Here is a 72089-nt window from a genome sequence, read left to right on the forward strand (position 1 = left end):
AGACATAAGGAGTGGGACTCACGCTCCACCTCCCTGAGGCCACAGTACCCGCATAAATTCTTTGGAATTCTTCTGCATGAGAGATTTGTCTCTTCTCCCCATTTATTTGCTTATTCAGTCATTTGTTTATATCAGCATGGGTTCATGGATATTTATTTTATACTTTGAGTTACAATGCCATTTTATTAATTTTGTTGCTAAAATTGTCCCAGCTTTGGCCACTGGGAGCTCTTTCCTGTGGCTACTGTGTCCCTTCGGCATCATTTTGTTTCTTTTAAACACTTCCTATACAACCCTCCTCACTCATGAAACCCTGGTAACTGATGATATACAAATCTGTTTATCATCTTCTACTTAAAAGTCATATAAATCAAATCAGACAACATACAGCATTTTAACACTGGATTCTATCATTCAGCAATTTTCATTCAAGATGCATGTGGATCTTCGTGTGGCTTGGTAGCTCCTTCCTTTTAATGCTGAATAATGTTCTGTTGTCTAGATGAACCACAGTTTGTTTATCCACTCACCCACTGAAGGAAATTTTGGTTGCTTCCAGCTTGGGGAAATTATGAGTAAGACTGCTATAAATATTTGTGTCCAGGTTTTTTATGGATATAATTTTTCAATTGAAAAATACTTAGAAGCACAATTGTCAGATCATATGGTAAGACCATGGTTTGCATTGTAAGAAACTACCAAACTGTCTTCCAAGGTAGCTGTATCATTTTGCATTTCCACCAGCATTGAATGAGTTTCTGTTGTTCTGCATCCTCACCAGAAATTGGCATAATCAGGTTTCTTTTAATTTTAGCCATTCTAATAAGATTTTAGTTATATCTCTAATGACAAATGATGTTGAGAACCTTTTCACATGTTTATTCACCATCTATATATCATTTTTAGACACCATCTGTTCAGATCATTTGCCCGTTTTTAAATTGAGTTACTTGGGGTTCTTTTTCAGTATTTAAGTTAATTTTATTTATGGCACATTATCATCATCTTATTCCCCATACGTAATATTATCTTTTTTTGTTTGTTTCAAAATTTGAATATCAAATTTTTAATGAAATACAGACATCGTTTTTTCTTGAGTTCATGTTACAAAGTACTTGGTTTAGCATATAGGAATTGCATACATAATTGTACTTTTATGTAAATCTCAATCTTTGGCTCTATTCTTATCTTTTTTAATTTCAGAATATTATGGGGGTACAAACATTTTGGTTACATATAATGCCTTTGCCTCCCCTAAGCCAGGGCTGCAAGCGTGCCCTTCCCCCATACAGTGCGCTCCTCATCCATTAGTTGTGAGTTTACCTGCCCCCACCACTCCCTCCCACCTGACCAGCATCCAGTGAACATTACTACCATGTGAGCACCTTAGTGTTATCAGTTAGTACCACCAATTTGATGGCAAGTACATGTGGTGCTTGGTTTTCCATTCTTGTGATACCTCACTTTGAAGGATGGGCTCAAGCTCTATCCAGGATAATGTAAGAGGTGCCGGGGGAGGGGCAAGATGGCAGACGAGAAAAACTGCCAGCCAGAGTATCTCTGCAAGAAAGATAGATTTTAGAAGAAAGTGAAAAAAAATAAATAAACAAGCAGACAAACATAGATCTAATGAGGGTCAGAAGGAAGGGTGCCTGAAACTACAGGAGCCTCCGTGGGAAGAAGTTGCACAGCAGAACTGGAAGGAGAAAGGGATCAGCAGGGACTAAACCCTGAGAGGCTTGGAGACCAGCGACAAGGGTAGGCAGAGTGGTTAAATTTCTCCTCCCTTGCATCTCAGCCTGCTGGTGGACTTCTGAGTGGTTGGAGAGACCTGCCAACACCAGTCCAGAGACGGCCACTGCCGGGGAGCAGTGAGCCTCTTGCAGACAGGGCACCAGGCTCCCAGCTCCCTCAGGAGACCTCCCGGCCCACAGACCCAAGCCCATCAGCAGGTGCCATATTGCTTCATTCTACCCTTCTTCTTCCCTACCTGTGGCTGCCGAGAAAGACAATTTAGCTACCACCCAGAGGCATCCGCAGGGAAGGGCACCTTTCCTTTTGGGGTCCCACAGCAGACTGAGGGGTACCCAGACTGTGAGCTCCCTACATGCCAGCCCTCCCAGGTGCTGCTTGCCTGGTGACTCCAGGAGAGCAGGGCAAATCCCGAGGCAGAGACACATTGATCCAGCTTGGGCACCCCATGAGTGACGTGAGACCAGCACTCTTCTCCCTGGCAGGGTCAGGGATTGATCTCTGGGGCCCAGGGGACAGACCTGCAGACCAGATCCTGTACACCCAGGTCTCGACTGCATTTCCCAGGGGCACAGAAGGGATATTTGTGAACAAGTCTACTGAGGTGTGTGTGCCTTCCAGGGCAGATCAGCATGCTTGAGGGGCAACCCTCCTCCCACAGGAGGGCCATGCTTCCAGCTCAGGCTGTGATCCTGGGCAGGGAACCTCCTGGCCCACATTACAGCCAGGGGAGATCCACTGGCTTGAGGTCCTATCTCCTGGCAAAGATCCAGGAAAAACTGCAGAATATGGGAGGGTGGAAAACAATGAGGCCTGCTCCAGACTGCAGGTCTCAGACAGCCCCACCCAGACATGCAGACTTTTAGGCTGAGTGGGGCCATTTCAGCCCCTCCTTGTCAGCTTTGCCCAAAAGCAAAGAACAGACCTTTGACTCCTGCTAACAGCATTTGTGGAGCTTGAGGGCAGCCTCATTCAACCCAGCTCCACCCAGCCTTACTCCCCCACCCGTACCCAAAGAGGTGGAGAATAAGGACACACCTGGAAGTCCCAGGGCCAAACCCACCACCTGAGGCATTAGAGTGCCTCTCCAGAGGAACAAGAGCTGGTTACAGTAACCAAACAAAACAAAACAAAACAAAACAAAACAAAACAAAACACTGCATCTTGCTTCTACCAGCGAGCATGACCTACCGACAGAGAGGTCATTCTGCACACCCGTTTAACTGCATCTACTGACTCATCATATAGGGTGTGGTCAAATCTCACCCACAAACACCACCTACTGGCTCAGAGACTAAACAAAGCATGTAATTATCCTAATGAAAATCCAAAGGTAAGAAGCAACAGCTGATCCAGATGGGAAGGAATCATCAAAAGAACTCTGGAAGTATGAAGAATCAAATGGAAAGCACACCCCCAAAGGGGAACACCAGCTCTCTAGCAATGGATATCAACCAAATTCAAAACACTAAAATGACAGAAGAAGAATTTCAAACATAGATTGTAAGAAAACTCAATGATATGCAAGAGAAAATGGATACCCAACACAAAGAAACAACAAAAAAATCCAGCACTTGAAAGAAAAATTCACTAAAGAAATTAAAATATTAAAGAAAAATCAAACAGAACTTCTAGAAATGAAGAATTTATTCAAGGAGTTACAAAACACAATGAAAAGCTTCAAGAACAGGGTAGATCAAACAGAACAAAGAATCTCAGGGATTGAAGATAACACCTTTTGTTTAAACACGTCAGTTGTGGAGACAGAGCAGAGAAATAAGAGAAAAGAGCAAAGCCTACAAGAAATGTGGGATTATATGAACAGGCCTAACATAAGAATCATAGGCATCCCTGAGGGTGAAGAAGAAAATACGCAAGGGTTGGATAAGCTATTTGAGGATATAATAGAGGAAAATTTCCCAGGCCTTGCTGAAAATCTAGATATCTGGGTACAAAAAGCTCAAAAGACTTCTGGGAGATTCATTACAAACAGGAAGACACCATGACACACAGTCATCAGACTGGCCAAAATAACCACAAAAGAGGCCCTCCTATAAGCTGTAAGGTGAAAGAAGCAGGTAACCTACAAAGGAAAACCCATCCAATAATGGCAGGCTTATCAACTGAGACCTTACAAGCAAGAAGAGACTGGGGCCCCATTCTCACTCTTCTCAAACAGAATAATGCCGAGCCTAGAATTTTGTACCCTGCAAAACTAAGTTTCGTATACAAAGGACAAATAAAGACCTTCTCAGACAAGCAAAGATGGAGGGAATTCATCAAGACAAGACCTGGCCTCCAAGAAATACTAAAAATAGTGTTACACATGAATCAGCATAATAAACATTCACCAATGTAAAATTATCCAAAAGCTAAAGGCCAAAGGCCAGATACCACAATGGCTCAAAAGATAAAACAAAGCAACAAAGTTAAACTCAATGGGATGAACAGAAATCTGCCCCACTTATTAATTCTCTCAATAAATGGGAATGGTTTGAACTGCCCTCTAAAGAGACATAGGCTGGCCAAATGGATAAATATATACAGCCAAATATCTGCTGTCTTCAGGAAACACATCTAACCCACAAGGATGCATTCAGACACAAGGTGAAGTGATGGAAAACAATATTTCAAGCAAACAGAAGCCAAAAGAAAGCTGCTGTGGCAGTTCTGGTTTCAGATAACTTAGTCTTCAAATCAACAAAAGTGATGAAAGACAAATATGGTCACTATATAATGGTGAAGGATACACTTCAACAAGAAGACATAATAATTCTAAATATTTATGCACCTAACTCAGGTGCACCTAGATTCATAAAGCAAATCCTACTTGATCTAAACAAAATGATAAACTGCAACACCGTAATAGCTTCAACACCTCTCTGACAGAACAGGACAGATTCTCCAAACAGACAATAAACAAAGAAACAATGAACTTAAACAGAACACTAGAACAAATGGGCCTGACTGACAATTACAGAACATTCTACCCAAAAACCACTGAATATACATTTTTCTTATCACCTCATGGCAAATTCTCTAAGATTGACCATATCCTAGGCCACAAAGCATGCCTCAAAAAATTTTAAAAAATAGAAATTATACCATTCATCTTCTCGGACCACAGTATAAAAAAATTAGAAATCAACTCAAACAGAAGCCCTCGTCTCTACACAAAGTCAAGGAAACTAAACAACCTTCTGCTGAATGATTATTGTGTTAAGGAGGAAATCAAGATGGAAATCAAAAGATTCTTTGAACTAAATGATAAAGGAGACACAAGTTATCAAAATCTGTGAGACACAGCTAAAGCTGTCCTGAAAGGAATATTTATATCCATAAATGCCTACATCCAAAAGACAGAAAGATCACAAATCAACAATCTAATGAATCATCATTAGATACCCCAAAGAGCTACAAGTAGAACTACCATTTGATCCAGCAATCCCATTACTGGGCATCTACCCAAAAGAACAAAAAACATTCTATAAAAAAGACATCCGTACTAGAACGTTTATAGCAGCACAATTCACAATTGCGAAGTTGTGGAAACAACCAAAGTGCCCATCAATACATGACTGGATTAATAAAATGTAGTATATGTATACCATGGAGTTTTCTACTCAGCCACCAAAAACAATGGTGATATAGCACCTCTTGTATTATCTTGGATAGAGCTGGAACCCATTCTACTAAGTGAAGTACCCAAGAATGGAAAAATAAGCACCACATGTACTCATCATCAAATTGGTCTCACTGATCAACACCTAAGAGCACATTTAGGAATAACATTAATCAGGTGTCAGGCAGATGGAGGGGGAAGGGATGGGTGTATACATACATAATGAATGTGATGCACACCATCTAGGGGATGGAAACACTTGAAGCTAGGATTTGGCGGGTGGGGGGCAAGGGCACTATACGTAACCTAAACTTTTGTACCCCCACAATATGCTGAAATAAAAATAAAAAAAAAAGAAATTGCAAAACTGTTTTGCAGAATGGCTCTTCCATTTTGCATTCTAACCAGCACTGCATGTGATTTCTAGTTGTTCCACATCCTTGCCAAGGATAAAATCAAGCTTGATATGTCAGCATTTTTATTTTAACCATTCCAATAGGTATGTAATTATATTTCATTGAGCTTTTAAATTCTATTTCCCTGATGGCTAATGATCTTGAGCACATTGCTCATGTTTATTGGCCATTTGCATATCTTCTTTGGTAGTTTCCCTTTTCCCTTTTCATGTCTTAGCCTCATATTTTATTGGGTTGTTAATCTTTGCCTTATTTGTTTATTACAGTTCTTTATATATTGTCTATATAATTTCTTTGTCAGATAATATGAATGTTTTCTCCCATTCTATGACTTTTCTTTTTGTTTTCTTGATGGCATCTTTTGAAAAGTAAAAGCTTTTAATTTTGATAAATCTATATTAATCCACAACATAATTATCATTACACGCCTATTAGAATAGCTAAGATTACAAAGACAGACCATATCAAGTGTTGGTGAAGTTGTAGAGAAACTGGAAATTTCATACGTTGCTGGAGGCAACATAAAATGGTACAACCAACTCAGGAAACAATTTGTCAGTCTCTTAAAAAGTTAAACATAAACCTATCATATGATCTATACATTATACCTCTAGTATTTACCTAAGAGAAAAGAAAGCAAATTTCCACTAAAAGACTTATGCAGAAATATTTATAAAAGCATTATGAGTAATAGCCAAAAACTGGAAACCACACAAATGTCCATCAACAGATGAATGATTAAACACATTGTGGTATATCCAATTTAGTGGAATAATGATCAGCAATACAAATAAATGAATTATTGATACACATAACAACCTGGATTAAATCTCAAAAATAATTATAATGAGTACAAGAAGCCAAACAGAAAAAGTGCCTACTGTCTGATTTTATTTGCCTTCAACTCTATACTCATGGAATGTAGATTAATAATTGCCTGTGAAGGGCAGGGAAGGGCAGGAAGGAGACATCACATGGGGCATGAGAATACTTCTAGAGTGATGGGTATATTTGCTATCTTGATTGTGGTGATGTTTCATGGGTATGTACGTATGTCAAAACTAAGCAGATTATGCCTTTAAAATCTGTGCAATTTGTCCAATGGCAATAATCAGAGCCAAGGTGAGGCAAAAGAGGCCCCTTTGGTCTGAAATTTGAGGAGGCACTGAGACACAGCCAAGTGAGAGCCTCCTGAAATTTTAAATGTGTGCCGTAGGAGCCACTCTTGCCTCATCCTAATGGTGATTCTGTTGATTATACCTCAATAAAGCTGTTAAAAATCCACACAAAAACCGTAAGAAACCCAAAGGCCCATCAACAAATTAATGGATAAGCAACATGTGGTATATTTATGTAATGAAATAGCACTCAGTCATGAAAAGGAGTGAACTACCACAGTACCACAGTGCGCAACAACATGGATAAATCTCACGCATAGTGAAAGAAGCCAGACATAAAAGAGAACATAGTATATTTTTCTATTTATATAAAATTCTAAAAAAAATGCAAAGTGACTTATAGTGACAAAAAGCAGATCAGTGATTGTCTGGGGCCAGAGGTAGATAAAAACATGCATTACAAAAGACCACTGGAAAATGTCCTATGTCTTGACTATGACGTGGTTTTGGAGACATATACATCTGTCAAAACCTATCCAATTGTATTCCTCAAGCAAATAATTTATGCTATATAAGTTATACTATAGTAAAGTTGATAACTGAATCAAATAATGTAATTCATAACTTTCACAGAATAAAGAAGGAAATCATATCACCATCTGACTAAATGTGCCCCCCCCAAAAAAAAGATATAAAATTCAACAGCTGAATACAAGGTCAATATACAAAAATCAACTGCCTTTGTGTATATCAGGAAAGACAATTGGAAAATGAAGTTCACAAAACCAAAACTATATACAATAGCACCAAATTGCATAAACTAAAAGGAAATAAATCTAGTGGAATACGTGCAAGACTGCTATACTGAAAACTACAAAATATGACTGGGAAAATTCAATAAAGACTAAGAAAATTGAGATATATGTCCATTCTGCAAAAGAAGTAGAATCTGAGAAAACTGACACCATTAGGTTTGAAGATTTGCTACAAAGCTCCAGTATTGCAGACGCTACGGTATTCCCACAAGCCTAATCAAACCAAATAAGCAGAAGAGCATCCAGAAGTACATTCACACACAATCAGTAACATGATGTCAACAAAGACACCAGAGGAATTTAATTAGCAAAGGCAAGTCTTTTTAATAAATGAGGTTCTAGTGTCTGAATATTGGTATGAAAACAGGAACATTGACCCCTACCTCACACTATACAAATATTAATTTAAGTATCACAGACCCAAATGTGAAAGCTAAAATTAAGAAGCTTCTAGAATACACAAGAATATTTTCAAGATCTTCAGGTAGGTAAAGATTTCTTATCCAGGACTTGAAACTCACTAATGCTAAATCATCTATATGAGCTCCCAAGGGTTTTTCTCCTGGAGTCATGCCTATATTTGTGGGATCCTCAGCCCATAAGGACTCAAGGACCAAAGCCAAGTCTTCAGTCTTGTCCTGAAGCAGACGTGGCACGGGGTGAAAGGTGCTTAAGTCAGCACAACGTTGATCTTAAATAGCAGAATTTTCTGGGACTTCTATAAAAAAGTGCCTCAGCAGTGCGTCTTGCTTGACAGCTCCACTTGCAGAGTAAATCTCGGTGGAGATCCAGAGAAGGAGTGAGACTTTGTCTGAGACCTGAGCTGTGGCTGAGACCAGGAAAGGACCGACGGAGGCTGGAAATTCCTCTCACTGTGGTTTGTGACTCTGAGGGTCTCCTCAGTGGAAGTAGGTCTCAGGGTGGACAGAGGTGCAGCGGGGTCTCTAAGAAGTTACATGGCTGTCCTTTCACACCCAGGGCGAGGTTTCCCTGAGAGGCCTGCAGAAAGGCAGAAAACGGCCCAGTTCCCTCCGAGTCCTGCCACTGGTCATCCTTACGGAAGACTTTCTTTTTCTGTTCTTCTAGGATGGGGCTTTCAAGTAAGTTGCAACTCTGTGGTCTCACTTTTCCCAGAGCAGGTTATAGCATCAAGGCAGTTTCTTGCTTGCTTTACCAAGAAATTTATAGTTTACCAAGATTTATAGTCTTGGTAAATTTCCATTTCTTGGGTTTGTAAGTGCAGGTTTTATTTCCCTATTAGCACTCTGCACCCCCAGAACCTGGTGGACGTCAGGAATAACCTCAGCACCGCTCCCGCAGAGGCCCGAGGCTGCCTCGCAGCCCTCGCCAGCACCCTCAGAGAAGGTGAGTCGGTTGTTTCCCTCCCTGTCCTGGTCTGGGCCGGCTCTTTTCTGGGTTTGGGATTATTCCTCCCTCTTTTTCCTTTCTCCCATGATCTTTCTTGGGATAAACAGATAAATCAAATGTTTACCTCATTCTGGATCAACGGGAGATTTTCCAGTGCTCAAACTGTCACTAGCAAGAATCTCCCTTGCTAACCTTTGTATTCTTGAAAAAGAATGTGAGAGTGGAAACAAATCCTAATCCCTATTTCCTATGGTGACTAATTTTCCAGAACTTTAGAAATTTCAGGTGTAGCACTAATTGTTTTAAGTGGCATGAATTCTTCACTCTCTCTCCCTTTAGAATTAGTCAAGCAGGTAATGCAGTCTGACACGGAATGGGATTGATTGATTGATGGATTGGTTGATCTGTGATATAAATATAGGCTGCTGTGAAATTCCTCCAAGACTCCTGTCTCAGGAAGCTCATTAAGAGATTTGAATGAGCAAATTTGGGTCCCCACTGACTTTCTGGCATGTTTCAGTCACCTCTGCTAGTTAGTGTCAGTCTCCTTAGAGATATTCCCAGGGTGCTTGGAGTGGGAGGATAGCCACAGTGGAGTGAGGACGTGCTCAGGGCTTGCTACCTTTCCTTTACCAGGAAGCCTTCCCGAGGCAACTGTTCAACAGTTGCACCCACGACACTTCTTATGGGTGTTCAGAACACGGACCTGAGCCTGTGCCTGGGCACACAGCCAAACAGCACATTCAGGAGCCCGGCAATGAGGCGGGCTGTGATCGGGACCGCAGCAGGGCAAGCTCAGGGGACCTTGGGACTGCTTGGTGGGCAGGACATTAGCAGAACCTTCCTAGGCAGTGACAGTTCAGCCAAGTAGGAGTTTATCAAGAGGGTGCTCTAGGTCTAGATCTGATTGCTGCTGGGAGTTTAGAAATGAAAGTTCATTGTCATCACCCCAGACCAAACAATTGAAGTTATGTTTTGAAATCTATTGGGGTTAATAGCAATTATAGAATTAGCCATTTTTTTGGCAATTTACTCAAGTTTCTGTTCAAACACACACACTGCCAATGAAATATACCCTCCCCAAGTAAACACTAAGGTGGCACATTGTCATGACCACAAGGTTGCGTGGAAGAACTCAGGAACTCAAGCATAGAAGATCGGAGTAGTTCAGTCTTGGAGGAAGAGGCTGGGGAATCTTCCTTCTCCAGTTCAGATTCGTAAGGCCCCTGAGTGAGGCTCTCTGTCTGTTGCTGCACTGTGCGAGGCTGCACAACCATCCTAATTCAAGAATCTTTGTCTACACTTTGCCAATAAGGTAGCAGAGGCCAAAAGGACATCACTACCCAAGGTCATTCAACTCAGAAGAAGCCAAACTAAAATGTGTTCCCACTCTCCCTAGTCTATTCCTCCGCCCCAGCTTGTCTCTAGCCAGCCCACACTGGTTCACATACCAGCTCCCAGCTTCCTCATGAAGCACCTACCCTTATCACCACAAGGTGACCTTCAGGTAACTTTGAGAACCCATTACCCTACTCAAATCATTGCCTGGACTAAATCCCTACCAATATGGATGGCCATGGGCAGCTTCTAGCTGACTGATTCTCTACTGACCATCACATAATCTGGGGTGAAGAAAGTTATGACCTTCTTTGAGCCTCAGTTTCCCCAGCTGTCAAATGAGAATAATGATACCTACATTCGAGAGTTACCGTGAAGATCATGGACAGTCTGAAGCTCTGCGCTGGCTGTAAATAAGGGTGCTGACTCAAGGATTCCCCATGGACCCGGCAGTATGTGAGGCTTCCTCATGAGGGGGCTTTAATACTCCCACCCTCCGCCACTATCACTCTTGCAGTAGCAACACCATCCCCTTTGCAACTATGTCTAGAGTCTGCAAGGGGCATTTGTCATTCGTATAACTCAAATGACAGCCAACCTGTGGACAAAAGGAATTAGCCCATTTTCTGCCTAAGTCAAGATGCTGCTAACTTCCAGTCCTGGAATGGGGGGATCACCCCCAACTTCCTGGAAGGCAGGGGGAGGGGGTTAGAGTGAAGTTGGTTGTTAGTCACATCCCTAATGCACATCAACTGGGCAATGGCTCAGAGGAAACACTTAAATTACCTTTACACTTCACATGATTTCTGTACTTCCTGGTCTTAAATCCCCATATTCATGAAGTTGGAATGAAAATAGTAAAACACCTTCAAGCATTGCCCAGAGGACTAAGAAATAGCCTCTATAGCTCCATGTTGCCTACAGATTCCAAACACATTGGCTGGGCTTGAAGGTCCACACGGTCTGTCCTCCACTGTGTCTTCATCCACTATATTCTGCTCACCTGCCTCTGGTCATCTTGAACGCATCTGTGTTTGTCCAATCCCTCACACCTCTACAGACTCCATATTTTTGCTTTAGCTAGGAACACCTTTGATCTTCTTATAATACCAATGGCTTTTTATCAAGACTCAGCTTAAATACCATTCCCTCCATGGAGTGTTTTCAACTACATCTCCTTTTGCTGTCATATGGGCAGGGTTTTTCACCACTTTCTTCTCCCAGTTCTGACAGCATTTTGTTCCCTTGTCATAGCACTGAATGGAAGAATTAATAAACAATTCAGTCTCTACAAGAAAAGGAAGCATCCTCAGGGCTGACAGTGTATATGCTGCAACTGCTCAGAAAATTCATCTTGACTGAACAAAAGGGATCTTAAGCTATTTTACAAAAGATCTTAGTAATGAACCAAAATTATTCACATCTCTTTGTATAAAAAAGTGACTTTTTGAGGGTACAGCTAAAAACCTTTGACATGATATATAAAACAAACATGACTCTGAAATTTTGGATAAAGGAAGGCAGACAGGCTAAGGACATTGGGATCCGAGGAATGGTGCGTCACTGAGTTTGTAGGGTTCTTTTTGCTCATATTGTTCTGGGCTGGGTGATGAAGAAGCCAAAACAAGAACAGACAAAAAAAAGCCGCAAGGAAAACCTGCCCTTTCTAGCCAAAGGACTAGGAAAGTGCAGCCTAGCAAGAGAGAAAACTTATACACAATAATCACCCTATGCCATCCAAACACCACAGAAAACACTGCGGCCCCACCACATTTCAAGCCACCAAAAGCCAAGTGGGGATCCCAGATTTCCACTTCCACAAGGCTGGAATGAGGCATCCTTATTTCCCTAGGAAGGTGGTATCAGAGAAGACCAAGTATGGAGCTGAGACTTTCATCTTCCAGCTGTAGGAGTGAAGGTCCCACCCCTCCCGGATAAGGAGGTGTCTGAGGAGGTTACCACTCACTGCTAACAAAGCCCTGACACATGGTGTCTGTGGCGACCATGTGGAGAACAGTGAAGAAGTGCCACTACCCCTTCCAGCCAGGCCATGTCAGTGGAGGCCTCACAGGAAACCTGGTCCCACCCCTCCTGGCAGTGGTGAGGAGTGCTCCCACCCCAGGGTGCCATTGGAGGACAACTGGGAACTTGGACTTGTACCCCCAGCTGCCAGAAGAGAAGCAGTGCCCACGTTCCTGACCAGTATGGTGTCAGAGATGTGCTAAAATAGAAGAATTAAATAACATCAAGAGTCTCATAATACCCATAATGTTCAAGATTCAATCTAAAATTACTCATCATAACAAAAACCAGAAAATCTCAACTGGAATGAAAATACACAATGAACAGATGCCAATATCATGATGACACAGATGTTGGAATTTTCTGATAAGAATTTTAAGCAGCAACTACTGTTACCTCTGTCATTATTGCTACTATGGTTACCACTATTGTTCCTACTACTATTCATGCTAGTACTAAAATTACTACTACATCTCTTCCTATTATTACTGCTGTTGCTATATCAGTTATGATTACTACTAGCACTATTGGTATTACTACTATCATTTTTACCTATATTACTATTGTTACTATTTATACTATTACTGCCATATTATTATCACTACTACTACTATCACCACTACAATTACTAGTACTATTAATACCATGATTACTTTTGCTACTACTTTGAATACTCTTTTTTTTTTAAGACAGAGTCTTGCTCTGTTGCCAGGGCTAGAGTGCCATGGTGTCAGCCTAGCTCACAGCAACCTCAAACTTCTGGGCTCAAGCAATCCCTCTGCCTCAGCCTCCTGAATATCTGGGACTACAGGCATGCGCCACCATGCCCGGCTAATTTTTTCTATATATTTTTAGTTGTCCAGATAATTTTCTTTCTATTTTTTTTAGTAGAGACGAGGTCTCGCTCTTGCTCAGGCTGGTCTCGAACTCCTGAGCTCAAGCGAGCCGCCTGCCTCGGCCTCCTATTTCCAGTATAACTACTGTTGCAACTAACACTGTTGCTACTATTACTATTTTCACCTCTGCTACAGTTACTACTTCTATTGCTACCACTATTACCATTACCTTTACTAGTAGTACCAGTACCCATTTCCATTTGTAGAACATTTTTTAAGTCACACAAATTTTGTTATATCAAATTAAATGAAGAAGAAGCTGAAAAAAAGAACTTAAGTGATGAGGTAGGGGGAGCTAGAGAAAATAGTACTAAGAAGTAGATTAAAACCACCAATACCACTTTCCCTGACTCTTTTCCCCTTGTTTTCTTTCCTTCCTCTCTTTATCCTTAAACTGAAAGGAGAGACTAGTTTGTCTCCAACAGGCAGAACTGGATTTACCACAAAGCAAACAGTTTAAGCTCAAGGGCCCCCATTTGCACCAGCCCTTCTGGCCACTGCTTGTGTAGAGTTTCTAGGTGAAAAGAAGACAGGTTACACTCAGCCAGCATTTCTAAATAAGTGTGTCTGGTAAACTGCCTAAAGAAATCTCAGAGACGTTGACTCTCTAAATCTCCAGTAATTTTTTCTGATTTATTTTCTCATTTCAAATAAACATTCACTTTTGTATCTAAAAAGAAAAAAAGAATTTTAACCAACTTTCATAAAAACTTTACTCAAAGTTCATCAATTTAAATGTTAATTTCATCCAAAAACACTCTCCAAGTTGACACATAAAATTAGCCATCACAAATATAGAAATACCCTAAAACACCATCAACCAACAGCATCTAGTTGGTACTTCTAAAAAACTCCACCCAATTATAGCAGAATACACATTGTTTAATACACATTTACCAAGATACACCATATCTTGGGCCATAAGCAAACTTCAACAAATACAAAAAAAATTTTAAAGTATACACAGTATGTTCTCTGACCACAGTGGAATCAAACTAGAAATCAATAACAGAAAGATAATGGGAAAATCTCCACACTCTTACAATTAAATAACTAATTCATGGCTCAAAAAGGAAGTCTCAAGGGAAATTTTAAAAAGTACTTAGAATTGAATTAAAATGTATGAGATACAGTTAAAATAGTGCTAAAAGAGAAATTTATAGCATTAAATGCTTGCATTAAAAAGGAAGAAAAGTCTCAAATATATAATTCAAGCTCCCACTTTGAAAAACTATAAAGAAAGAGAAAAATAAACCCAAAGAAACACAATGAAGGAAATAATAAAAATGAGAGCAGATATCAACAAAATTAAGATCATAAAGACAATAGAGAAAATCAATGAAACAAAAAGCTGATTCTCTGAAAAAAACAATAAAATTGACAAACCTCTATCAATACTAACAACAGCAAATAAACAGAGAAGACACATACCACCAATATTGAGAATGAAACAAGGAATCTCACTACACACTCAGCAGACATCAAAAGGTTAATAACAGAATACTTGAAGAACTCAAACACATAAATTTGACAACTTAGATGAAACAGATTAATCTTTGAATTGCACAAACTACCAAAACTACTCAATATGGAGTAGATAATTTGAATATCCCTATAACTATTAAAAGCATCAAATTCACAACTTAAAAAACAGACAAATATGCGATCTGTGGGTCTAAATCTGCAGTCCCCAACTCCTGGGCCATGGACCAGTATCAGTCGGTGGCCTGTTAGGAACTGGGTCACACAGCAGGAGGTGAGGGGCAGACAAGCAAGCAAAGCTTCATCTGTATTTACAGCCACTCTCCATTGCTCTAATCTAATGCCACCGCAGATGTGACCTGAGCTCTGCCTCCTGTCACATCAGTGGTGGCATTAGATTCTCACAGGAGTGTGAGCCCTGCTGTAAACTTCACATAGGAGGGATCAAGGTTGCACACTCCTTATGAAAATCTAATGCCTGATGATCTGAGGTGGAGCTGAGGCGGTGATGCTAGTGCTGGGGAGCGGCTGCAAATACAGATGATCATTAGCAGAGAGGTTCGACTGCACAGAGATCATAATAAATCAACTGTCTCCCATCACCCCCAGATGGGACTGTCTAATTGCAGGAAAACAAGCTCAAGTCTCCCACTGATTCTGCATTATGGTGAGTTGTATAATTATTTCAATATATATTACAATGTAATAAAATAGAAATAAAGTGCACAATAAATGTAATGCACTTGAATCATCCTGAAACCTTCTCCCCACCCCAGTCCATGGAATAATTGTCTCCCATAAAACGGTCCCTGGAAAAAGCTAGTGACCACTGGCCTAAAGGATTTCACTGTATAATTCTACCAAACATTTAAAGAAAATTTCTACAAAATCTCTTCTAGAATGTATAAGAGGAGAAAACACTTCCCAACTCATTTTATGAGGCTAGTATTACCCTGATCCCAAAACTAGAAAAAGAGAGCACCAAAACTGAAAACATAGACCAATATCCCTCATGAACATAGATGGAAAAAATACTTAACAAATTATGATCAAATAGAACTCAGCAATATATACAAAGAATTACATGCCATGACCAAGTGGGGTTTATTCCAGGAATAAGGCTGGTTCAGTATTTGAAATTCAATCAATGTAATCCCTCATGTTAATAGTCTAAAAAAGAAAAACCATAAGATAATATCAATAAATTCAGAAAAACATTTGACAAATTTCAACACCAATTCATGATTTAAAAAAATATTTCAAAAAACTAAGAATAGATAGGAACTTCTTTGATTTGATTAAAAAAAAAAAAAAAAGAAAAACCATCTACCAAAAAGAAAAACCTCTATAGGTAATATCATACATAATGGTGATAGACTTAATGTTTTTCTCCCTAATTGGGAACAAGGCGATGATGTCTTCTCTCACCACTATTATTTAACACAGTAATGGAAGTCTAGCCAGACAAGCAAGAAAAGGAAATAAAAAATATATACTGGAGAGGAAGAAATAAAATTGTCTTTATTTGTAGATGTCATGAGGATCTATGTAGAAAAATTCTAAAGAATATATAAAATAAAAAATTCTAGAACTAATAAGAGAGTTCACTAATGCCTCAGGGTACAAAATCAATATATAAAAATTAAATTGATTTCTATATACTAGCAATTAAGACATTGAAACCAAAATGAAAAACTCAATACCATTTGTAATCACTTAAAAAATTCAATACTGAGATTTAATTCTAATAAAGCATTTACAGGGCTCATACACTAAAATCTACAATATACAGATGAAGGAAATCAAAGAAGATCTCAATAAATTGTGAGATATATCATGTTCATGGATCGGAAGACTCAATATAGTAAAGACTTCAATTCTTCCTGAATTAATATGTAGGCCTAACACAATTCTATCAAAATCCCAGTAAAATATATTGTACATATTGACCAGCTTATTCTAAAATTTATGAATAAAGACAAAAGAACTAAAAAAATTCTAAACAAGAATAACACGTGAGGATCACTCTACGTGATGTTAAGACTCATTATATAGCTACAATAATCAAGATAGTGTGGTATTAAAGAGCTATAGACACAAAGATCATTGGACACAGCTGAATTGCAAAAGCAATTCGATGGGGGAAAGGCAGCATTTTCAATGATGATGCTGAAATATTTAGATGGCCATAGACCAAAAAAAAAAAAAATGCCTCAATTTAAGCCTTATACTTTTTGTAAAAATTAACTCAAATGGAGCATAGACTTAAATATAAAATGTCAGGGTCTTCAAGATGGCCAACTAGAGGCATCTGACACTCACCTCCTCCACAAAGAAGAACCAAAATAGTGAGTAGATAATCACACTTGGAATATATCATCTAAGAGAGAACAGTAGAATTCAACAAAGAAATGTCAGGAAACATCCAAGGCAAGGAAAGAGAGAGAAATAAGGCAGATTTCCTGGCCAGGGTTGCCTGGGAGCCCAAATAGGCTGCTCAATGAGGGGGGAAGGGTAAGTGAGAGACCCTCGTGGTCCACATTCCCACAGAAGACTCTTGTAATTCTGGCCAAGAGAAACCCACTTGACCTTCATGGGCCCTGAGACTAACCTGCAACCATGTGACAGCACTGCTGTAGAGAGGGAAATCACATTGGGTCCCACACACACACCCCTGCCCCCGGCAAGTCCTAAGCAGCTACAGGACAGTGTCATTGTGGGAGCCCAGCCCCCACCAGGCTGCATCTTGCCCTGGGGCCCAGCAGCTCGGCAACTCCACATCCCTAGAGCCCCATTGACATCCCATACATGCAACCACCACCACTGCTGGCTGCTGCAACCAGGGCTGATACACAAGCCACTGGCAGCAATTCCACCACCACACATCTGCATGTGCCCTAAGGACAGGATCCCCTACCCACAGCCACCACCTTGGACCAAAGTACATGCTCCCTAGCTGACTGCCTACAGCTGCTGCCACTGAAAGTAATCCTGCCGTCTCCAGCAGCAGGACCTCAGTTCAATCACTGCCACCCCCACCCAAGCACTTTGCCAGGGGCCTGGGGATCACTTCAACCCTGCCCACAACAGCCAACACCAAAATGTGCCACCAGAGGACCTGAGGACAGATCCACTCGGGTTGGCTCCACACCCCTCAGTACCTCACCACACAGTCCAGGGGGCTTGGAATCACCCTGCTCCATCCACCATCATTGCCACTTGAGCACTCTTCCTGGGGACCTAAGGGAGGGCCCATGCAGCCTGCCACTATCACCACAGCTGGCACCACCAACATGTGCCACCTACAGGCCTATGATGGCCCACCCTGCCCATCACATCCAATGCCAGCACCAGTGCAGACTGATTGAGAGCCAATGGGTTGTCCCGCCACTGCTACTGCCATCAGCCATGCCACACCCACTATTCAGGGGCCCAGGAACCCTCCCACCTGCCCAGCCCATCACTACCAATGCCAGCACCTAAGCAAGCCACTTGGAGGCCCATGAATTGGCCCACCTTGACCTTCTAACACTGGCACCAGTACATGCTGCTCTGAAGCCCAAGGATAGGCACACTCAGCTGCCACTGCCGTTACTGGAGCCTGATGACTGGCCCACCTGGCATTCCTGTCCCCAGCAAAACTTTATCACAGGCTCCACTGACAACCACACCCTAAGCTAATGTGGAAATCATAGACACTGTTTACAGCCAAAGAAATGATACAGAGACTAAAGAACTGCATGCACCCAGAATCAAAGCCAAAGTGCCCTACACAACCAACATAATGGATACATCTTCAGAAAAAAGTCCTCCCCTGGAAGGATTTTTGGAAGAAGGAACTGTTACACCAGATGCACAGATATGAATGTAAGGACACAAGAAACATGAAAGAGCAAGAAAATATGACACCTCCAAAGGAACACAATAAATCTCTAGCAACAGATTCCACTGAAAAAGATATTTATGAAAACTCAGAAAAAGATTTCAACATAATGATATTAAAAAGTTCAGTGAGATACAAGTCAACACAGATAAGCAATATAAAGAAATCAGAAAAACAATTCAAGATATGAATGAGAAATTTACCAAAGAGATAGATTTTGGCTCCTTAACCCTACTCAGAAACTCTGGTTCTGCCTCCTCCCCACTTCTGGCTGTAAGGCTCTTACACCAGAGCCTGAGACCCTGCCTCTGTTCCTCCAACATCACGAACCAACGCCAGGAACCAGACACCATCCCCAAGTCTCCAGCACCGCACCTGGACTCCATGACCCCACCCCAGAGCCTCCACCACCACTGTGGGGCCAGAAGAACTGCTCCAAAGTCCAACTCCTCACCAGGGACCCCCCACCCCCTACTTCAAGCCACCAGTACACTGCAATCTGGTTTGAGCAAACACACACACCCCAGGAACCCATGACAACCACATCCATGTCCTACTGTTACCTCTGTGGGGAGAAACTGGGTAGAGCAATCCCCACAACACCAGCCTCAGGGAAGAGGATCTCACCCAATTCCCAACTGAAACATCCTACCAACACTCAACCCAAAGAGCATTCAGTACAGGCTTGCACAGAGGCAATCACAAGCAAACAGAACAAGTCAGAACAGCTGCATTACAGACTTCTAGTGCACATGACCCTCCTCTGCCATGTCAACATTGCAGAGTAGGGGGTAAAAGAGCGCCATCTAGTGACCCCCCTACTCTAATCAATCAGGAGAGTTTCCAGCAAGGAACAGGAGCCCTGCAAACCTATAAGCCCTGAGTTCAGAAAAGAGGTCCCAGGTGAGCAGAAATCAGCAAAAGAATACTAGCAACATGAAAAATCAAACAGATCAACACCCCTAAGGAATCACAATGGAAATACAGCACTGAACTCCAACTACAAGGAAATTGTTGAAATGACAGAAATGGAATTCAGAATATGGATGGCAAATAAGATGAATAGAATTGAAGAAAAAGTTGAAAACCAACAAAAAGAAGCCAAAAAAAATATTTTGGAAATTAATGAAAAAGTCACTAAAGAACTAGAAAAAAAAAGGAAAGATATAATGGAAATTAAAGAAATGAAAGAGTCATTCAGGGATTTCCAAAACACAACAGAAAGTTTCAGTAACAAATTAAACCAAGGAGAAGAAAGAATCTCAGAGCTTGAAGACAAGGCTCTCGAGCTAACCCAATCATTTACAGAGGCAGAGAAGGAACAAAAAAGGCAGAGCAATCACTTAGAATTATATGGGACTATGCAAAGCAAAAACACATATAGGTATCCCTGAGGGAGGAGAAGAGAGCACTAAAAGCATGGAAAATCCATTTGAGGAAATTATTGAGGAAAACTTTCCTATTATCACCAGAGATCCAAACATTCAGACACAAGATGGTCATGAAAATCCAGGAAGATTCACGGCAAATAAGGCATCTCTAGGACACATAGTAATCAATCTGGCCAAAGTCAAAATGAAAGAGAAAATTCCACAAGCAGCTAGACGTAAGCAACAACTGACCTACAAGGGAAACCCATCAGGAAACAGCAAACTTCTCAGCAGAAACCTTACAAGCCAGAAGGGAGTGGGCCCCCATCTTTAGTCTTCTCAAACAAAACAACTCCCAGCCCAGAATTTTGTATCCTGCAAAACTAAGTTTCACATTTGATGGAGAAATTATATCTTTTCAAGAGAAGCAAACATTGAAGAAGTTTGCCATAACTAGACCTGCCCTCCAGAAAGTACTCAGATCTGCATTATATATGGATCAGTAAAATAGACACCCACTAGTGTAAAATCACCCAAAAGGTAAAAGTCAAAGCTCAGATACCACAATGGCTTAAGAGGTAAAACAAAGCAATAAAGTGCTATGCAACAGGATAAACAGAAATCTACCCCACTTATCAATTCTTTCAGTAAAAGTGAATGGCTTGAACTCTCCACTGAAGATACATAGGTTGGCTGAAGGGATAAAAATATGCAAGCCAAGTGTCTGCTATCTTCAGGAAATGCATCTAACCCATAGCGACTCATTCAGACTCAAGGCAAAGGGATAGAAAACAATATTCCATGCAAATGGAAACCAAAAGAAAGCTGATGCAGCCATTCTCATATCAGACAACATAGACTTCAACAAATGTAAAGAAAGACAAAAATGGTCCTCATATAATGGTGAAGGGAAAAATTCAACAAGAAGATATACAAACCTAAATATTTATGCACCTAACACAGGTATGCCCAGATTCATAAAGCAATCCTTACTTGATCTGAACAAAATGATAAACAGCAGCATAATACCCAGGGACACCCCACTGATAGAACAGGACAGATTCTACAAGCAGAAAATAAAGAAACAGTGTACTTACACAGGACTCTAGAACAAATGGGCCTAACAGACATTTACAGAACATTCTACCCAAAAACTGCTGAATATACATTCTTCTCATCAGCTCACAGAACATCTTCTAGAATTGATCACATCCTAGGCCACAAAACATGTCTCAACAAATTTAAAAAAAATAGAAATTATACCATGCATTTTCTCAGACTACAATGGAATAAAATTAGAAATCAATTCCAACAAAAATACTCAAATCTACACAAAATCATGGAAATTAAACAACCTGCTGCTATAAGATTATTGGGTCAAGGAGGAAATTAAGATAGAAATCAAAAGATTCTTCAAACTAAATGACAAAGGAGACAAAAGTTATCAAACTCTGTGGGATTCAGCAAAAGCAGTCCTAAGAGGAAATTTCATAGCTTTAAATGCCTACATCCAAAAGAGAGAAAGATCACAAATCAACAATCTAATAAATTATCTCAAGGAATTGGAAAAAAGGAAGAGCAAACCAATTCCAAACCCAGCATAAGAAAAGAAATAACTAAGGTCAGAGCAGGACTAAATGAAATTGATTCAAAAATAATCCTACAGAAGATTAATAAAACAAAAAAAAGTTAGTTCTTTGAGAAGATAAACAAAATTGACAGGCCTCTTGCTAGATTAGCCAGAAGCAGAAAAGAAAGGACCCTAATAAGCTCAATCAGAAATGAATAAGGAGATATTACAACTGACACCATGGAAATACAGCATATCATCTCTGAATGCTATAAAAATCTTTATACACATAAACTTGAACACATTGAGGAAATGGACAAATTCTTGGAAACACACAACCTCCCCAGGATCAATCAGGAAGAAATAGAACTCCTGAACAGACCAATATGAAGTAACTAAATTGAAGCAGCAATAAAAAATCTTCCACCAAAAAAAGTCCTGGAACAGATGGCTTCACAGTTGAATTCTACCAGACCAACAAAGAAGACCTTGTACCTACACTGCAGAAATTATTTCATAACATCAAGAAGGAAGGAATCATCCCCAACTCATTCTATGAAGCCAATATCACCCTGATAGCAAAGTCAGGAAAAGACAACAAAAAAAGAAAACTACAGACCAATATTCCTATGAATAAAGATGCAAAAATTCTCAACAAAATCCTAGCAAACCAAATTCAGCTGCATATCAAGATAATAATCCATCATGACCAGGTGGGCTTCATCCCAGAGATGCAAGGATATTTCAACATATACAAATCTATAAATGTGATTCACCACATAAACAGAAACAAAAACAAAGACCATATGATCCTCTTAATTGATACAGAAAAAGCATTTGACAAAATTCAGCACCCTTTTAAGATAAGAACTTTTGGCTGGATGTGGTGGCTTACACCTGTAATCCTAGCACTTTGGGAGGCCGAGTGGGGAGGATCACTTGAGGTCAGGAGTTCTAGAACTCTTAACAAAATAGGCATAGATGGAACATACTCAATATTATAAAAGCTATGTATGACAAATGCACAGCCAACATCATACTGAACAGGGACGGATTAAGAGCATTCCTGCTTAGAACTGGAACCAGACAAGGTTGACCTCTATCACCACTTCTTTCAACATAGTGCTAGAAGTCCTAGCCAGAACAGTCAAGCAAGAGAAAGAAATTAAGGGTTTCCAAATGATGAAAGAGAAGGTCAAACTATTGCTCTCTGCTGATGACATGATCTTATATCTAGAGAACCCAAAAAAATTCTTCCAAGAGACTCCCAGAATTGATAAATAAATTCAGCAAAGTCTCAGGGTATAAAATCAATGTACACAAATCAGTAGCATTCCTCTATGCCAACAACAGTGAAGCTGAAAACCAAATCAAAGACTCAATGCCTTTCACAATAGCAAAAAAGAGAATGAAATACCTAGGAATACATTTAATCAAAAAGATGAAAGACCTCTACAGGGAAAACCACAAAACACTGAGGAAGGAAATCACAGAGGATGTAAATTAGTGAAAAAACATATCATGCTCATGGATCAGCAGAATCAACATTGTTAAAATGTCTATACTACCCAAAGTGATCTGCAGTTTTAATATAATCCTCATTGAAATACCAATGTCATTTTTGCAAATTTAGGAAAAATAATTCTATGCTTTGTATGAAACCAAAAAAGACTCCATATAGCCAAAGTAACCTTAAGCAAAAAGAACAAATAGGGAGGCATCAATTTACCAGGCTTTAGGCTATACTACAAGGCTATGGTAACCAAAACAGCATAGTAATGGCACAAGAACAGAGACATAGACCAATGGATCTGAACAGAGAACCTAAATACAAAATCATCCCCATATTGCCATCTGATTTTTAACAAAGCCGACAAAAACATACACTGGGGAAAAGACTCTCTATTCAATAAATTATGCTGGGGAAATTGGGTAGCCACATGTAAAAGACTGAAATAGGATCTTCACCTTTCACCATTCACAAAAATTCATGACAGATAACAGATTTAAACCAAAGCATGAAACTATAAGAATTCTAGGAGAAAATGTTGGAAAAACTCTTACAGATATCAGCCTAGGCAAAGAATTTATGAAGAAGACCCCAAAAGGAATCACAACAACAACAACAAAAATAAATAAATAAATGAGGCCTCATCAAATTAAAAAGCTTCAGCCAAGGAAACAATCAATAGAGTGAATAGACAACCTACAGAATGGAAGAAAATATTTGCATGCTATACATCCAATAAAGGGCTGATAACCAGAATCTACAAAGAACTCAAGCAAATCAGCAAGAAAAAATCAAACAGTCCCATTAAAAAGTGGGCAAAAGACATGAACAGAAACTTTTCAAAAGAAGACAGACTAATGACCAATAAACATATGAAAATGCTCAATATCTCTAATCATTGGGGAAATGCAAATCAAAACCACAATGAGATATCACCCAACTCCAGCGAGAATGGCTTTTATCAAAAAGTCCCAAAACAACAGATGATGGTGTGGTTGCCAAGAGAAAGGAACTCTTATACACTTTGGTGGGACTGCAAACTAGTGCAACCTCTAAGGAAAGTAGTATGCAGATATCTCAAAGAACTAAAAGTAGACCTACCATTTGATCTGGCAATCCCACTATTATGTATTTACCCAAAGGAAAAAAAGTCATTTTTATCCAAAAGACACTTCCACAAGAATGTTTATTGCAGCACAATTCACAATCACAAAGATGTGGAATCAACGCAAGTGTCCATCAATACATGAATGAATTAATAAAATGTGGTACAAGTATACCATGGAGTACTACTCAGCCATAAAAAAAAAATGGTGAACTAATACCATTTGTAACAATCTGGATGGAACTGGAGATGATTCTTCTAAGTGAAGTATCACAAGAATGGGAAAAGAAACACCACATACACTCACTATTAAATTGAAAATAATCAATCAACATTTATGTGCATATATGCAAGTAAAACTCAATGGAAACCAAGCCGGTGGGAGGGGGGAGGAGGGGATGGGTAAATTCACACCTAACAGGTACAATGCACACTATCTTGGTGATGGGCACACTTATAACTTTCACTCAAACTGTACAAAAGCAATCCTTGTAACCAAAACATTTGTATCCGCATAATATTCTGAAATTTTAAAAAAGAAGAAGATCAACCAGAGATCTCTCTATATTTTTGCAGCACACAGAGGAAAGGTTATAGAAGGATACAGAGAGAAAAAGGTCATCTACAAGTGAGAAAGAGACGCCTCACCAGAAACCAACCTTGACAGCACCTTGATCTTGAACATATAGCCTCCAAAACTGTGGGAAAATTTCTGTTGCTTAAGCCACCCAGTCTGTGGTAATTTGTGTGGCAGCCTGAGCAGATTAATACAATCACCAACCTACCATCCTCTAGAACAGAGATCTGCAAACTCTTTCTGCAAAGAGCTAAATAATAAATATTTTCAGCTTTGTATGCCATTAGAAAATGTATCAACTCAACTCTGCTGTTATATTATGAAAGCAGCCACATAAAATAGGTAAATAAGTGGGTGTAGCTGTGTTCTAATAAAAAGTAAAAAAAAAAAAAAAAAAGATAAAGACGGTTGTTAAATAATGGTAAATGGGGCAATTCAACAAGAAGACATAATGATTCTAAATATTTGTGCATCTAACACTGGAGCTCCCAGATTCATAAAGCAAATTCTTCAAGATCTAAACAAAGAAATAAACAGTAGCATCTTAATTGCTGGGGACTTCAGCAGCCCACTGACAGAAGTGGACAGATCATTGCAGCAGAAAATGAAGAAAAAAACACTGAACTTAAACAAGACTATAGATCAAATGGACCTAACAGACATTTACAGAACATTCTACCCAAAAACTACTGAATATACATTCTTCTCATCAGCACATGGGACATTTTCCAAGACTGATCATATCTTAGGCCATAAAACAAATTTCAATAAATTCAAAAAATCAAAATTATACCATGTATCCTCTCAGACCACAGTGAAATAAAACTAGAAATCAATTCCGAGAGAAACACTCAATTCTACACAAAGTCATGGAAATTAAACAACCTGCTGCTAACGGTCCTTTGGTCAATGAGGAAATTAAGACAGAAATCAAAAAATACCTTGAACTGAATGACAAAGAGGAAACAAGTTTTCAAATCTATGGGATAGAGCAAAAGTAGTCCTAAGGGGAAAATTTATAGCCTTAAATGCCTTCATCAAAAAGACAGAAAGATCACAAATTAACAACCTAACGTCACATCTCAAGGAACTAGAAAAAGAAAAACAAACCAAATGCAAAGCCAGCAGAAGAAAAGAAATAACAAAGCTCAGAGCAGAACTAAATGAAGTGGAATAAAAAAATACCAAGGATCAATGAAACAAAAAGTTGGTTCTTTGAAAAGATAAACAAAACTGATAGACCACTAGGCAAATTAACCAGAAATAGAAGAGAAAGGACTCAAAAAAGCTCAATCAGAAATCAAAAAGGAGACATTACAACTCATACCACAGAAATACAAAGTATCATCTGTGAAGACTACAAAAACCCCTATGCAAACAAACTAGAAAACCTAGAGGAAATGGATAAATTCCTGGAAACACACAACCTCCCAAGCTTAAATCAGGAAGAAACAGAAATCCTGATCAGACCAATAATGAGCAGCAAGATTGAAGCAGTAATAAAAAATTTCCCAACTAACAAAAAGCCCCAGACCAGAGGGATTCACAGCCAAATTCTACCAGACCTACAAAGAAATGGTACTTATCCTACAGAAATTATTCCATAACTTCAAGAAGGATGCTATCCTTCCTAACTCATTCTATGAAGCCATTCTCACCTCGATACCAAAGCCAGGAAAGGACACACCAAAAACAGAAAACTATAGAACAATATCCCTTATGAACATATTAATAGATACAAAAATCCTCAACAAAATATTAGCAAACCAAATCCAACAGCACATCAAACAGATAATTCACTATGACAAGTGGATTTCATCCCAGGGATGCAAAGATGGTTCATCATACACAAATCAATAAATGTGACTCACCACATAAACAGAAGAAAAAACATATACCACATGATGATCTCAATAGAGGCAGGAAAAACATTCAATAAAATCCAGCACCCTTTCATGGCAAAAACTCTCAACAAACTAGTCATAGAAGAAACATATCTCAAAATTGTAAAACCCATATATGACAAAGTGACAATTAATATCATACTAAATACAGAAACTTGAAAATATTCCTCCTAAGAACTGGAAAAAGACAATAATGCCCACTGTCACCCTATTCAACATAGTATTGGAAGTCCTAGCCAGAGCAATCAGGTAAGAGAAAGAAATAAAGGGCATCCAAATTGGAAAAGAGGAGGTTGAACTATCCTTTTTGCTAACTATATGATCTTATAGCCAGAAAACCCTAAATACTCCACCAAAAGACTCCTAGAATTGATAAATAAATGCAGCAAAGTCTCAGGTTACAAAATCAATGTACATAAATCAGTAGCATTTCTATATACTAATAATAGTCAAGCTGAGAGTCAAATTAAGGAGTCAATGCCATTCACAATAGCTACAAAGAAAATAAAATACCTAGGAACATACTTAACCAAGGAGGTAAAAGATCTCTGCAAGGAGAACTATAAAATACCGATGAAAGAAATTGCAGATGACACAAACAAATGGAAAAACATCCCTTGCTCAAGGATTGGCAGAATCAACTTGGTTAAAATGTTCATATTGTCCAAAGTGATTTATAAATTCAGTGCAATCTTCATCAAAACACCCATATCTTATTTCACAGACCTAGAAAAAAATAATCCTAAGCTTCATTTGGAACCAAAAAAGACCCCAAATAGTCAAAGCAATCCAAAGTAAAAAGAACAAATCTGGTGACATCACATTACCTGACTTCAAATTATAATACAAGGCTATAGTTACCAAAAACAGCATGGTTCTGGTATAAAAGCAGAGACACAGACCAATGGAACAGAATAGAGAACTCAGAACAATCATCAGGGAAATGCAAATTAAAACTACAATGAGACACCCCTTTACCCATTATTAAAAAGTCAAGAAACAACAGATGCTGATATGGATGCAGAGAGAAAGGAACACTTCTACACTGTTGATGAGACTGCAAATTAGTACAACCTCTATGGAAAACAGTATGGAGATTCCTTAAAGAAAGAAATGTACACCTACCATTTGATCCAATAATCCCACTGCTGGATATCGACCCAAAGAAAAAGAAGTCATTTTATTTAAAAAAGACACTGCATGTGAATGTTTATTGCAGCACAATTCACAATTGCAAAGATGTGGAACCAACCCAAGCGCCCATCAATTCACTAGTGGATAAAGAAAATGTGAGGTGTGTGTATGTATGTATATATGTGTGTTATGTATGTGTATGTGTGTATACACAAACACATTTATTTATATATATATAAACAATAGTACTCCTATATATATGTGTGTGTATATATATATATATATATATATATATAGGAGTACTACTCAGCCATAAAAAGGAAGGAAATAATGTCGTTTGTAGCAACTTGATGGAACTGGAGACATTATCCTAAGTGAAGTATCTCAGGATTGGAAAAGCAAACACCATATATTCTCACTAATAAGTGGGAGATGAACGATGGGTACACACAGACACAAAGAGATAAAAAGGAAATTGGAAAACAAGACAAGGGAAGAAGGGGTGAGGGGTGGAGGGTAAAAACTTACCTATGGGGTACAATGAACACTATTTTAGTGACAGACACACCAAAAGCCCTGACTTAAGCATTTTACAAGGTATCCATGTAACAGAAACATTTGTACCCCCTTAATATTTCAAAAGAAAAAAGGTTACCTGCTGTATTATTCTCTTTATATAACATTTTTGAAACAAAAAAACTTATAGAAATGAAGAACAGATTAGTAGTTGTCAGGGGCTAAGAATGACAGTGGCAAGATGAGTCAGGGTAACTGTGAAGAGGTAGCACAAGTGAGGGCTTCATGTTTATGGAATAATTCTGCATCTTGATTGCAGTGGTGGTTACATGAACATACAGGTGATAAATTGTCGGAGAACTAAACATACACCTTCTACCTATATAAGATGCATCCACTGGGGAAAACTGGGTAATGAGTACACAGGACCTCTCTTCCCTTTTTGCAACTTCCTGGGAATCTATGATCAACTCAAAATAAAAAGTTAGAAAAAGTGACAACATTTTAGACATTTCAAATTTAAGAATATTTTAGCGACAACTGCTTCCAAATTCTTAAACTTAACATTGGTATCTTTTCTATTACTCTGAATGTAACGAGGATAATCCTCCATTCTCATCATCTTTTCTTAGAAGCTAAACAAATTCATGTGTCCACGTTAAGGCGATTTTAACTCAACCTAGTTTAAATACTCTACATAAAGCCCTCAATATTTCCTTGAGCCATCTATGATTTAGTCCCGCACTAGAATCCCCTTTCTACAGCAATCCCACTATGGCCCATCTCTGCTCCACCTGTATACCTAGAGCCCAAGCTACCACACTAGTACAATGATCAATGGGAACATGACCCAAGCTGGGCTCTCCTTTCTCCATAAATGTTGGCTACAATACAGAGAAGTCTTTTCCCACATGGCTGAACATGCTGTGGGCAGCTTACTTCTTCCAAAACACTGGTCTAGAGAGAGAGAGGGTATCAGAAATGCAATGCAGAGAGAGCAACTTTTCAGAAGTCCCCTTTTGGTGCAGGGGATCACACTTCGAGTAGCAAGTCTCTGAGGGGTACATCTTCAACCAGTCCTTAGGTTGTGTTGGACATCTGCAAAACCAATATATTAACACTGGTTATCTCCTGGAGATGGGATTATGATTGACCTGTTTATATTTTTTAGCATTCCTTTTTTTCAAGCATTGTAAAACAATGACATAAATACCTTTATGTTTTGAACATGTTCATCTTGGTGTTTCAAACTCTGAAATAAATGCTAACATGAAAGACAAGTATTGGCCAGAGTTGTACCTAGGAACAGTTTCTCTGTAGTTCTACCAGAAAATTTGCACTGCCTCTCTGCCTCATTCTCAAGGAGAAGTTTCATTATGGATTAGTCAAGTTCAAGGAAACATTTTGGGTTTGTTTTCTCAGCAACATTTTTCAAACATTAATGTGCATAAAAATTACCTGGTGATATTATTACACATAATTCTAATTCATCGAGTCTGGAAAGGGCTTGAGATTCTGCATTTCCAACAGGCTCCAGGCAACTCACCACTGCTTGTCCTCGGCTGCACTTTACAGAGCGAGGCTCATTAAAGTTTGCAAGAAGCCCAAGCAAATGTCCACCTTGTCCTTTTAAGTGCTCTTTCCTTGTGAAGTCTGCCTTGGGGCATCTTCCACTATGGAGTCTTCCATACCCTGCTCGTTCATAGCCACCTGCTACCTCCACGTACACACCAAGCAGCCTGGGAAGAGGCCCCATCTCCCCCACAACTTCACCCCTTCACCACCTACAGCCAACTCTGCGCTGGACATTGGGGTTCCCTGTCTTGTTCTGGCTGCCTTCATTTTTTTAAATTGAGGTAAAATTCACATAACATAAATTTAGCCAATTTAAAGTATACAAACTAGTGGCATTTAGTGCATTCACAATGTTGTGCAAACATCACCTCTATCTAGGTTCCAAAACATTTATTTCGTCAGCCCTAAATAAAACCTCATATCCATTAAGCAGTCACTCCCCGATACTCCCTGCCCACAGCCCCTGGCAACCTCTGGTCTGCTTTCTGTCTCTATGGTTACCTATTCGGGTATTCAATATAAAAAGAATCATTCTGCAGGTTGTCTGTTTACTCTCGTGACTGTTTCTTTGGCTGTGCAGAAGCTTTTTAATTTGATCAGGTCCCATTTATTTATTTTTATTGTTGCTGTGATTGCCTTAGGGGTCTTCTTCATAAATTCTTTGCCTAGGCCAATGTCTATAAGAGTCTTTCCTACATTTTCTTCTAAAATTCTAATAGTTTCTGACCTAAGGTTTAAGTCTGTTATCTACAGTGATTTGATTTTTGTGAGAGGTGAAAGCTATGTGTCCTGTTTTAGTCTTCTGCATATGAATATCCAGTTTTCCCAGCACCATTTATTAAATAAGGAACCTTTTCCCCAGAGTATGTTTTTTGTCTGCTTTGTCAAAGATTAGATGGCTATATGAGGATGGTTTTATATTTGGATTTTCTGTTCTGTTCCACTGGTCTGTGTCCCTGCACTTGTGCCAATACCAAGCAGTTTTTATAATCACAGCCTTGTAGTATAGTTTGAAGTCTGGCAAATTAATACCTCCCATTTTGTTTTTGTTGCTTAAAATTGCTTTTGCTAAATGGGGTCTTCTCTGGTTCCATACAAAGGGTAAAATTATTTTTTCTATATCTGTGAAAAATGATGTTAGTAATTTAATAGGGATTGCATAAAAGTCCCAAAACAATACATGTTGGCGTGGATGCGGAGAGACAGGAACACTCATACACTGCTGGTGGGACTGTAAACTAGTGCAACCCCTGTGGAAAACAATATGGAGATGCCTTAAACAGATTCAAGTAGACCTACCATTCGATCCAGCAATCCCATTATTGGGCATCTACCCAGAAGAACAAAAGTCATTCTATAAAAAAGACACCTGCACCCGAATGTTTATAGCAGCACAATTCACAATCACAAAGATGTGGAAACAACCCAAATGCCCATCAATTCATGAATGGATTAGCAAAATGTGGTATATGTATACCATGGAATATTACTCAGCTATTAGAAATAATGGCGATATGGCATCTCTTTGGTTCTCCTGGAGAGAGTTGGAACCCATTCTATTAAGTGAAGTATCCCAAGAATGGAAAAGTAAGCACCACATGTACTCACCAGCAAACTGGTTTCCCTGATCATCACCTAAGTGCACATTTGGGAATAACATCAATTGGGTATCGGACAGAGGTGGGGGCTAGGAGAAAGGGATGCGTGTATACCTACTTGATGAGTGCAATGCGCACTGCCTGGGGAATGGACACGCTTGAAGTTCTGACTGGGGGGGATGGGTGCATACCTACATGATGAGTGCGATGTGTGCTGTCTAGGGAATGGACACACTTGAAGCTCAGACTCGGGGGGCTGGGAGGCATGGGCTATATATAACCTGAACTTTTGTACCCCCATAATGAGCTGAAATAAAAAAAAAAAAAAAAAAGAATCATACGATATGTGGCCTGGGGTCTGTGGTGTCTGGCTTCTTTCAGTAAGCATAATATTTTCAATATTCATACATGTTGTAGCATGTATCAATACTTTATTCATTTTATGACTGAATAGTCCATTGTACTGATACATTTTATTTATCCATTCTCAGTTGATGGACATTTCGTTTGTTCTGATCTTTTGGCTTTTATGAATAGTGCTGCTATAAACATTCATATACAAGTATTTGGTGGAATATCTGTTTTCAATTATTTGGGTGTATACCTAAGAGTAGAATTACTGGTCACATGGCCATGCTATATTTAACTTTTTAAAGATTCACCAAACTGATTTCCACAGCAGCTGAACCATTTTACATTCCCACCAGCAATGTACAAGTGTTCCAATTTTTCTCAGCCTTGTAAACACTTGTTTTCCATTTTTTGTTAGCCATCCTAGCAGGTGTGAAGTAGTATCACATTGCAATTTTGATTTTTATTTCCATAATAACTAATGATGTTGAGCAACTTTTCGTGTGCTTGTTGGTCATTTGTATAACTTCTTTGAAGACATGTCTATTCAAATGCTTTGTCCATTTTTTAATTGGGTTGTTAGTCTTTTTATTGTTGAGTTGTACAATTTCTTTATATTTGTGTATACTAGACCAGAATCAAATATTTGATTTGCAAATATTTCTTCCATTATCTAGATTGTCTTTTCATTTTCTTGATAGTGTCCTTTAGATCACAAAAGTTTTTAACTTTCATGAAGTACAATTTGTTAATTTCCTCTTCTGTTGCTTATTCTTTTAGGGTCATATCTAAGAATCCATTACCAAATACAAGGTCATGCAGGTTTACCAAACTCACGAAGAGTTTTATAGTTTTTGTTCTTACATTTAGGTATTTGATCTATTTTGAGTTAATTTTTATATGGTGCAAGGCATAGACCCAACTTCCTTATTTTGCATGTGGATATTTGGTTGTCTCAGCACCATTTGTTGAAGAAATAATTCTTTCCCCCATTGAATGGTCTTGGCACCCTTGCTGAAAATCAATTGACCATAAAAATGTGAGTTTATCTCTGGACCCGTGATTTTTATTCCATTGATCTATATGTTTATTTTTGTGCCAGTACCACACTGCTTTGATAACTATAGCTTTTTAATCAGCTTTATTGAGGTAAAATAGACAAACAGGAATTGTATATATTTAAGGTACACACCTAGATGTTTTAATATATGCATACATTATGATATTATCACCACAATCGAGCTAATTAACATTTCTATCACCTCACCTAGTTAACATTTTCTTTCCTTTTTATGTATAACACTTGAGATCTATCCTATTAGCAAATTACAAGTATACAATATATTATTGTTAACTGTAGTCACCATGCTGTACATTAACTTTCCCAAACACACCCCTCTAGCATGACTGAAATTGTACACTCCTTGACCAACATCTCCTCGATGCCTTCTCACCCCCAACCCCACCCCCAGCAGCCACCACTCCACTCTCTGCTGCTATGAGTTTGGCTATTTCAGACTCCACATATGATTGAGATCATACAGCACTTTTCTCTCTATGTCTGTCTTATTTCACTTAGCATAATGTCCTCCAGGTTCATGAATATTGTTGTAAATGGCAAGATTTTCTTCTTTTCAAAGGCTAAATAATATTTCATTGTGTATACATACCACATTTCTTTTGCCATTCACCCATTGATGAACATTTAGGTTGTTTCCATATCTTGGCTATTGTGAATAATGCTGCAATGCAAATGAGAGTGCATGTATCTCTTTGAGATCTAGATTTCATTTCCTTTGGATATATACTCAAAAGTGGGATTCCTGGATCATATGGTAGTTCTAGTTTTAATTTGTTGCAGAGCCTCCACTTTCTCCACATCCTTCCCAAAGCTTGTTATCTTTTGTCTTTTTAACAGTAGCCATTCTAATAGGTGTGAGGTGATATCTTATTGTGGTTTTAATTTGCATGTCCCTAAAAATTAGTGATGTTAAGCACCTCTTCCTGTACCTTTTGGCCATTTGTATGTCGTTTTTTGAGGAATGTCTATTCAGGTCATTTGCTCATTTTTAATTGGATTATTTGGAGGGTTTTGCTTTCAGTTGTATGAGTTTCTTATATATTTTAGATATTAACTCCTTATCATATGAGTGGTTTGAAAATATGTTCTCCCATTCTGTAGGTTGTTTTTTCACTCTGTTGATTGTTTCCTTTGCTGTCCAGAAGCTTTTTAGTTTGATACAATTCCATTTGTCTATTTTTGCTTTTGTTGGCTGTGCTTTTGGTGTTATGACCAAAAAATCATTGCTAAGACCAATGTCATGGAGATTTTCCCCTATGTTTTCTTCTAGTAGTTTTATACTTTTAGATCTTATTTTTAAGTCTTTAATCTATTTTGAATTTTTTTTTAATGTGGTATGAGCCAAGGGTCCAATTTCCTTCTCCTGCATATGGATTTCCAGTTTTCCCAGCATCATTTATTGAAGGTATTATCCTTACCCCACAGTGTGCTCTTGATACCTTTGTTGGAGATCAGTTCACTGTGAATATGTGAATTTATGTCTATGCCCCCTATTCAGTTCCATTGATCTTTACATCTGTATTTATTCCAGTCCTATGCTGTTTTGATTACTTTAGCTTTGTAATATATTTTGAGATTGTGAAGCGTAGTGCCTCTGCCTTTGTTCTTCTTGGTCAAGATTTCTCTAGATATTTAAGATCTTTTGTGATTCCATGTGAATTTGGGGATTTTTTTTTTCTGTTCTTATGAAGAATAACATTGAGATTTTGACAGGGATTATATTGAATCTGTAGATCACTTTGGTAGTATGAACATTTTAACACTATTAATTCTTCCAATCCGTGAACATGAATGTCTTTCCATTTACCTGTGTCATCTTTATTTCTTTCATCAATGTTTTATAGTTTTTAGTACAAGTCTTTCACCTTTTAGTTAAGTTTATTCTTAAGTATTTATTCTCTTTGTTGCCATTGTAAGTGGGATTTTCTCAATTTCCTTTTCAGATGGTTCATTGTTAATGTAAGGAAATGCCACCTATTTTTGAGTGTTGATTTTGTATCCTGAACTTTAGTGAATTCATGTATAAGGTCTAAAAGATTTTTTTAGTCATTAGGATTTTCTACATATATGATTATGTCATCTGCAAACAGAATAATTTTACTTCTTCCATTAAGTATTTTTAATATTAAATGTTTTTATTGAACAAAAAAGATATAGAAGTTGAATTCATTGAACAAAAGGAGCTCTCCAGGTGAAGAGCTAAATAACTTTATGAACTGAGTGTACAGAATACATATAAAATGTAAGTTACCTCAACAGCAAAGGAGGAGTAGAATAGTTTTTGAAGACAAAATTTGATTTGAAGTAGAATACATTTTTTGAAGATAAAATTTGGTCAAGTGACAAATTTAGTTGCTCAAAATTTTTAGCCCTTACCACCTAAATTCAGTATGGTTCTACATATGTGCATTCAGTATATGCATACTGAATTTCCATTTTAATGAAAGCTGCCTTTTGGAATAACTTTTTTTAATTTCACATTTATTTGACATGCCAATTTTTTAAAAATTTTAATTGACATATGTATGTGTGTGTGTGTGTTTATACACACATTAAAACCCCAAAATCTTGTTTATAAGTAAAGGGCTCATAGTGCTTTTTTAAAAATTAATATTAGTGAATTTCAGCTATTTCTCCTGTGTGTCTAAGAAACTTTATATGCTCTCAATGCACCCACACAGTCAGGTGGGTTGACAGATATGTCAAAAATACTTTATGAAAAGCGGGAGGTAGCTCATGTGAGTTGGCAGCCTTTTGTGTATTGTTTCCCATTGGAACAAGCTGTCTCCTTTGATATTTTACAGCCAAAGATGAAAGGAAAACTTTTTACTTTGAAGCCTATTGAGCACAGTTGTACATTTACTATACTCCACCTTCCACTTGGCTTGTTGGGCTTACTACTGTCAAATGACAAATACCTTACACCCAGCATTAAAAAAGTACTGAAGAAACATTTTATAGACAATATTTTTTTTCATATGTTAAATATCAGCTTCTATGGGATACATTTCCAGAATGGTCGTGTTACCATTTTATAAAAATTCTAGGCCAAAGAAACAGCACAAATAACATTGTTATCTTTTTCCCAATATCTGTCAATCTATGGAGGCTAATCCTAACATATATACCACTTAAGAGGGGGAAAGAAGAGGATTCATGACACATTGCAAAGATATAACTACAGCATCTTAGTTACAGGGATGATCTTAAGGTGCAGAAAGAGGGGACTCTAGAAGGTGCTGGTGTGCCCTCTTCAGGTGGAAAACCTGTGAATGTACAAGCACAAAGGCCACCAAAGAACTCTGGGAGATCAAAAACTTTATGCCATTCATCTTTATCTGGGTCACATTTCTGTACTATCTCTACCATACAGTGATTATTCCAAGAATGCCCCTCCACCACCTAGGTTTTATTTCCAAAGATCTCCATCTTTGAAAATCACTCTGCCCTCTTAACGTGGTAGCAATTGGAGTCCACTGGTCAAGGATAGGTGACTAGTATTCCCATATGAGGACATCATCATAATTACTGTTCCTCTGAAGTGACTGCCACCAATGACATAGAGCCTTTCTCCGACTGTACACATGCAATGCAGACCTCTGACAGTGGTCATCGGTGCCTTCTGCACCCATTTTCAATATCAGAATCGATGCACATGAGCTCCCTTTGGAAAGTATCGGGTGTAATGCCTCCTGAAATATGCATCACTCCATACACAATTCCAGCATGGCCATGGTGGAGCCATTCATTTGTTTTTAGATTACAACATTCTACTGTGGGCAGTTCACCAGATGCATTTTACCCACCAACTACATAGAGATATCCTTTGAGGGCCCTTAGGTGGAAGAAGATATGCTTTTCATTTAAAGATGCAATTTGCATCAATTTATTATACCAAGGATCAAATCTGAAGATTGTATCAACTGCCCTTTTTCGTTCTGTATCATAATTATTCTGTCTACCAATGACATAGAGGAAATTTTCAATGACAACAATGCCATGGGAGGCCTTAGGGCCTCCATGGGAACTAACAATTTCTACTTGTGTGCCTTTTCATCACACATGTGCAATTCCTTACTGACAACCAGCTGCTGCCTCAGCACTCCTCCTAGTGTAACCAAATGTGTGGTGTCAGACCAAATGACAGTCCTGTCTGTGCAACTGCCTGCATACACAGCATCATTTGGTAATTGCTGGCTTCCAACAGCAAATTTATATAGGTATTGTCAGTTCTCATGAAATCCACCATTTGCATGTAATTAATGAGCTCCTGTGGTGTCATGATGGGAAATTGTTTGTTCTTCACTAATTTTGTGGAAAGTCCATCTGAGGCTTGTCCAGGCAAAGCCAACAACAGGCAGCCTTAAAGAGTTCAAGTTCAGTGCAGTGCTTAAGGCTATTACTGGAAAGCACAATGGCAAGATGCTCAAAAGGAAGTTTCAAGAACTCCTCAGTACTCAGCAATGCAGGAAATTTCTTCAAGAAACTGTTAACGTGTTTATCCACTTTTGTCAGAATGTAGGTGTTGTTAATCTGCCCAACTTTGACACAATTGTCTAAAGTGACCCTAGATATGAGAAATACTTTACAGAAGTCCAAAACCAGTAGAATCTGTAGAAATCTAGCAGCTTCCAGTGTGTCTTGAAAGTTGTCCATATTAAGAAAAAGCTTTGTAGTATAAATGAAATCAATAATTTTCCTTAGATCAATTTTGCTGATACCGTGAAGCTTATGCACATTACACTTTCTTTCATTCTACCTGTGAACATAGCCCTAAAGTAACCATTCTACCTATGAACATAGCCTTTAAGTAATCACTAGCAGATACCATCATGACTCTAAGCACAGGGAAGGCATCATCTTTGTCACGTAGCATCAGGGTCACATCACAAAGCAATCCTTCAAGTTGAAGCTGATCAAAGCCCTGTGACACCATAGAACTGTGGGTATCGCTGGTAAAGACGCATGTAGTTCCTGCCTTGGAAGACTGCAAATGGGATGAAGGCTCTTCTTGCTGCTTCTAAAGGACAATTAATTTTATGTGTTTTTCTTCTTTGTCTACAAGAAAGTGGAGTTGATCTGGATGCTTTAAGCACAGGAACTGAAAATTTCCAGATAGCAAGAGAGCTCGTTTTCCATTTCAGTGGCATGTTGCCACCATGGTACTACTCAGAATACACTTGCTATCCTCTTAACATTCTTTTTTTGAGTAGTTATGGAGTATTGCAGCAACCAGTTCCACTCTATGCACATGATCCATCACCTCTAAAAGTTCAATAGTGATGTGATTGTGGAGGAGGACAGGCTGCAGTCCCAAGGAAGAGTTGATATTGAAGCTGGAGTGGAAGGCATTCTGCTGGCAGAATTCCTCCTTACTCTCCAGCAAGTTTTGAAATTAGAAAATGTGAGTCCTCCAACTTTGTTTTTCCTTTTCAAGATTGTTTTAGCCATTCAGCACCCTTTGTAATTTCATATAAAATTTAAGATCAGTTTTTTCATGTCTTCAAAATAGGACATTGGGACTTTGATAGGAATTGCACTGAATCTTTAGATGGCTTTGGGAAATATTGCTATCTTCCAGTGCATGAACATTGGATGTCTTTCAATTTATTTAGATAATTTTTAATTTTCTAGCATGTTTTATAGTTTTATTCCTAAATATTTTATTCTTTTGACTATTGTGAATGGAATTATTTTGTTAATTTCATTTTCATAATGTTCATTGCTAGTGTATAAAAATGCAACTGATTTTTGTGGCTTGAGCTTGTGTCCCACAGCTTTGCTGAATTTGTATAGTAACTCTAATAGTTCTGGGCTTGTTTTATATCTTCAGGCTTTTCTGTATGTAAGATCATGTCATTTGCAGATAAAGATAACCTTACTTCCTTTCCAATTGGATACTTTCTATTTCTTTGTCTTACCTAGGTGCTCTGGCCAGAACTTTCACTATAATGTTGAACAGAAGTGGTGAAAGAGAGAGACGCCGTAGACCTGCGACCCGGAGCAGCTCAGAGGCGGTGAATAATAGCTCTTCAAGTCTGCAATAAAAAATGGCCTCCAATAAAACTACATTGCAAAAAATGGGAAAGAAATAGAATGGGAAGAGTAAAAAGGTTGAAGAGGCAGAGCCTGAAGAATTTGTGGTGGAAAAAGTATTGGATCGACGTGTAGCAAATGGGAAAGTGGAGTATTTCCTGAAGTGGAAGGGATTTACAGATGCTGACAATACTTGGGAACCTGAAGAAAATTTGGATTGTCCAGAGTTAAGTGAAGCATTTCTTAATTCTCAAAAAGCTGGTAAAGAAAAAGATGGTACAAAAAGAAAATCTTTATCTGACAGTGAATCTGATGATAGCAAATCAAAGAAAAAAAGAGATGGTGCTGACAAACCAAGAGGCTTTGCCAGAGGTCTTGATCCTGAAAGAATAATTGGTGCCACGGATAGCAGTGGAGAATTAATGTTTCTTATGAAATGGAAAGATGCAGATGAGGCAGATTTGGTGCTGGTAAAAGAAGCAAATATGAAGTGTCCTCAAATTGTAATTGCTTTTTATGAAGAGAGACTAACTTGGCATTCTTGTCCAGAAGATGAAGCTCAATAATTGTTTGCATTGCTTTTTATATATATTTATATATATATACACAATCTGGATCTTGGTTTTTGATTTACAAGTGTGAAGAAATAACTACATCTAATAAATCAAGTTTGATACATTTGTTTTGAAAGTAGTATTGAGAGAATTTTTGGGGGGTGTGCATCAATAGCACTGGTTACTTTGAACAAATAAAAGCTTTCTGTAGTTGCTTCCTTTATCAGAAAAGAACACACGATACCATGGTATATTATTTCTTCTGCACTAGAGAACAGCTTTTCTAAATGCTAGGGGAAATTTCTATAGCCATTATTCAGTCAGAACTTGTGTTTAACTCATGCCTAAGGACCATTTTGGGTTTTTTAAATTTGTTTTTGTGTGTGTATACGTAAAATGCATATGTAAATGATTCTCTTTGTTTTTAAACATTCACCAAAACAAAAATCATGGGTAAGCCCATGTGTCTGCGATGCTATCATTCTGAGCAACCTAAGAATTGAAAATTTTCCTGAAGCCGTAACATTTCAAACTAAATAGTTGGTTCATAATTAATTGGATAAGTTAAAGGCAGCCATATTAGAATCCGTATCTACATGTATATTCATATAAATGCAACATTGTGTTTGTAAAATTCCTAAAAGGAAAAGCTTTATCGCTACCAACAATCTCCCCACCCAGATGAGGAAACTAGACAAATTCTGGTGTGTTCTAATACAGTAAACAAGACTTAGTTAAATGAACATTAAAGACTCCCCTAGTGAGCAATTCTTTTACAAAAACTTGAAATCCCTGTGCTGCATTGACTGAAAATTCATGATTAATGGAATATCTGAGGCTTGGCCCATGGAAACTTACTCAGATGGTTAGAAACGTTGGCAGTTTCAGACCTGCTGACATAAATGAGTAAACAAACTTTTTGTAATCTAAACTATTGACCTGCATGTTTTTTTCTTACCCCCACTCATTTCTTACATGTAGGCTCAATCTTTTCAGTATTTGGGTTACTGGTTCTGCAGGACCAGTACTGGTCGAGCCAGGAAAAACAGCCTTGTAGTAATCAGAATGTTATCCAACTGTATATTGTTTATTGTAAATACTGGTGAACAGTGGTCAATAAATAGTTTTATATTCCTTTAAAAAAAAAAAAAAAAGAAGTGGTGAAAGAGAGCACCATGATCTTATGGAAAAAAGCTTTCAATTTTTCACCATTGAGCTAGTTGTTCATAAATGCTCTTTATTGTGTGGAAGGATTTCCCTTCGATTCCCAGTTTATTGAGTGTTCTTATCATGAAAGGGTTTTGGATTTGTCAAATACTTTTCTACATCACCTGGGATGATCATGTGGAGTTTTTTTCCTTCGTTCTAGTAATATGGTGTAGTATCTTGATTGATTTTCATGTGTTGAATCACCCTTTCATTTCTGGTTTAAATCCTAATTGGCTATGATGTATAATCCTCTCAATATGCTACTGGATTTAGTTTATTAGCTTTTGTTCAGGATTTTTGCATCGATATCTATAAAGAATATGGGTCTATAGCTGTCTTTTTTATGATGTCGATATCTGGCTTTGATATCAAAGTAATTCTGGCTTCATAGAATAGACTAGGAAATGTTCCCTCCTCTTCCATTTTTTGGAACAGTTCAAAAAGATTTCTGTTAGTTCTTTAGGAGTTTACTAGAATTCACCAGGGAAGCCATCAGATGGTGGACTTTTCTTTTGGGGGAGTTTTCTGATTCCTGATTCAATCTCTTTACTTTTGAATAGGACTACATCCTATTCAAGTTTCCTATTTGTTTTTGAATTAGTTTTAGTAGTTTGTGTGTCTCTAGGAATTTGTCCATTTCATATAGGTTACCTGATATGCTTATGTACAGTTATTTATAGTATTTTCTTGTAATCCTTCTTATTTCTGTAAGATCTATAGTCGTGTCTCAACTTTCATTTCTGATTTTCCTAATTTGAGTCTTCTCTCTTTTTTTCATGATCAATCTAGCCAAATGTTTGCCAATTCTATTGATCTTTTCAGAGAACAAACTTTTGGGTTTGTTGAATCTCTCAATTGCTTTTATTCTCTATTTTGTTTGTCTTTGCTCTGATCTTTATTATTTCCTTCCTTCTGATAACTTTGGGTTTATCTGGCTCTTCTCTTTCTAGTTCATTAATGTATAAAGTTAAGTTATTGTTCAGGATCTACTTTTTAAATGTAAGCATTTATAGTTATATGTAGCCCTCTGAGCACTGCTTTTGCTATATTCTAAAGATTTGGTATGTTGTGTCATTGTTTTCATTTATCTCAAGGTATTTTTAAATTTCACTTGCAATTTCTTTAATCTATTAATTGTTTGAGCATGTTATATAATTTCCACATGTTTATAAATTTTCCAGCTTTTCTTTTATCTTCTGGTTTCATTTCATTGTGATTGGAGAAAATCATTTGTATGATGTCAGTATCCTTAAATTTATTGAGATTTGTTTTGTGGCCTAATATATGGTCTTTCCTGGAAAATGCTCTATGTTCACCTAAGAAAAATATTTCTTTTTCTTTTTGGGGGTAAAGTGTTTTATATACTTCTCTAAGGTCTAGTTAGTTTATAATGTTATTCAAATTCTCTATTTCTTTATTGATCTTCTGTCTAGTTGTTCAATCTTTTATTTGATTGTGGGTTATTAAAGTCTCCAACTATTACTCATCCAGTTATGGCAGCTTCACTTCATAGGTTTGGGGGATCTATTGTTAGATGTGCATATTGATATATCTTCTTGATGGACTGACTTTTTCAACAATGTGTAATTTGCTTGTTTCTTATAACAATTTTTGTCTTAAAGTCTCTTTTCTCTGATATATCCTTGCTCTCTTTTGGTTACTATTTGTATGGAATATCACTTTCTGACCTCTCACTTAAAACCTATTCATGCCTTTGGATCTAAAATGAGTCTGCGGTAGACAGCAAATAGATACATCATTTTTTTTAATTCATTCTGGCATTCTCTGTCATTTAATTAGAGAGTTTAATCTATTTACATCTGACATAATTACAGATAAGAAATGACTTCTGACATTTTGCTATTTGTTTTCTATATGTCTTTTCATTTTTATTGATATTATTTTAACTGATAAATCATAATTGTGTAGATTTATGGAGTATATGTTTTGATACATGTAAACAATGTGGAATGATTAAATCAAGATAATTAACATATCCATCACCTTATTTACTTACCATTTTTCAAATAGTACACTAGAAAAAAATAAATATCAAAAGAAGGCAGTAATAGATAAATTAAGGGACAAGAAATACATATCTGATTCCCTTCTTTTTTCTTTTTCTATATTTATTTTTTAGTTTTTTTTCCTTAGCAGCTACCCAGATTACAATTAACATCTTAACTTTATAACAAACAAGTTTGAATTAATACTGTCTTGATTTCAATAGTGTAAAAAAAAACTACACCCTTTATAGCTCCCTCCCTCACTTATGTTGTTATTGTCACAAATTACATCTTCAAACATTGCATGCCTATTAACATAGATTCATAATTATTATTTTAAGAATTTTCTTCTAAGTTATACAGGAAAAACAAGTTATACCGTTGGCTTTTATAATTATCTTTCTAGCTATCTTTACCATTTTTTTTAATTTCTTTGTATAGCTTTGAGTTACTGACTAGTGTCCTTTCAGTTCAGCCTGGAAAAATTTCTTTAGCATTTCTTTTAGGATCAGTCTATTGATGATGAACTCCTTCAGCTTTTGTTTTTCAGAGAATGTCTTAATTTCTTCTTCACTTTTGAGGAATATCTTTGCCAAATATAGAATTCTTGGTTCACAGTTTTGTTTCATTTTTTCTTTTAGCCTTTCAAACATGTCATCCCACTGCCTTCTGGCTGCCATGATTTCTGATGAGAAACTGGCTGTTACTCTTACTGAGAAGCCCTTGCAGTTGATGAGTCACTGTTCTCTTGCTGCTTTTGAAATTCCCTCTTTGCTTTGGCTTTCAACAATTGTGCTTTTTAGATTTGTATATTTGTGTCATTCATTAAATTTGGAAAATTTTTTGACCATTGTTTCTTCAAATATTCTTTCTAACCCTTTCTCTTTTTGCTCTCCCTCTGGGACTACAATTACATGTATATTGGTATTCTTCATGGTGTCACATGGATCTCTTAGGCTCTGTTCATTTTTCTTCATTCTTTTGTGTTTCTACTCCTCAGATTTGATCATCTCAATTGACCTATCTTCAGGCTTTCTGATTATTTCTTCTACCTGCTCAATTCTACTGTTACACTGCTCTAGTGAATTTTTCATTCCTTCTATTATACTTTTCATCTCCACAATTCCTATTTTGTTTCTTTTTATAATTTATATCTCTTTATTGATATTATCTACTTGGTGAGACATTCTGATGTCCTTTCTTATGTCCTTTAATTCTTTGTCTATGGTTTCCTTTAGCTCTTTGAGCATATTTTAGAGAGTTGATTTAAATTCTTTGTCTAATAAGTCCAATGTCTAGGTTTCCTTGTGGAGAGTTTCTGTTACTTTTTTTCCCTGTGAATAGCCATACATTCTTGTTTATTTACCTAATAATTTTCTGTTAAAAACTGGACATTTTAAATATTATAATGTTTCAACTATGAAAATGAGAATCTCCACCCCTGCCAAGGATTTGTTGTTGCTGCCTGTTGTGGGTTCTTGTTGTTTACTTGCTTATTGACTTTCCTAAACTATTTTTTAATGTCTATATTTTTTGTTGTGTGTGGTAACTGATATCTATGTTTCATTAACTTAGTGGTCAGCTAGTATTTTGGTAGTTTCCTTAAATACCTGGAGTTGTAAGAAGAAAAAAAAGAAAAAGGAAAAGGAAAAAAAATTCTGCCTTACCCTTCACTTTCTGCTTGCACAGGACTTGAAGGTCAGCCAGAGGTGGAAGCTTAGAGTCTTCTCATGTTTTTTCTCTGCAGCCAGCTCTAAGCCTGCATGTGGCCTTCTCAATTGCCTGGTATACATGGAAGCTTTATAAAGCCCTTATTCTCCCAAAATGCTACTGTTATGTCAAACAGTACAGAGGAGGAAATGCAGATTCAGGAAGCACAAGCAAGTTTCCCAAGCCTCTGATGGGTGAATTTTGGGTCCAGGACACCACCACAGACAATGAATGGCAGCCCTGAGCTCCTCACATTGTTCTTGAATCCCATTGCATGCACCCATGAAACTCCAGCTTCCTCTCCAGAACCGCTGTAAGTGTCTCCAAAAAGTGGACACCCTCCCCCCAGAAATGTGCCATACCTCATCAATAGACCAGCTGATAGATCAACCAGAAGCTTAAATGCCCTTCAGGGACATTTCCTCCTAGGTAGACATTGAGGGGACAAGAAGAAGAAAGAGTTTTGATAAGCCCCAGAGGCTTTGGGTTTTCTTTTTTGTTGCTTCTTACATGGAGAGGTGTTTCTAGTCCCCTCCCCACTCAGTTCTCCTTCCTCAGTCATCTCTCCCCTTGACTTATATCTCCCTGAGACTGTGGTGCCTGGAATGGAACCCAACACCCCATGTCCGGGCTGCCCTGTACAAGACCACAGACAAGGGCTTCTCTTAAAGCCACATCCCACTGACTTAACACTTTTCTCAAAGGGTAGGTCTTTCCACACTTTCTGAAGCCAAATGACCCCCATCAAAGTCCTCAGAGTTTTCCCTCATGGATTTTATCTTGAGAGAATTGTCCAGGTTGGCAAGATTATTTTAGATTTTAACTCTGTCTTAAATTGTTTTGCACCATGTTATCTGCAGGCTTGATGAATCCTCTTCCTGTGATAAACATGCTAGTCAAGACTTGGCCTGGGACACATCCTGGTGGCATACCACCAGAGACTCCCCTCTACCATTGATCCTATAGTTAGTACCCAAAGGATATGCATATCGGGTATTCTAAAGACTAGAATGTGCTGGGACTAGAGCAAAGCTGCTTTGATCTCACTTTTTTGGTCACTTTATCTTTTAATAAAGACCAGAACAGCCTGCTCTAAAAAATATTAATGGGGCTAAAAGGATTGTTCATTCAAAGCTTATTAAAACCATATGTAGCTGCATGCATTCTAAGTCAAAATAAACTGCAATGCCCTGCTGATTTATCTTGCGTCATGTCACCAGCTCACAACAAGGGGAAGCCATGTGGTGCTGTGCTAATTACCGGGACCATATGCTGTGGGAAAATCAGGAAGTGCTATTAAAAATGCCTCTTGTGCTACTGCTTGAGCTTATGAGATTCTCTTCTTCCAGGATTGCAATTTGATATTTGTTGGTATTTGAGTAATGAGGCTGTCCACACATATTTTTAGATTTTAGATTTCCCTTTCACCATGCAGTCCTCAAGCACATTCCATTGGTTGAGCCTTGTGCTGGGTCTCAGGAGGGATCCCACCATCTGCCACATGCAGCCCCAGCTCTTGAGGCCCTTCCTGCAGTGAGTTCCCCAAATGGTTGACAAATATCAAACACACTTGTTTCATATCTACTGGGTTAACAAATATCTATGGTGCATCTGCTAGGTACAGGCATTGTCTCATGGGCAACAATATTGGAAATAAGTTTTATGACCACTATGTTTCTAGGAGACCTTGAGTTTACAAGACTTCCTTATTTTCCATGTTCTTTCCCTGCACTCTGCACTCTTTTTCACAAGAAGATTAAGTTTCAGAATTGGCAAAGGATTCACCAAAGATGCTCCTATGGAGTTTCCCATGGAAACTTGGAATGACAGGCAAAGTGACTTTGCAGCAACACTAGACACACTGGCCTTGTAATCAGGAGCACCATTACCACACTGGGACACAGCCAGGCCAGATGCCAGAGACTATCCCAGACACCTTCTTTAATTGCTACCACTAATGGTAGCAATGAGCAACTGAGGCAGCTATGGCACCTGAGACTTAGAGAAGATAAATAAAGGGGCCCAGGTCACCTAGGTGGGCAGGTGGCATCCAGTTGAGCATGTCTGTGCACACTCTCCCCTGCACTGCCCATGTTTTTAATGAGCTAGACTCATAATGATCTTCAGCTTCCCAACTTGAAGCACATCACATAAAAGCACATGTGATACAAACCAGCAACAGGCCCAAACACATGTGCAAGGAGGAGCACGGCCTCTCTAGATGCTGGGAGACTTTAATCTAGGGTAGCTCCCATCCATGCTCCTCACAGTGGTCCCCCTGCATGCAGCTGACATGGGCTTCCTCACTTAGCCCCTTTGCACCTGGTGGACCATGGGACAATGTGCTACAGGTACTACCTGGCCCCCACCATTGGCACCAGAGCATGAGCTGTCTAGGTTGCTCTCTTTGCAGCACTTGCCCACTAATTCCCACCCCCTGCTACCACAGCCAGGCATGACCCAAGGGCCACATGCTCTGAGTTTCTGGAGCCCTCTCCTGCCTTCAGCCCACACTCTGCCCTGCAAGGTTTCCTATCACAGTGGATAGGAGGGCTAATTTTATGTCAACTTGGCTGGGCCACAGTACCCAAATATTTGGTCAAACACCAGTCTATATATTGCTGTGAAAGTATTTTTTAGATGATATTAACACTTAAATCAGCATATTTTGAGTAAGGCAGACGTCCGTCCTCCATATGGTAGACCTCATCCCATCAGTGAGGTCGTAAAAGCAAAAGACTAAGGTCCCCCAAAGAAGAGGGAATTCTTCCTCTAAACTGTCTTCGACTCAAAACTTAACTGTGACATCAACTCCCAACTCCTATGTCTCCACCTTGCTGGCCCACCCTGCAAATTTCAGATTTGTCACCTTCCACAATCACATGAGCCAATTTCTTAAAATAAATCTCTACACACACACACACACACACACACACACACACGCCTGGGTCCTCCTCCCTCGTTCCCACAGGAAGATCCTGTCTGTAGGGCTGAGGGGTGGCTCCAGGCTCCTCATGGGAAAGAAGGCAAGCCCGGTTGTAGCAGAGGGAATGGCCTGAAAAAAAAAAAAAGGCAAAAATATTTTCTGTCTCTTTGGAGAACTGAAACCTGCATCCTGCCTCAGGCCAGTGGTGGGGAGGAGCAGGGAGAAGCCTTTTGTTCTTATCCCAGGTGGCACCAACGCCCCAGATGGGCGGCTGGCAGAGTTCACAGGCTTTGTCTTTGGCAGAGATGGGATGATTGGAATACTTAACCACTGTACTTGCCTGAAGCTAAGAATACTCCCTTTCAAAAGCTCTGTATTTCTGCCTATGTTCAGGAAAAATGTGGATTTTGAGATGACAGTCTGCTTTTTCCTCCCTTTGCCGCCAAAGATAATATATATCTCTTTCCTCCTCCCCCAAGACACTTGTCCTCATTCTGATTTGGCCTTGTGGACAAGTGCTGAGTTTTCCCTAACACAGGCACCTCAGAGCCTGGAGCAGAAAGACCAAGGCTTGTTCTTATGCGCTCCACAGTCCTCTTCTTCCAGGCACAGAAGCCCCTTCCTGGTTCAGCTGAGGCCGCCCCTCCTGTCCCCTCACAGCCAGGCAGGTGTGAGGACAAGCTGACCCACATGCAGGGTTGCCCTCAGTTTCTTGCATCCAAGGACAGAGCCTCCCCCTCCCTCTGACGGTGGCTCACACAACAGCCCCCTCTAGTCTAGTTCCCAATCGGCTCTGAGAAACAGGGCCAGGAGCCCTTCCCAAAGAGCCCCGCAGCTGTGGGATGTGAGCAGTCAGGGCCTGATAGCAGCGTCTTGGCCCCGCTGCAGAAGATCACAGACGCAGCCTCAGGGGCACCCTTGCCACAGGGCCACAGCTCCCTTTGTGAGAACAACACGTTTCACTGGATCCTCGCATGAAAGCTGTGCTGTTTACATAAAAAGAAACTGAAAGATGTCAACCTAAAATAATCAAAAGGGTCAGAATCTAGTTTAAAGAGAGTTCACAAAGGGAGAAGTTTGAGGATAGGCCACCAGGGAAGAAGATTCCAAAGAATGGAAGTCAGTGTTCCAGAGTGTAGAAGTTTGGGAACACATCCACACACAAAGTTTAGCAAAGCTTAACAGAATGTCAACATCTTTCTATGTAAGGCTTAAGGCATAGTCACAAATACCTGATTAGTCCAAGTGGTCTTTTTCTTTTGGGAAAGGTATACTTACCATTCCACCCTTAAAGACATTAACTGTCATGGGATCTTGGGTGCCACTGGTCTGAGTTAGTGCAGTTAATCCAGAGCAAAGATGAGTGATTGGAAGGGGAGAGGTCTGTCTCTGGTCTCTCCCGGTCATTTACAGAACAAGAACAAAAAGGAAGAGAGTTCATCTATAGTCTAAGAAGCTGAATTACAAACATGCTATGTGACTCAGTCTCCAGGGCTTAACTTCCCTCTGGGCTTAATAAATTTTGAGGGCCTTGAAATTTTATTTTCTTTTACAGAGATTAAATGAACTTTAAAAAAAAATTCTACCATGATGCATGCAGACTGCCTTCTGTCCTCAAATCCAGCTTCTGTCTACATTGTCAAATTTCCCTCTCACCTATGCCGCCCAAAATCTGAATAACCTGTATTTGACCTTGTCATCTGCCTAAAGCTGTATGTTTTGTGTTAAATCTTTCAAGTACAACATTGTGAGGCAGACAGACCATCTGCCACACTTGTGACCAGCTCTGTAAATGACTCCATTGTGGTCAGAATCAGAGCATGTGGAATAAATGGCCATTTTTCCCTGTAAATATTGCTAAATTTAACTCAAGTCAACCCTAAATTGATCTATATATTCAACCTTCATTCCCCTGGCTGGGTTATCAATCCCCTGTTTTATTTCTAGGAATAAATATTCCTGTGTCATGACCCAACAGACACATGAGTGTCCACTCTGTGCGAGGCTGAGCCCGGGGCCGTGTGAGCCATGAGGGACAGCACAGGCATAGTCCTTCTCCCATGGGGGTCACGGACAGTGAGCACATAAACACTCAAATGCACACGGGAAGTTGTGAAAGAAACAGGGTGTGTGGAAAAGACTGTCTACCATGCATCATGGTAGAAAAGACTGTCGGGGAGCCTAACTTGGACTGGACAGGCAGGGAAGGCTACTCTGTGGAAACAGCATCTCAGCATTCTGTTTTTATGAACTCGTCTGCTTCTGGCCTGAAAAGAGTCCTGGAAATCTTAGCCTACAGCACAGTCTGAAAGTTGTCTGAGCCAAGCCTGCCTAATCTCCAAGGTCTGCACCCATTTTTCTTGGAATGTGAGTAGTCAACAGTACCTGGTACAAGCCTTTCCGTGATACCGTCCTGAAACTAATCGTGTTTGTTGACGACCTAATTTCTCAGCCTGTAACTTAGAGCAGAGCCCTCGGGCAATCAGAAGAAGGCAGACACTAGCTGTTGATGACAGGGCTGTGGTTATTTTACTCCAGTAACACAACATGAAAATGGGGGGAAATCACGTTCTATATTAGAGTACAATATATAATTATTTCACATGCTTTAATCAGTGTTTCCTTCGCAGTTAACACATGCAAATGTTTGTGATTTTCTGGTGCCCTCTGAGAAATCACAAGAATGGTTCTAAGTGTTAATAAAATCTAAAATATATTATTTTTCTGAATTTAGGATTTGATCATGGGAGGGCAAAAATGAAAAGAATTTTCAGAGAAGGTCTGGTCACTGGATTAAGATTGAACCATGAGTGCCTAAGAATAATAGTTTGACTACCTATTAAGCAAAACAATAGGCATTGTTTTTAATAAACATGGAAGATGATAATATGCCTGAAGGAGCCCAAGTCTCTCAGAAGTGAGGAATTCCCTCCCATGTCCTGTTTTTATGTCCTCTGTTATGAAGGACATAACAAAGTCACCAAAAGCACAGATGTACGTGGGTGTATAAGGAAGTTCTGCATCTGGGCAGATTATAGAAAGTAAAGAAACTTACTCCCTCAGGTTAAAATCAGACTAAATGCTCTAAGCACACAGAAAGAAAATTTAACTTCTGGTTTTTCAATAACATAATCTCTGACAGTAAATAATTTACAAGTTCCTTTTTTAAATATCATTTTACAGATAAGCAAGCTATTAATAATAGACTGAAGCATACAGTACTATTAATAGATGAGAATTGGAAACACCAGTGTGAACTCCTGTTTAGCCTAATATACAAATGTGCCTGCCGTTGGAGAGACATAGACATGTATGGACAGATATTAGATGCATTTATAAAGCTGTGCATATGCACAGGTTACTATACACACGTTTCCTTGCTCTGTCTTCTAAGGGCTTAGAAGCAATGACACTCCAGTACCATCAAGCACTCCCAGTACCCTGGTCTTGGTTTCAAATACCATTCTCCAATAACACCAGGGCTCCTTGAAGAACTGGCTAGTTCCAGGGCTGGGCAGAGAATATACAAAATGAACCTGGACTACCTTGTAGTGTCAGAAAGTAAGAAAATGCTAAAAACAAACAAACATATGATGGAGGTGTGTCAAAGGGACAGAGAAATGAAATGAAAGCTCCCAAAGATCAAATCTGGGGCAATTTGAGTGAGAAAATTTGTAAAGTAGTATTGGATGATAATCCAAAGTATAAAATATCCGTAAATCTACAGTAATTTAAATAAATGATTAGTAAGTAAAAGGAGATGTGATGGTTAATTTTATGTGTGAACTTGGCTAGGCTAAAGGATGTCCAGATGGCTGGTAAAACATTATTTCTGGGTATTTCCCTGAGGATGTTTCTGGGAGAAATTAGCATTTGAACTGGTAGACTGAGTAAAGAAATCCACCCTCACCAATGTGAGTGAGCACCATCCAACCCTTTAAGGGCCCAAATAGAGCAAAAGGACAATCAGGGTGAATTCTTTCTCTTTTCTTGCACTGAGACATCCATTTTCTCCTGCCCTCAGACATCGGAGATCCCAGTTCTCAGGCCTTCAGACTTGGAGTGAGTTATACCACCAGCTTTCCTGGGTCTCCAGCTTGCGGACTGCAGACTGTGGGACTTCTCAGCCTTCATAATCATGTAAGACAATCCCTCTTCATAAATCTCCTCCTATGTCTCCATCCTAATGTTTCTGTTTCTCTGGAGACCCCTGACTAATGCAGGGGAGAAGAGACAAACCTCCTGCACCAAAAAATTCCATATAGTTTGTTGCAGATACTCCTGAGATGGAGCAAAAATCTCCCATCCTTAAGTGTTCGCAGCCCCCAGTGACTTCATTCCAAAGGGTACTGTCTGGAAAGGGGAAACAGAAAGTAACTTTACAGTGGAAGGCTGGCAGACACTTCCTAGCCAGGTGGCCAAGGTCAATGTCATCAATGATAAGTTACAGTGACAGCAGACACCCCTGATATCTTATGAAGATGATGGCACTGTTCCTCTGTAGTCTTCCTCCCAAAGCCCCATGACCCCAGTAGGACCATGAGAAAAACATCAAACAAACCCCGACTGAGATATATTCTGCAATATACCTGACCATGCTCCCCACCATTGTCAAGGTTATCAAAGACACAGAAGATCTGAAAAAATGTCACAGCTGGGAGGAGCCTAAGGGGACATGGAATGTGGTGTCCTGGACGGATCCTAGGACAGGAAATAGGACATTAGGGGGAAACTAAGGAAGTCCAAATAAAGTATGGACTTGAGTTAATAACAGTGTGTCAATATCAGCCCATTAGTTGATACACATATTCCACAGTAATGCACAATATTATCAGTGGGGAAACTGGGAGCAGGGCGTATGGGGCCTCTCTGTCCTGTCTTTTACAACATCTCTGCAAACCTAAAACTACGCTAAAATTAAAAGTTTATTTTTAAAATCATCTTATGAATATTCCATGACTACCATATGAACTTTGCCAAGATTTTTAACACATTTCTTTGCTTCTTTCAGACACTTAATTTATAGTTCTTTGAAGACAAATAAGTTTGCCTCTCACACACCCGAGCTTTGTCTTTCACCACACTCCTTCCTGTTCTAGAACAACTTGGCCTACGGCATGTGTGTGTGTATCTCAAAGAATCGGGTAAAGAAGGGAAACTATGATCTGGGAGAAGGGAATACTTCCTGTACCGATACCAGCGTTCCGTGAGCACCACCTACGTGTCAGGGCCTGCTGTCTGCATCTCACGTGTCGAGACTCCCTTAGCACCTCATGTCAATCCTAGAAGACATATTATCACCCTCACACTGTCCAGGAAATGGAGGCACAATTTCTCTAATGAGGGAAAATCCTGAAAAGACAAGCATGATGCTGAAAAGAGGCCATGCATGTCCGACACTTAGCACAGCGCCTGGGGTGTCCTGTGTGCTAAAGAGATGTCAACTCTAATTCAGCTTTTTATTTTAGAAATCCTGGTTTCATCATAAGCATGTTTGAGATCCTCCACACATTTTTACGGATTTGGATACGCCACTCAGGCTTTGTCAATTATTTTCTGAAATGAAATCTTTATTAAGTGACAGGTTCGGATGCAGTCGTAAGAAAGAACACAGAGAGATCCCACGTACCTTTTACTCAGTTTCTCCCAAAAGTATTGTTTTGCAAAACTACAGTACAGTGTCACAGCCAGGGTATTGATAGTGACACTGATATTGATGCAACAGAACAATCTTATTCAGAATTCCCCAATATTACTCGCACTCATTTGTGTGTGTATTTGGTTCCGTACATTTTGTCACGTGTGTAGGTTCATGTGTTGAGCACCACAGTCAAGACACAGGACGTGCCCTCACCACAAGGGTCCTGGTGTTGCCTTCCCATAACCATCCACCCTCCCTCCCTGCAACACCTCCCTGGCAACCCGTAGTCTACTCTCCATCTCTAAAATGTTGTCACTTCAGAAATGTTACATAAATGGAATCATACAATATGTGACCTTTTAAGATTGGCTTTTTCCACTCAGCATAGTCATCATAACTCCAAAAAGTTGTATGTATCCATAGCGCTTCCTCAGCTCACTGCTGAGCAGTGTCCCATGGTCTGAACATACACCAAGGTATGTTCAATATATTTAACTATTCACCTGTTGAAGAACATCTGAGCTGTTTGACTACTACCAATAAATCTTCTTTGAATACTCAGGTACAGACTTTTGTGTGAACATAATTTTAATTTGTCTGAGATGAATGCCCAGAGGTGTGATTTCTAGGCTATGTAGCAGTTGCATATCTATTTTTTAAGAAACTGAAAAACTGTTTTCCAGAGAGGCTGTACCATTTTACATTCTCACCAGCTATGATAGAGTGATCCAGTTTCTCCACATCCTTGCCAGCATGTGGTGTTGTTACTATTTTTTTATTCTAGCCATTCTGCTTCATGTGAAGTAGCATATCACTTACCTGGTGGCCAGTCATGTTCAATATTGTCTCCTGTGCTTATTTGCCAGCTATGCATCCTCTTGAGGAAAATGTTCACAGCTTTTGTCCACTTTGTAACTGCCTTGCTTATTTCTTTACTGTTGAGTTTCCTCCCAGTCCACAGCTGGTCTTTTCATTCTCTTCATGTGACCTTCTGCAGAGCAAAAGTTTTTAATTTTGATGAAGTCCAATTTATGCATTTTTCCTTTTATAGATCATGCTTTTGGTGTCAATTATAAGAAATAGCCCTAGATCTTAAATATTTTCTCTTTTCCTCCCCTAAAAGTTGTACTGTTTGGCATATAGCACGTTTGTGTATATCTCGAAGAATCAGGTAAAGAAGGAGAAATTATGATTTGGGAAAAGGGAATAATTCCTAATTATTTGACATTTTAGACAAGGTTCATTTGGAGTTAATTTTTGTATAAGGTGCAAAGTTTAGGTTGGATTCTGGTTTTTATTTGTTGGGGTTTTGGGGGGGTTGCCTGTGGATGTCCAATTGTTCCACCACCAGTCTGCCTTCCTCCACTGGCTGCTTTTGCAGCTGTGTTAAAAATCAGTTAGGCTCATTTCTGTGGGTCTATTTCTGGGTTCTCTATTTTATACCATTGATCTGTGTGTCTTATTGCTGTCCAATATCCACTGTATTGACTACTGTAGCGATACATATCTAAGACTTATCAAGGCGTACTCTATAGCTACAATATATACAGCTTGTTCTAGTCCCAGGATCTCTGAGTGGAGAGGGAGTCTAAGGGCCTTCCTGGGCCAGGCCACCTGTTGCAGGATTCTTTCTGAGTGTTGCTCAGATGCTCAGGATTTCTCGGTCAAGAAGAGAATCTGGGGTCCAGAAGGAAAGAGAGCATGTCCCTGCTGGCTGCTTACTGCTAATAGGGTTCCCAGTCAATCCCTGTTGCAGCTGTCCCTCTCTGCTTTCAGTCTGGAGGAAGAATGTGCCCACCCGGGCTACCTTCTGTTGCTAGGTTGAGGGCCTGGCTGCCTTACTCTGTTGAGTAGGGGATGTAAGACCACTGTCACTGCATTGTTCTTCAGTCCTCAGGTCCCAAACCAGGCCACCTCCCTCCTTGCACCTTTCAGGTTCTCCTTTGGCCCTCTGCTTTACCTCCAGGGTTGATGCTGGGCTTAGCAGGGAAGAACAGGGAGAAATGAGTCTATGCCATCTTTTTCAGGATGGCTATCTCACTCTTATTTTTATGTAGCAGAACCTTGGTTTGAACTCAAGCCTGTTAACCTATTTCTCCTTCTGTATCTTTTGTACTATAATAAATGTTAAAGACAAATTGATCTAAGCAAATGAACAGCAGAAAAACTCAGATTAAGAAATTTCAGCATCATTGGCCCTGGTGCTATTTCTGAACTTCCAAACAATGACACATAAATGAGCTCCAATCCCTCACAACATACCAATGGTCCGTGTGAGCTGGCCCACACTGTCATGAAATTTGAAGCACTCAGAAAATCTGTCTTCTTTCAAAAACAGATGGAAGCCCATAAAAGCCATGACCTGAAACCCTTGACAAATGTCCATTATGTAAATGTATTGTCACACCAAACATAGAAATAAAGAGAACTGAAGCAAATTCCACATAGGCTAGAATTGGAACCATGATTCCAAGTGCCACAGGCCCCCCCGCCAAAGAAACTATAATTAGTTTTTTCATCTTCCTACACTCCCCACCAAATGTTCTATTTTCACAAAATGTTGTTAGTGGAGGCAATACTTGCCTGCAAGGTGCGATGGTCACGGAGCTGAGTTGCAGCACATTGTTAGCTACTAACAGTGGGAACACAACCCCAGACACTCCATTCCTCAGGTCTCTCCAGTGGCATATTCTGCACTTCACTCTCTTCACAGCTTCTGGTGAACTTTTCAACTCTTTCTTTGTGTCCAGAGAGTTCACTTTAGTAGGATTTGAAGCTGTAGATGAAATACTGAGCTGAGAACTAGAAAGAGTAGAGAACAATGAGTGCAGTCCATTCACTGATTCACTCTTTCACTCACTCAACAAACCTTGAGCAGCTACTCTGAGCCACACAGCTTTGGGGCACTTATGGAGTTTTAAAGTCCAATGGAAGACCTGTACTTTTTTTCTCCCGTGACATGTCCAGACCAGCCTTCCTAAAACTCATCCTCTCATGACACAGCAAGGACAGCTTTCCTAAAACTCATCATGACAAAAGTATAAACCTACAGATTAAACAGGCTCAGGATGAATACTACATCAAGTCACGTCATATCTTATTGCCCCAAACCACTGATAAAGGGAAATCTTAAAAGTAGCTAGAGAAGAAAGACACATTACATAGAAAGAAATGAAGACAAGGATGAAAGCAGACTTCTCATGCAAGCCTGAAGACAGTGAAGGAACATCTTTAAAGTTTGAAGAAAAATAACTGTCAACCTAGAATTCTTTACCCAAAGATAGTATCTTTCAAAAATTAAGGTAAAATAAAGACTTTTTCAGTCATGCAATAGTCAAAAGAATGTATCTCCAGCAGATCTGCACTATGAGAGATGCAAACAAAAGAAAAATTATACCAAATGGAAATCTGTACCTATACAAAGGGATGGAGAGCAGCAGAAATGGTAACTGTATGAGTAAATATAAAGATTTTTAAAAATTAAACTATCATAAAAGATAATTAAATGCTTAGAGCAATAACAATAACAATATATTATAGAATTTATAACATAAATAGTAGTAAAATATATTATGATGATAGCATAAAGAACAGAAGAGAAGAAATGGGAGTAAACTGTCATAAGTCCCTCTTACTACACCTGAAGTGGTATCATATCACTCAAAGGTAGACTGTGATAAGTAAAAAATACATATCATAAACTCTAAAGAAAACACTAAATATCACAACAAAAAATATAGTTAATAATGCAACAAAGTAAATGATATAGAATTATTTTTATATGTTCAATAAATCTAAGAGAAGGTAGAGAAACAAGGAACAAAGAACAGATGGGACAAATAGAACACAAATAGCAAGATGATAGATATAAACCCAACTATGTCAATAATCACACTAAATGTAAATGGTCCAAAAACCCATTTAAAAGTTAGTTATTTTCAAATGGTATAAAAAAGTAAACATATACTATTGCCTACAGGAAATTTACATTAAATATAAAAATACAAATAAGTTAAATGCAAATGATGAGAAAATGTATATTGTGCTAATACTTATCAAAAGAAATAATAGTTTGTTAATTATACCTCAATAAAGCTGGAAAAAAGAAAGTGATAGCATATTAATATTTGACAAAGTTGATTTCAGAACAAACACTATTACAAAGGATAAAGAGAATTTTGTCATAATGATAACAGGTATCAAGAGGACATAATAATAATTCTAAACACTTATGTACCTAATAACAAAGCTTCAAAATACATGAAGCAAAATTTAATATAGACAAGTAGATAGAAACAAATCCCCAGGTAAAGTCAAAGATTTCAACATTACTCTCCTGACAAGAGTGTGTAAACCAACGATCAGTAAGGATACCGAAGATACACACAACAGCATCAACCAACCCGACCTAAATGACATCTATAAAACACAGAACTCAACAACAGCAGGAAACACATTCTTTTCAAATTCATATGTAACATTTACCATATCACCAATATGCTGGGCCAAGAAACAAGTCTTAATAACTTTAAAAGGACTCCAGTCATAAAAACATGTTCTCATACTAAAAAATGAAGTTAAATTGGAAATCACTAATAGAAAGAGATCTAAAAGATCCCTAAACTTTTAGTAACCAAATAATGTTTCCAAGTAACACACTGATCAAAGAAGAAATAAAAAAAAAAATTAAAAATATTTTTAACTGGAAGAAAATGAAAACACAACATACCAACACTTGTAGAATGCAGCCCAAGCAGTGTATAGAGAAAAACTTACGGTATCAAATGTCTACATTAGGAAAGAATCAATGATTTCAGTATCCACCTTAATAAAATAGAAATAATAAGAGCAAATGAAACCAAAGTAAGTACAAGAAAAAAAATCATACATATCACAGTGAAAATCAGTGAAATAAAAAACAGAAAAATAATAATCAGTGAATCCCAAATCTGGTTCTTTGAGATTATCAATAGAATAAATAAGCCTCTAGCCAAATTGATCAGAAAAAAGAAAACAAAGAAGAAACAAGTTACTAACATCAGGATTTAGAAAGGTGACATCACTTCAAGTAATACAGACATTAAGAGTATAATAAGGGAATACTATAAACAAATTTATGCCAATAATTTTGACAATTTAAACAAATTAGACAAATTTCTTGGATGACACAAAGTTCCAAAACTCACTCAAGAAGAAATAAACCAAATAGCCCTATATCTATCAACAAAATTGAATTTGTAGTTAAAAAACATCCCACAAAGGGAAACTCCAGGCCCAAATAGCTCTACTAGGGAATCTTACCAGATATTTAAAGAAGAAACAAATTCTGTATAAACTTTGCCAGAACAGTGAAGAAGAGGGAACATTTTCTAAGTTATCATGAGAAGTTAGAATTATTCTGATACCAAAACCGAACACATTCCAAAAAAAAGAAAACTACAATAACTTTCATGAACATAGGTGTAAATTTCTTACAAAAAAATTTTAGCAAATTGAAACTAACAATATATAAAAAGATAATAAATTGGGCCGGGCACGGTGGCTCACGCCTGTAATCCTAGCACTCTGGGAGGCCGAGGAGGGTGGATTGCTCAAGGTCAGGAGTTCGAGACCAGCCTGATCAACAGCAAGACCCCGTCTCTACTAAAAATAGAAAGAAATTATCTGGCCAACTAAAATATATATAGAAAAAATTAGCTGGGCATGGTGGCACATGCCTGTAGTCCCAGCTACCCGGGAGGCTGAGGCAGTAGGATCGCTTGAGCCCAGGAGTTTGAGGTTGCTGTGAGCTAGGCTGATGCCACGGCACTCACTGTAGCCCGGGCAACAAAGCGAGACTCTGTCTCAAAAAAAAAAAAAAAAAAGATAATAAATCACAAACAATTGCAATTCAATGGTTTAAAATTAGAAAATCAAGCAATATAATTTACCATATTATTAGACAGAAAGAAAAAATCCATATGGTCATATCAATAAATGCAGAAAAAAATATTTCATGAAATTCAGCATCCTTGTTTTTCTTTTAACTAGCGTATTATCAGCAACAACCAGCATCCTTTTTTTTTTTTAATCTTTTTGCTATCTTTTTCTTTTTTTTTTTTATTTGTGGGCATCCATTTTTGATAAAGGTTCTCAGAAAACTAGAAATAGAAGGAAACTTCCTCACCCTGATGAAGGGCACGTACAAACTACCCACAGCTAACATCATACTGATCAAAGACCAAACGCTTCCTCCCTAAGACCAGAAACAAGACAAGAATTCCACTCGCCTTTCCTATGCAATGTTCTATAGAAGATTCTGGTCAGTGCAACAAGACAAGAAATAAGAGGCATTCAGGTGGGGGTGGAGAAAGGAAAGTCTTGAAAAGACAGAGCTGAAATAATTGGAGATTTCGTACACTCACATACACACACAAAAAGGAAGGACGGGAGGGAGTTGAAGAGAAAGAAACTTTAATCCATAGATTGCACCATATACAAAAATATACTTAAAGTTAACCACAAACCTAATGTAAAGCCCAAAACTATCACACATGTACAAGAAAATGTAAGAAAAAAAAATCTTTCTTATTTGGGGTTAGGCAAAGATTACTTAGACATAACATATACATGATCCATAAAAGCAAAAATCGCTAAGTCAATCTTCATGAAAATTAAGAACTTCTGCTTTTATTCTCTTTTATTATTAAGAGAATAAAAAGACAAGCCACAAACTAGGAGGATTTTCAAAATTTTTTTCAGCAAACCACCAAAATTAAAGGCATAAGCCAAAAACAGAAGAAGATGGAAGTTCCCTGATCAGCGAGCGAACACAGGAAAGAGGCTAAGGATTCTCCAGGATGCCTGAAGAAAGAAATCCCAGGGAGGCGGTTTGGGAAGGCCCGTGTGGAGCACCCACAGTGCCTGCCACAACCCCTCCTGAGCTTTGAATGTAATGAGGAGAGAATTCTCACTTCAAGATGAATTTGTGATAACGTGATAGTTAATTTTGCGTCAACTTGGCTGGGCCACAAAGTCCAGATATTTGGTCAAACATTATTCTGGATGTTTCTGTGAGGGTGTTTTTGGATAAGATTAACATATAAGTCAGTGGACTTTTGAGTAAAGCCAATTGCCCTCCCCAGTGTGGGTGGGCCTCACCCAGTCAGCTGAAGGCCTGCACAGAACAAAAGGCTGACCTTTCTCAGGCAAGAGGGAATTCCGCAGTGGACGGGCTGAACTAACTGGGCTCTTCTCTGGGTCTCCAGCTGCCAGGCTCTGCCATCAGACTGTGGGCTCACCACGCCTCCACAACCAGGTGAGCCAATTCCTTAAATAAATCTTCCTACATATGTATGCATCCCGTTGGTTCTGTTTCCCTGCAGAAACCTGACCACTAGATAGCTCTCCAGACTGCGATGCGTTTGCACACCAACAATCGCCAGACTGCGAAGCCACAGTCACACATCAGTCATTTCAGTTACGGTGCCACCCTGCTTCTAGGACTAACTTCTGTTGAGGTGAAGCTAAGCTGCTGTAACAAACAAAAAGACCTCAGATGCAGTTCCTTAAAGAATAGAGAAATTCATTTCTCTCTCGTAGCAGGTCGAGGTGAGCATTCCAGGTTGGAGGGCTGGAAACAGCAGTGCTACAGCTGCCCTCAAGCTGTGCTCTGCTGTCGCCAAGGGCTTATCGTCGCCAAGACAGGGCCTTGGCCACATCTCGCACGCTGCTGGTGGGAACTTACAGAAGAGTCTGAAGGAGTTGTGCCCACTACGGACACTTTGGCCTGAAAGTGCCCCTCATCATTAGAAAGGAGTGTTTTTGGTTTTGTTTTTTTTGGGGGGTGGGGGTGGAGCAGTTTGTACAAAACAGTCTGTTGGTACCAACAGAAAGAAGTTTATCACATGGTCACGCTTACCTGCAAGGCAGACTAGAAAACGTAGTCAAGCTATGTGCCCAGAAGAAGGGGACGACAGATTTGGTTGGTGGGTGTTCAACCGTTTCTGCCACAGGTACCCAGAAATCTATGTAAACACAATAGCAAAGTAATCATTAACTTTGGGAATGAAAACTTGTACAAGAATGAAAATAAAATTATAGTGTTCTATGTGCCAGAGCTGCAAACAATATTTACCTATTAAAATGTAATCACTAGCTATTAATTTAAATTCTGTGATAAAACAATATCAGCCTCGTGAGGCCAGGGGAGGTGTAAGTTATGCGGGGGAGGCATGAAAGAACGTTGAATCTTCACTTCCACCACAGGAAGAGGAGATAACATCCAAAAACCAAGAAACTGCAATAGAAATGTATTCTTTAGAAACAGGGAGATAAAGGACACACTTCAAAGAGTTGAAAGTGGTTGCCATGGAGAAGTAGGAATTTGGAATGGGTCAGGATAGAGCAGGTAACTGCTGTTTTTAGTTAAAAGTCTAGAATATTTGCCTTTCAAATCACGTACACTTATTACTTTGATAAAATATAATACGTAACCTAAAGAATTTAATGATGTGGGAATGGTAAGGAAAACAACAGGAAGGAGATCTCCGGCTGCCAGCTTGGGGCGAGCGCCCAGCGCGCTAATCACTGTGACAGGCAGTGTGTGGGCTCGAGGAGGAACATGGTGGCTTCTGCAAGAACCGAAAGGTGAGAAAACGCAGGGTGCTTCCCGAAAGGACAGGCCAAGTCTCAAAAATAGAGGAGAATGTTTGGCCAGACTAACAATGGGTGTCCACCGCTGGCCTGGCCTTGGACGGATTTCTATGTGATACAAATCCATGCAGAGAAACTTAACTGAGCCTCGCTTTTGCCCCCAGGTCGGTTCTAGAGTTGGGGATACGGAAACGAATCAGACGTAGGTCCCGCCCTGCTAATAACAAAATCTGTCAAACGTGCTTTCACCCTGTGCCAGCCCTCACGTGTCTGTAGGTGTCATCTCACTTGACAGGAGAGCACCTCCTGGCGAGTGCCGCAGTGACCCCAGTGACCCCAGTGACCCCAGTGACAGGGAAGAAACTGAGCATTCACCCACTGCCCCACAGCCCCGCCGAGTGAGGAAGCTGCAAGGAAGACCCGGGCAACCACGAAGATGAGAGCACACATCTTTCATCGAGTATTTCCCACGTGCCGCACCCTGTGACGGGTGCTCTCCTGGCATTCTATGTAATACCGCTTAATTCCCACAAAGCGTTTCGAAGAGAGTGCTGGTAGCATTTGCATTTTACCTGCGAGACTTGAGAGACTGCTTGTCTGCCTCACAGATGACCTTCAGTAGTGAGGGTGACCTGGGTCATTTGGGAAATCTCATCTACCCACCCCCACCAGGTTTCTGTGAACCCCAACTGCTAATCCTGGGGTACCTGTCCCTACCAAGTCTGGGCAGTGGTTCGGCATTGAGATGTTTAGGACTCATTTCTCCTCTCTTCTCTGCACCCAACGCCAAAGCCTTCTAAGGAGAAGGTTTAGCATCCTGGACGAGGGTTGCCACTGTCTGCTGGTCAGGTTGTATTTTAAGGCACCCCAGAGGCGGTAGCTCTCATTGCATGTTTCTTTCCATTTCTTTGTCCTGTGTTCCTCTTGCACAGGCCTCCTGCAGTGTGTTAGCCCAGCTGTCAACATGATCCTTGCCCATGGTGCAGCCTCCCCACAACCCCCTTCCTGTTCGGTTTTCTCTAGGGCTCTTCCCTGACTGCCACTCTGTACGTTTCACTTGTTTATTACATTTATTCTTTCTCCCCCTACTGCCCCAGAATATAAACTCCCAGGGTAAGGATTTTTGTCTGTTTTGTTCACTGATTTACCGTTAGCACTTAACAGAATGTCTCACACATGCTAAGCACTCGGTAAATATTTCCTGAACCAATGAATGGAAGAAAGAACAACAAACTCCTTCCATTTTGCTCCCTCTTGCTCAAGTATGTCCCCAGAAGTTCCCCAGAGGCCCTTGGGGGCAGTAAATTCTCTAAGTTCTTATATTCCTGAAAATATAATTTATTTTACTATCACATATAAATGAAAATTCATTTGATATAAAATTATATTAATAGGTTCAAAGTATATTTCCATCAACATTTTTAAAAACAGTCCTCTAGTTTTATTGTTGAGAGGAATAATGTAAATCTCTCCTTCTTCTAAAGGTGGTTGATTGTTTCTCACTGGAGGCTTCTCGGCCTTTCCTTGGCTTCCGTGGGCTCCTATGTGGAGATCCCTGTGGATGTGGGTGGCTTCATACGTATCGTCCTTGACACCCTACGGCTCTTCCAGGATGAGGTTCAATGCCTCCCTACGGATCTTGGTGTGTTAGTACTACCCATTGTTCTTCAAGTATTGTTCCTCTTTAGTCTTTCTCACATCTCCTTCTGGGCAGATGTTGGCACATTATAGTTGTACCTTCATTAGTCTTAATGTCCCGCCATGAGTGCGGGGTTTCAGTTGGCCACAGCCCACTGCTGCTCCCATCCATGCTCCTAGGGCATTGCTGTGCTGGTCCCTCCAAAATACCCTGGCCCTGCTCTCCTTCTCAGCAGCCACCTGCTACTCAGCCTCCATGCCCGCTCAGGAGCTGGCCACCCTGTGTACACCTGCTGCTTGCCGCAAACATACCTGCCCCTTGATCCTCAAAAGGCCTAGGGCTTAGTTTGGGCTCCAGCTGAGCACACAGTGAGCTGCAATACTGTGTACAATGTGCCCTAGGAGCAAACATGGTCACATGAGCAGAATGACCTCTGTGTCAGGGTCCTCCAGAGAAACAGAACCAATAAGATGGGTGGACATCTAAGATGATAGATAGATAGATAGATAGATAGGAAGGAATGGCTCACATGATTAGGGAGGCCGAGAAGTCCCAACTCTGCAGGGTGAGCCAGCAACTGGGAGACTCAGAGAAGCTCCAGGCTGATGGTCGGCAGGCTCAAGACCAAGGAAGAGCCAATGTTTCAGTTCAATTCTGAAGGCAGGAAAACGCCAAAATCTCAGTTTGAAGGCCACCGGCAAAAATTGTCATGCTCAGGGGAGGATCTTTTCCTCTTCTTCAGGCCTTGAACTGATTGCATGAGGCCGCCTACCTTAGGGAAGGTGCTGTAGTTTGGATATTTGTCCCCTCCAAGTCTCATGTTGAAATCTGATCCCTGGTGTTGGCGATGGGGCCTAATGGGAGGTGTTTGAGTCATGGGAGTGAATCCCTCATGAATGGGTCGGTGCTGTCCTCGTGTTTATGGGGAGTTCTTGCTCTGTTAGTTTCTGTAAGAGACTCCCCAAAAGCTGGTTGTTAAAGACAGCATGACGCCCTCCCTCCCTCTCTTGCTTCCTCTCTCACCATGTGATGCCTGCTCCCCTTCACCCTCTGCCATGAGTGGAAGCTTCCTGAAGCCCTCACCAGATTCAGATGCCAGCGCCAGGCTTCTTGGACAGCCTGCAGAACAGTGAGCCAAATAAACCTCATCTCTTTACAAATCACCCAGCCTCAGGTATTCCTTTACAGCAACACAAATGGACTAAGGCAGAGGGCAATCTGCAGTTTGCAGTCCACTGATTTAAATGTTAATCTCATCCAAAAAGACCCTCACAGACACAACCACAATAACGTTTGACCAAGTGTCTGGTCACCCTGTGGCCCAGTCAAGTTGACACATAAAATTCACCATCACACCCCCCAGCAGGAGATGTCTGCACAGACATTCGGGGAGAGCTGCCCTTGCCAACCCCACTCAAGGATGGAGGTCAGAACTCCCAGTGCCTTAGCTCGGAGCTGTCAAGCTGTTGTCTGTGGCTCAATTCATCCAAGCTCACGTCTGATCTTGATCCCCAGGGAACAGAGGCAGAGGATTCAACTAAAACATGAAACCATGTTTTCATTTCCTCACATGCTTTGAGGCAAGTCTTCTGTCCAGCGCTGGGGTTTCTGACTGCACAGAGCAGAGAGAAAGAGGGAAAGAGAGCACTTTATCCAGAGATTTGGGGATATCCTGGAGAGAAGTTCTGGACTCAGGGAACCAGGTGCAGATTCCAGCTCTGCCAGGTATTAGCACACACTTGGTTATATCTCTTAGGCCCTAAGACTTCGGGGGTCCAGGTATGAGCTGAGAAACTATGGAAGAAGTAACATTCCTTCAAATGCCCACCCTAGTCTCTGCAGGAAGACTGATGCCTTTGCCAGAGTCCCCTGAGTCCTAGGGGGCCTGTGTTTCTCCTGGCCTCCAAGTTCTCCTGGTACTGACTCCAAATTTCTGGGTCCTCTATCTCACCACATTTGTGTGACTTTTCCTTCATTTCTGTTCTGCTTCCTGTATCTGGGAGATAAAATATTCTATAAAACATGCAAAAATGCTTCTTTCATGGAGCTTCTATCTTGGTGAATGGAGACAGAAAATAAACAAAATAAATAACCAAAATACAGAGTATATTGGATGGTGTTATGGGTTGAATTGTGTCCCCTTAAAATTCATATGTTAGAGTCCTAACCTCCAGGATCTAAGAAGATGGCCTTGTTTGGAGACAGGGTCTGTACAGGGGTAATCAAGTTAAAATAAAGTCATTAGAGTGGGCCTTAATCCAATATGACTGGTATCTTTACAAAAGGGGAAATTTGGGCACAGAGACACGCAGAGAGGGGAGATGAGGAGGAGACACAGGAGAAGGCAGCCTTCTACAACCCAAGAAGAGAGGCTGGGGACAAATGTTTCCCTCACAGCCCTCAGAAGACACCAACCCTGCCACACCTTGATTTCAGACTTCTGGCTTCCAGACTGTGAGACAATAAATCTCTATGGCTTAAGCCACCCAGTTAGTGGTGCTTTGTCACAGAAGCCCTAGTAAACTACTATAGGTGGTGACAAGTGCAAAGGAGGGGTGTGGGGAAGGGAGCAGAGAACAAGGGTTGCGACAGGAGGCTGGAATTTCTCATCAGGGATGGTCCGACCAAGAAGGTGACTGTTGAGCAAAGACTGAGAGAGAGAAGGGGACAGACCAAGTGACCAAAGACTGAAAAGTGTGTTCCTGGATGTCTGGACATTATGTTTGGAGCAGATGAGGGTGAGGGGGTCAGGGAATTAACAGGGTCCCCAACAGTGTCTGGTAAGGACTCTGGCCTTTGCTCTGAGTGACCAGGGAGCCGTGGCAGGGGTTTGAGCAGAACAGTGACATGTGCGAGGGTCACTTTAGCTTCTACATCAAGAATAGAGTATGGGGCAGAGGCAGGAAATAATCTCAGAGGATGCTGCCAGGGAGGCTTAGTCGGGGTGGTAGCAGGGAAGCGGTCAGATCCTGGACGTGCTCTGAAAGCCGAGTGCCCTGCATCTGCTGATAGACTGGGTATGGGCTGTGGAGGTAGCAGGAGCTATCAAGACACCTTTCTTAACTGGAAAATGGGGCTGCCATTTGCTGAGATGGGAAAACCTGTCAGGGAGCAGCTGCCAGGAGGGATGAGACCCAGAGCTTGGTCTGGGACACGCTGAGATCTGGAGTACCATCAGAAGTCCAAGATGAGAAGCCTTGTAGACATTGAGTGTACAAGTCCACGGTTCAGAGGAGAAATCTGGACTGGAGACAAAAAGAAAATTGGAAATTGTAGCATATAAATGAATTTCAAGCCAAGAAACTAGAGGAGATCACCAAAAAGGTGACACTTTGAAGTTCCTTCTCCTTGAAACTCCCTTTCCTTCAAAATACCATTTGCACAGGGCAGTGAAAAAAAATAAAAATACTTTTATTAAAGACAGAGAACATGCCAAAGCCAAGCGCCTACATCAGAACGTGCTACTCAAAGTGCAGCCCGTGGATCAACAGTTGCAGGACCACTAGGAACCTTTTAGAAATGTGGAGTCTCAGGCCTGTTCAGAAAAAGGCATTAAAGTTTGAAACTCACAGCTATAGTGCACATAATTTTAGAAATAAACATATTTGTAAATGGATCTCCATCTTACACTATATAAAAATTCTTAATGGAGCAAAAACTCAAATGTAAAAAAATGAAATAATAAATGGGAGAAAAATCTAAGAGACTACATCTAAGATTTAAGGATCAGGGAGAACTTCCTGAACCAAGTCTCAAAATCAGATGCTATAAAATAAAAGACACATATATTCAACTATATAAATATAAAAGGCTGGTTTCTGGTTCCAGCCAAGATAGAGTAGCTTTGTTCCTCCAGGGTCCTTCTTCTTACAGTTAAAACCCCTTACAATTAAAGTATAGACTATAACATCTTACATATGTATTGTGTGTGGGAAAATCAGTCTCAAAAAGTCATATATTGTATTATTTCATCTACAAAACATGTGCAAAGTGATCAAGCTACAGCTATGAAGAACATGTTAGTGGTGGCCAGGAAACGAGGAGGGGAGTGTGGTTACTTGTAAGCATGAATGTAGAGGGTAGCACCAGGGAGTTCTTTGTGGATACTTCTGTATCTTGATAGTGGAGGTGGTTACATGAATCTACACTTGTGATGAAACTACACAGAACTACTGTAGTTGGCCTAGAACCACACACACACACACACACACACATGAATGTAGCTTTAAAAATGGTGAAAACTAAAGTCTATAGTTAACAGTAATGTACCCACATCAATTTTCTGGTTGTGACACTGTACTATTATCCATAACTGTGTAGAAGTAACTTTAGTAACCAGCTATAGAAGATATCACAAATGCAGTGAGTGCAGGGTACACAGGACTCTTTGTATTTATTTTTGCAATTTCCTATGAGCTACAATTATTTCTAAATAAATCTTTTAACAAAGGAGTAACAGACTTTCCTATGGCAAAAGATATTATGAACAAATGATAAATCTAGAACAAATATTTGTAATGATATGGCAAACAAAGAGTTAATATCTATAATATATAAAAACTCTATCAAAAAAAAAAGTCAAACTGGAGAAAGGGTAGGAAGAGAAATTACAGAAGAGCAAATCCGAATAGCTAACAACCATGTAAAAAGATACTCAAAATTACTAAGGAAATTAAAATTCAAATCAATCATACTCGGAAAAATTATAAAAAGTGATAACATCAGCTGAATGACAATCCAAGGAAAATGGTACCCTCGTATATTGCTAGTGAGAACATAAGTAATACAGCCCTTTTGGAAAGCACTATGGCCATATATATATATATATATATATTTTTTTTTTTTTTTTTTTTGACACAGGGCCTCACTCTGTCACCTGGGTAGAGTGCAATGTGTGCAATCACAGCTCATTACAACTTCAAATTCCTGGGCTCAAGCGATCCTCCTCCCTCACCATCCCAAGTAGGTGGGACTACAGGAGCGCACCACACACCCAGCTATTTTTTTTTTCTTTTCATGGAGACAAGGTCTCATTTTGTTGCCCAGGCTGGTCACAAACTCTTAGCCTCAAGCAATCCTCCTGCCTCAGCCTCCCAAACTGCTGGAATTACAGACATGAGCCACCACACCCTGCCTTTTATGTTTTAAATTTTTTTAATGCGTATATATTCTAACATATATCCTGAGACTCATCTCAAAAAAATAAAAGCACCAGTAGATACAGCATTGTTCCAGTGGTAAAACCCTGGCAACAAAGTGAACGCCCTTTAGTAGGGGGATGGCTGGATAAATCATGGCAGAACATTCCCACCTTGGAATGTTATTCGACCGTTAAAGAGAAAGAATTGGCAGTATCAGGTTGGCCTAGGGAGTTCTACTAGGTACAGCTGACTGGGCAGAAGCACTGTGAAGTAATATATAAGCAAGCAGAAAAACAGGAAAGGACACCACACCATTTCTGATATGAATCAAAAGAGAGGTAAAGCAAGGAGAGGAAAGGAGAAGGCAAGGAAGAAGAAAAGAAATATTATCTAAAAAATTTTTATGTGAATAAAATTTCAAAATCTTATATGACTACATGTAGGTGTTAAAGTGAGAATAAATTAAAATAAAAGTAAATTTTAAAATTGAGCACTTAAAAGTCCCCCAGGTTTTTCTGCTGACCAAGGCCACGAGGCCTGGCTCCTCCCTCCCAGGCTCTCTCCCGGTCTCTCTTCTCTCCTGGGCTGCAGAATTCCTGCTCTACTGAAGATCCCTTTTCTGGGATCTCTCCTCATAGCCACCTCTCCGGACCTTGCCTTCTTCCTCCTTAGTTCCTAAACAGAGAAGTTCCTTGTCCACTCTGCCTGAATGTGCAAGTCGGCTCCCTGGGGACTATAATGATTTATCAGCTTCATCTGATCTCATTAGTACATCTTTTTTAAAGACATGCATTTAAAAGTTTCTACTAATGGCTGCCAATAATTTGATGTTTGCCTTCTCGTGGCATCTGCATTTTATTATAATAAGGGGCAGCGCCCTTGGCCCAGCCTGGTCACTTCCTGACGTGGAGGAGAAAATCCACCCGCTTGTCTGAAGAGTTCTGGGCCCCGGGCACAATCGGGCAGAGCCAGGACCCTCCGCAAAGCTGCTGCCGCGTTTGTCTTGTCCTTTACAAACCGTCTTGCATTTGCCTAGAGTTCAGACTGCTCTCACACAGTCACTAACTCGGGCATTGCCAAGCTCACAGGGACTGCAAGGCCCGCAGGCCCCCGCCCGGCCTGGGCCCCCCCCAGTCCTCCCAGGGACAGCATCAGCGAGGTCTGCAGAGAGGCGGGCCGGCCTTGCCCCCATCCCTGCCTGAACGTGCCAAGTCCTTTCCCTTCTGGCCCATCCCTCCTTGCCTGTGAAACGTGTGCGGGGTGGGCAGGCGGCGTGGGGGCCATGCGGCCGGAGGCCCCTGCAACTCCGGTCTCCGCAACGCACCGGGGAGAGAGCGCGGGAGGTGCTCGGGAACCAAACTGAAGCGCATCTGCGAGACGTCCTGGTTCGCTCTTCGGAGGCACGGCCCTCTTTTTTACATGCTTAAGACAGTGGCCGTTTGTCACTGGGAAGAAACTCCCCGGGGAGGTCTGAAGAGCGGGGCCAGGGACTTGCACGCTTTGCCCCCCGGCGAGCCAGCTCAGTGCCCGCAGTGCGGCGCGCCGCCGGCAGGGGGCGGCAGAGGCCAGGCCGCGCGCCAGGGCTCGCGGTGGGTCCCCGGTGCCGCGCCGAGGACGCTCAGTCTGTTCCGGATGCCGGGTCCAGGGTTCTCGGTCAAAGATGCAGCCTTGCATCCTATGCGAACGTTGTTCTGATTGCGCGTGCGTGCGCGCGCCTTCCTGCCGCGTCCGTCTGTTCCCTGCACCCTGCCTCAGCCACGACCAGCGCCTGGAATGCAGCTGGGAAATGCTCCTTATTTGTTGAATGAATAAATAAACGAATGAATGGCGGTGGAAATGAGGACACAGTTTGATGTGATGGAGGAGTTCTGGTTGAGGGTATCTGAAGATGCCCCTCCTACCTCGCTCTGTGGCCCTGGGCACAAACAAAGCCTCCGCGCCAGGCCCTCTGCTCTGAGCTGGTGTTCTGGCAATCAGGGGCCCCTCCCATCTTGTGCTGAGGTCGCAGATACCCCTCCCTCCTCCACCCTCAGACGTCTGCAGGGTCCTCCTGTTGGAGCTAGCAGGGAGCCCCAGCCTGGAGGGGACAGATGTGAACCGTGAACCCAGGTGACCCAGAGAGTGGAGGTGGCACCAGGCACTGTCCCCAAAGAAGGCGCTACACGTGTCCTGAGCTCAGAACTGGGAAACCCTGGAACTGCCACTGCTTGTTTCTAACTCTTCCAGCGACCTTCAGGGGGATCTTATTTCTCACGTGGAAACGGATCCGAGCAGGCGAGTGGTCTGTGGTGTGGGGGCTGGGGAGCTCACACCCAGCTGATGGCCCTCCCTGCTCTTTTCCATTTGCAGGGATTTTTCTAGGGAGTGGCAGCACAAGCTTTCACCAGAGATGCCTATGGGGGCTGGGACAGTCCCCCAGACCCTGTATCTCCATCATGCTTGGGGAAGGGAGCAGGGGCCACAGCGACCCCGAGAAGGCCATCAGGAGGAGGAGGAAGCTGGGAGTTCAACCCCACCCAGGGATGGCAGGATTCAGGGAGCTAGGGGAGCTGGGGGTCCAGGCACTTCTTGGGTATCTCCACTCCTTTCCCTGCCTGGAAGTTTGTCTTTCTGTTGGAGTTCCAGCAAGGATGAGCAGGACACCTCCCCACACAGGGAACGTCAAGGGAGGGCAGGAATCTGCCCACAGGAAGTGGGAGGGCTTCCCCACCATCCGAGAATGTTGGTCTTGCCTTCTGGAGAGCCAGAGCCTTGCAGACAGCCATACCTAAGAGGGAAGAACATGTCCAGGCTCCCTGGCTGGGGAGCAGAGCACAGACGTGGGCACATTCCAGTCGGGGCATACACTGATCCCCTCTGCCCTCCACACTGTCCTTCTGGTGCCAGCTTTCCCTGCTCCCAGCCTGGTACCTCTTCTCTATCCTCCTTGCCTTGGCTTCAAATGCACCTCTGTGTGGATGACTCCTAAATGTTCATCTCCGGCTGGGACTTCTCCCTCAATGCCACTTCATGTTTCCAATCTCTCTATGACATCTTCACCTGGGGGTTCCATAGGCATCTTTCACTAACCGTATCCAAAACAGCATCCTGCCTCCCAATCCTCTCCCTGACACTTGCCTTCTAGGGACTCCTGAGAGTGCCCCAGCCCCTTTCAGGGGACCTGTGACATAACAATACTATGATGCCATTTGCCTTTTCACTTTTTTTAAATAAATTTTTTATTTCAAAGTATTATGGGGGTACAAATGATTTTGGTTACATGGATTGCTTTTTGTAATGCTCAAGTCAGGTTTAAAAGTGTGCCCATCACCTAGATAGTGTTCATTGTACTACAGTTAAGTAGGTTTTTCAACCATCCCCTCGGCCCCCTCCCCTGCCTGGATTTCCTTTGAGATTTACTTCCCTCTATGCACATGTGTGCTCATCAGTTAGTTCCAATTTAATAGCAAGTACATGTGGTGTTTGTTTTTCCGTTTTTTAGATACTTCGCTTATGATAATGGTCTCCAGTTCCATCCAATTTGTTGCAAAAGGCATTAAGTCATCCTTCTTCGTGGCACAGTAGTATTCTATGGTACACATATACTACAT

The 72089-nt window shown here is 40.2% G+C and overlaps 2 pseudogenes; one reads left to right on the forward strand and one right to left on the reverse strand.

The window, feature by feature from the left end:
- Positions 1–36191: 36191 nt before the first annotated feature.
- On the reverse strand, positions 36192–38153 carry LOC138376955 (kelch-like protein 13; annotated as a pseudogene).
- Positions 38154–39018: 865 nt separating this feature from the next.
- On the forward strand, positions 39019–39817 carry LOC138377282 (chromobox protein homolog 3-like; annotated as a pseudogene).
- The last annotated feature ends 32272 nt before the right edge of the window (positions 39818–72089 follow it).

This window comes from Eulemur rufifrons, chromosome 29 (genome assembly GCF_041146395.1).
Source record: "Eulemur rufifrons isolate Redbay chromosome 29, OSU_ERuf_1, whole genome shotgun sequence".
Classification (NCBI taxonomy): Eukaryota; Metazoa; Chordata; class Mammalia; order Primates; family Lemuridae; genus Eulemur; species Eulemur rufifrons.